This window comes from Apium graveolens, chromosome 3 (assembly GCF_009905375.1).
Source record: "Apium graveolens cultivar Ventura chromosome 3, ASM990537v1, whole genome shotgun sequence".
NCBI classification, from domain to species: Eukaryota; Viridiplantae; Streptophyta; class Magnoliopsida; order Apiales; family Apiaceae; genus Apium; species Apium graveolens.
Genome location: NC_133649.1, coordinates 155,927,044 through 155,999,132, shown reverse-complemented (window position 1 = coordinate 155,999,132; position 72,089 = coordinate 155,927,044). Strand labels below are relative to the sequence as shown.

The 72,089-nt window shown below is 35.6% G+C and overlaps 1 non-coding gene across 1 annotated transcript; it reads left to right on the top strand.

Annotated features, from left to right (window-relative positions):
• The first annotated feature begins 38,842 nt into the window (after positions 1–38,842).
• On the top strand, positions 38,843–38,949 carry LOC141716224 (small nucleolar RNA R71). Its single transcript, XR_012572941.1, has one exon. It is a non-coding gene; the product is annotated as a small nucleolar RNA R71 (small nucleolar RNA).
• The last annotated feature ends 33,140 nt before the right edge of the window (positions 38,950–72,089 follow it).

The window sequence follows — 72,089 nt, the reverse complement described above, 5'->3', positions numbered from 1 at the left end:
CTTGTATCTGGAAGCTCCATCTACTTCACATCTTTCTCAGCACACTCCACCAACAACTCCGTTTTTAGATGCTGATGACCATGCAAATGAATCTTCTATTGCTTCACATACAATCATTCTATCAAAAGATTCTGATACTAAAGATTCTGCAAGTTCTATTGAAGAAAATACTGGTGAAGCTGCTACAAATATAAATGCTGATGCAGCTGGTCCTTCTGGACATGCACCTCCATAAACAGTTGGTAAAGATGATTTGATTAAGAAGTTTGTGAGAAAGGATGCATCAGTTCCTTGGAGTGATACTAACAAAGGAAGAGAGTTGATCAAGGAGTGGAACAAAGTTGATTTTGTTCCTACTGCAGATGTTCTTGCTGAGCACCTGGCTAAAGCTGATGAGATGCTGATGAATGATGACTTCAAAGCACAGCTCAGAGTTACTGCATTGAGTACGAGGAACCTTCAAGGGCAACACTCAATAACTCAAGCCAAGGTGGACAAAGTTCAAGATACAGTGCCTAAGCAAACCATGAATGTCACATTGGACAAGAAAAAGTTTTTTAAGCCAGCCTTTGACTGTATTGAGTATATAGAAAAGACTCAAGAAAAGCAGCAAGCTCAACTATCTGATATTTTAAAGAATCAAGCTACTCAACAAAACCAACTCAATGAAATCCAAAACTTTGTGGAATTTCTTGTCTCCCTGCTTCTACCAGATGATGTCAAAAAGGGGAAAAAGTAATTAAGTCCAAATGCACAACTGATCAACCACTGAATGGTAAGGATGATGATAATGAAGACCATGGAAACTCTGAAAGGAGTAGAGGTCTAAGTCAAGGCAGGGGTTCTTTATCAAGGGAAGCCAGAACTATAAGTCAAAGAACAAGTTCTGATACTAAAAGGATAAGTTCTGATGAACAAACTCTGAAACTTGATGAAGAGATCTCTAAAAGGCTATTCCTAAAGGACAATCCAGGTATGGATATAGAAAGTCTGAAGGAAGAAGAGATTAGACTGAAAGCTGAAAATGACAAATCTAAGTTAAAGTCTAAAACTCAAGTCACAGCAAAGAAACCACCTAAGCCTAAGGGCATTGTGATCAAAGAGAGGAAAAATATTGAGTCATCTAAGGCCAAGTCCAAATCACAGGTGGAAGTTGATCCTAGATTCAAGGGTAAGGCAAAAGCTGATGAATCTGTAAAGATATATCTGCCAACCATGGATCTGGAAGTAAATGCTGATGAAGATACAAGTCTTATTTTGAAGGACAAAAGGAATATTCAAGCAACCTCTGACAGAGCTCAAGTTGTCTTGACATCAGAAGAAAAGGAAATCTCTGACATTGCTTATGTTAAACCTTCAACAGTTCTACTACCTGGGTTTACTAAAGCTCAACAATCTGCTCAACCTATGAAGACTTCAACAAATGTTTTTCAAGGTAGATTGATCTAAGGGAAGGAAGCTAGAGATAAAAAAGGACTGGGTAATGCTGATGAGAAAAGAATAAACAACTCTACCTCAGATCCTATATCTCTTACTGAACCAGGAGTAGGGACAACTCCAGAAAGACTAAATCAATTAGAGTCTGTACAGATGGTCTACAACTCCAAGCTGAAAGAAGACATAATGCTTTATTTAATGACAGATAGGAGAGTATTCCAGATAAGAAAGGATGCAATTCAGTTGAAGTATTATGAAGAACTGCAACATGTTTTATTTCTAATTCAAGTGAAGAACAGGTCAACGGATGGTGGTGTTGCCAGATACTTAATATCTGATATTCAGAGGCAGAAGAAACTTTACTCTGTAAAGTCTGACAGACCATACTATCCAAAGTACAGAGCTCACAATGGTGATTTAGTTGAGATGAAGCCCAATACCGCCAAGATCACTACTTTTCCGGGTATTAAGGGTGTTGAATTTAATCTGGAGTCTGACAAAGCTTATCTGATCAGACTGGATCAGGAAATAAGGGAAAAAAGATTAATGATCCCAGGGCTGCTATCTTTCAGACAGGAGAAGATCCAGTTGAACTTAAAGATGCTAAAAGGAGGATGATAAATGAACTTGAATATGCTGAGAGAACTCTTCTGAAGAACTATCTCAGAACAACTCCTGACATTCAAGAGATTGCACACTGAAGCCAGGTCGAGGACTACAACTGTTAAATTTTAAAGGATATATAGGCTAAAGCTGATATCAGACTTTAAGGATGGTAAAAGCTACAAGGACTGTGAGTTGTAGTTATCAAGTCAAATTCTCATATGCATTTGTACTTAATGTTTTTGACATCATCAAATATCTATTGAACTTGTATATTATGCTAATTTACAAGTTGGGGAAGATTGTTAGATATATTTGTGATGTCATGTCTAATAATAATTTGTGTTTAGTTTTCAGATCTTGACTAACAGGACAAATCAGGACTTAACTGGAAATCAGTACTTATACTGAAGTCAGAACTTAAGATATCAGAACTTAAATTATCAAAACTTAAGATATCAGAAGATATTCATCAGAAGATAATATCAGGACTTAAGAAGACTTTCAGATAAGGAAGGCGGCTGATTGAAGGGAAAGAAGATCAAGACTAAAACAAGAAGAGATATACATAGAGAAGAATTTTATGAAGAATAAAAGACTTTGAGGAAAAGATAACTGATTGATCTATTTTAGGATACAGAATTATATTCGATATCAATTAGAGATTATCTTGTAATTGTGTGGTATATAAACACAGCATAGGGTTTACACTAGTAGTGTTATCATTATCAAGAATATTATTCATTGTAACCCTAGCAGCTCTTAGTAATATTGTTCATCGCTGAGAGAGAACAGTTCTATTGCAATACTGTTTTATTAATAAGATTATTCTTTATTACATATTTGTGTTCTTAATTCGATTTGATTGTATTATACACTGTATTCAACCCCCCTTCTATAGTGTGTGTGTGACCTAACATAGACGATAGGATTTTAACGCGCAGTTCGTCGAGTAATTATCGTTTAGACGATTAAAATGTTATTTTCTAATTATAGATACGAGTCTTTCAAGACGATCAGGACCAGATGGAATGGATGAAGACTAGAGTTGAATAGTATAGAATATTGGGTTGCAGCACTACATGAGTAGCAGATCAGAGATTTAGCGAAGTAAAAGACGGTGATGTTTTGAGAAAGAATGTCAGAATAGATGTGTTTTTGCGAGTGTGACTAACTGTTAAAAACCCAAAGGCAAGTATCCCTATCATCACTTATTATTCAAGTGATATTTATTTTGAATCTTATCATGCAAGTATTGATTTCCCTATTTTCAGTTCAGAATAGATAAATGTTTTACATATCGCTGAATTAAATGTTTCCGTTTATGCAAGTACTTATCTGCTATTCTATGTTCAGAATAGTCAAGTATTTTACTTATCCAACTATCAGATTTATAAATGTTTTGGGTTTTGAAAAATATGACATTGTTTTGGGTTTTCTGCCCAAGTAAATGGGCTAATAAAATTTAAAAGGGTGTCGTGTATTATGACCCCTTTCAATAAAATGTTTTTAAGATTGGATGGTTGCGTAAGAGGCCGTGGCGGCGGTCCAGCGTGAGCTATGTGTTATACGGGATATAACACCTTGCTAGGCCGATATGTGCCTTGGATACCCCTTTGTTTAGTTGGATATGCTTCGGCATACCAGTGTTGCTCCGCGGCTGATCACCGGCAGCAACACACCGTCGTTCGAGGATTCCAATCTAAATTATTATATTGCTTTTGATAATCTTATAAGGAACGATTTATCAAGTGTTTTTGTTTTGAATAAAAGGTGAAATACAGTTTTGATTTAGTTTATGATTGATGTGGATATTTAGATTGTTGTTAAATATCAAAGGTGGTATTAGTATAGATGATTGATGTTGACTTCAGTATGGGATGTTGTGAGCATTAAAGTTCGTATTGATATCTAATTTGATATGACAATAAAATGAGTATTAATATCAAGAGTTCGGTTTTGAATAAAATTTATGATTCCATCCATAATCATTGTTTCATATTATTGTTGTTTACGATATTTCCGTAAATACTGTTTTGCGAGTTTTATTCTCATGAAGATTCAAAGTATTGCTGAAGCATTTCGCTCAAAAATATCAAAAGAATTTTTAATAAATTTAAGGAACCAATTCTAGGATTCCTTAACTAAAATTTTATGATTCAGCAATTATGATTTTAAAATATTCTGTGCTATTGCAAATGTCGATTTTATATCAAAAGTCCTTATATATGCTATAATGAACTTGCTGAGCATTTGTTTCACTCATACTTGCCTGTTTTCAAATTTAACCTCCAGTGAGGATTAGCTTGCGCTGTTTAGCTGCATACTTCAAGAAAGCAAAGAAGAAGCTTTTGGAAGATGGTTGGTCCAGGGTTTGCGGAACTAGAGTAAGTTCTATTATATAAAGTTGTGTTTATATATGTATTAGTTATGTATTAAATCGTTGGTCTAGTATACTTCTTTTCTTTTCGAAGTTATACTAGTGGGTTAAGTTGTGAGTTTGTAAAGTATTGAAAGGATTTTTAAAAGAAAGCGAAAAATCTATTTGTGGAATTTGGATATCTTGTTTCTAGAACAATAACCTTAAAAGAACTTGGATTAGTTTGGGGTCATAGATGCTAAATATCTTCCGCTGGCATTTATTTATGGATTAAACAGGTTATTTTGGATTGAGGTTTCATAGTGACGACCAAATCCTCTTACCCCGGATTTGGGGGCGTTACAGGTTGGTATCAGAGCTGAGGTTATAGTAAACTAGAAATGAGAGTGTGTAGGAGTGTGTATGGCTATGTGAGGACGCTTGAGCTCATATCGAGTTCCTGTTGGACTATAGGATAGCGCATTCGTTTGAGATGGTTGTGTTGAGCTGGACAAAATTTGTGGCAGCTGCAAACTTCTATTGCGGAATCGTTAGAGGATACTATAATTCGACAACGATGAAGATTATCGATATCCTTAGAACCTGAAGAAGTATCTAGAATCGGATGACAAGTCAATTGAAGAGTCCAAGTAGAAGATATGTATTGAGACCTTGGCAATACCTTCTCTTTCTATAACTTCTTTTGTCATCTCTAAAAAAGAGGTATCTGTTAGAGGATATATTCCCTGACACTCATTAATCATTTTATGCCAGAATCTTGTTTTCTGGCTTTCATTCTTCTCCAGAAATATCAGCTTTGAAATCTTTTCAATTTCACTCATTTGATTTTGAATTCTTTTGATATTTTTTATTCTGACTAAGATGAACAACCCTAACTATAGGGGACACAAGGTATACCTGTCTGTGTGATAGGAGTTGGATGCGACACCATCACTTGTGTGTGTTGTGACTACAAGAAGGTTAACAACCTTTAGTAGTGTCTTAATTTGGACATGCAATACCAAGTTCATTTGATCATATTGATCTCTCAGTTATTCTTTCATTTCAACAATACTCTCTCAAATTCAGATTTTGGTAACCGCAATCGTGGGACATCCGTTATGATATGAAATTCTTTTTTCTTTGAAATTCCATGATTTTATCATCTCAAATATTCGAAGGTATGCCAATCAAGTTGGGCTGAGTTATCTTTGTCAAGTCAAAGTAAGGCTATGTGATGGGATTACTAACAACAGCAGTGAATTGCAATGCGATTAGAATATTAGTGGTATACAACGAAGTCAGTCTGTTTCTTTATTTCTCTCTCTATTTAACTCTATCTCTCTCTCTTTCTTTTTCTTTATCTTTCTTTCTATTATTCTTTCTCGTATTCAGTAAAAGAACTTCTATTGAGGAATTGGTCAAAGAGTATGTGGATGGAACAATGGTGCAGAGTGGAGCTTCCGTGATAATTGTGTGGCATAAAGAATTTCATTGTTATTTGAAATTTTAAGAAAAGTTATGTATGCAAGATTGGGAAGTTGGTAACAAAACCCTTAGTGCTTTCTTCTGCTGATTCCGAGGACGGAAACCTTATAAGGGGGGTAGATTGTAATATCCCATATTTTCAGATATTATTATTATTATTTGGAATTATTTATGTGAATTTTAGTGAATTATCTCGTAATTGGAATTGATGTTTGGATGTTTATATGTGATATTATTAGAGTATTTTAATTTGTAATATGTCCAGAGTAAAGTATAGATAATTATTGTATTTTTCTGATAATTTTTGGGTTGTTATATGATTTTATAATGATTTATAAATTTAATAATTATTTTCTGAGTAATTATAAAACTGTTTTATAAAACTGGGATTCGTCCAACCTCAACCATTTATACGTTTTTACAACCCGAAACTCTTCGGAAAACTCCTTCCTAACCTAATTTGGATATTTCAGACATATTCCGTGTTTTAACTTTTTCAATCCGGGTTACGGTTTGACCCATACGCGTCCTGGCGTACAATTTTCGATACAATAATCATTTCGGTAGATCAATAAAACCCGTACTCTCGAGAGACGAGATATTTTTTTACATTATTTTCGTATAAAGTGTTTTATAAGAAGCCCAATTTTGATAATTATCCAAATCCGGTATTAAATTGTATCATTTTATAGTTATTTAGCGGCTAAGTAATCTATTTTCGGATCGTTTTACAGTTACTTAGCGACTAAGCAACTAATTTATCAATCCAATATGATCCAACGCGTACTAATATTGCATAAGCATAAATAGCTTTTTATTTATTAATAACTAGTATTAAAACAATCAGATTTCATTTTACTTTTCAGAAAAATCATAAAATCCTCTAATAATTGTTTTTCATGTTCTTGGGAATCAATCTGGAATTTGAAGATGATTCTGGTTTCAGATTTTGACGCTCAAGTAGCCGTTTTGAAGCCCTCAATCTCCTATTTCCTATTCTATCATCAAAATCATCAGAGGATTGGTAATTTGTAAAATCGATTTTTAAGGGTTTATATTCGAGAATTAGGGCCTTTTGATTGGGTGATTTTTGACTTGTTTTGATGCCATAAATATACTCCTTGACTCATTTGCAGTCGATTCATATGTTTATATGTTTGTTTTGTATTCGATTTTGTTAAACCCGAATTTGGGGGTTTGAACTCGAATTTTTAAGATAATTTTCTGACTTAATTGGATATATTTTGATGTTGTAGACTGTTGTGTTGAATTGTTAATGGAATAGGCTTTAAATTTGTGTATAAAGCATCGAGTTTGGTATAGGAATGAACGAAATCGAACTTGGCCGGAGTTCTTGTCTGAAGCTTGCCGGATAATTGTGTTTGACCGGATTTTTTTTATGTGAAATGGTGTTTGATTGTTGTGGTTATTAGTGTTATTGAGTTTCTGGATTGCAAAGGAGTTTGTAGGTGCAAAAACCGGGGTGAAACGGGTAGTTTATGGGATGAGAATGAACTTCGCCCGGAGTTTGAAGTCCGCCGGCCGGTTTCTTGGTTTTCCAGATTCCGGCGGCTGTTCTTCAATTTCCGGGGAAGCTCCACCCACAACCCCCGCCCTTCAATCCTGTTCTGTTCGACTGATTTTCCAGAAAAAAATTTATGTCTTTTCTTTTAAAAATTTAATTCAAAATTCATTCGATTTTTTTTCTTTTCTAAAAATTAATTCTTTTGATTTCAAAAATCATTTAAATATTATTTTATATTCTAAAAAATTTATTTACTTAATTGTTTTAAATTCCAAAAAGTATTTCTTTTATTATTTTTAAAAATCTATATTTGTTTTAATTATTTATAGTTTATTTTAATTAATTATTTATAGGTTTAATAAATTGGTTAATTCATTTAATCAATTAATTTTATTTATAAATAGTTAAATAAAACGTGAATTATTTATAATTAATTCAAATAATTCCTAAAAGTTGTTTTTAAGCTTTTAAAAAAATTATATTTTGGTATTTAAAAATCAACTAATATTATTATTAATTGATTTATTTTATTTATTTCTTATTTTATTCATAATAAATAAACTGTTCGTCCGTTTAATACGAAACGAACGCGTATAGACTCAGAAAAATATTCCGCTTTGATTAAAAATATTTTCGAGACCCAAATCCTTATGTTTCAAAAGGTCGCTTGTTTTACGAATCATTTTGAGTCGATTATTGATTGATAAATCATATTTTGACCCAATTTCAATTTTTAAACGTACCGAGTCAAATATTTTGACGAGACGAGTCCTTTGTGATATGAATTATGTGAGACGTGTTTATGTGCTATGTGAATTACGTGTGTATATGAGTCAGAATTCTTATGTTTGACTGTTATAATTATGTGTGGGCTATCGTATGGGTAGACGATAGGATTTTAACGCGCGGTTCGTCGAGTAATTATCGTTTAGACGATTAAAATGTTATTTTTTAATTATAGATACAAGTCTTTCAAGAAGATCAGGACCAGATGGAATGAATGAAGACTAGAGTTGAATAGCATGGAATATTGGGTTGCAGCACTGCATGAGCAGCAGATCAGAGATTTAGCGAAGTAAAAGATGGTGATATTTTGAGACAGAATGTCAGAATAGATGCGTTTTTGCGAGTGTGACTAACTGCTAAAAACCCAAAGGCAAGTATCCCTATCATCACTTATTGTTCAAGTGATATTTATTTTGAATCTTATCATGCAAGTATTGATTTCCCTATTTTCAGTTCAGAATAGATAAATGTTTTACATATCGCTGAATTAAATGTTTCCGTTTATGCAAGTACTTATCTGCTATTCTATGTTCAGAATAGTCAAGTATTTTACTTATCCAACTATCAGATTTATAAATGTTTTGGGTTTTGAAAAATATGACATTGTTTTGGGTTTTCTGCCCAAGTAAATGGGCTAATAAAATTTAAAAGGGTGTCGTGTATTATGACCCCTTTCAATAAAATGTTTTTAAGATTGGATGGTTGCGTAAGAGGCCGTGGCGGCGGTCCAGCGTGAGCTATGTGTTATACGGGATATAACACCTTGCTAGGCCGATATGTGCCTTGGATACCCCTTTGTTTAGTTGGATATGCTTCGGCATACCAGTGTTGCTCTGCGGCTGATCACCGGCAGCAACACACCGTCGTTCGAGGATTCCAATCTAAATTATTATATTGCTTTTGATAATCTTATAAGGAACGATTTATCAAGTGTTTTTGTTTTGAATAAAAGGTGAAATACAGTTTTGATTTAGTTTATGATTGATGTGGATATTTAGATTGTTGTTAAATATCAAAGGTGGTATTAGTATAGATGATTGATGTTGACTTCAGTATGGGATGTTGTGAGCATTAAAGTTCATATTGATATCTAATTTGATATGACAACAAAATGAGTATTAATATCAAGAGTTCGGTTTTGAATAAAATTTATGATTCCATCCATAATCATTGTTTCATATTATTGTTGTTTACGATATTTCCGTAAATACTGTTTTGCGAGTTTTATTCTCATGAAGATTCAAAGTATTGCTGAAGCATTTCGCTCAAAAATATCAAAAGAATTTTTAATAAATTTAAGGAACCAATTCTAGGATTCCTTAACTAAAATTTTATGATTCAGCAATTATGATTTTAAAATGTTCTGTACTATTGCAAATGTCAATTTTTATATCAAAAATCCTTATATATGCTATAATGAACTTGCTGAGCATTTGTTTCGCTCATACTTGCCTGTTTTCAAATTTAACCTCCAGTGAGGATTAGCTTGCGCTGTTTAGCTGCATACTTCAAGAAAGCAAAGAAGAAGCTTTTGGAAGATGGTTGGTCCAGGGTTTGCGGAACTAGAGTAAGTTCTATTATATAAAGTTGTGTTTATATATGTATTAGTTATGTATTAAATCGTTGGTCTAGTATACTTCTTTTCGAAGTTATACTAGTGGGTTAAGTTGTGAGTTTGTAAAGTATTGAAAGGATTTTTAAAAGAAAGCGAAAAATCTATTTGTGGAATTTGGATTTCTTGTTTCTAGAACTGTAACCTTAAAAGATCTTGGATTAGTTTGGGGTCATAGATGCTAAATATCTTTCGCTGGCATTTATATATTGATTAAACAGGTTATTTTGGATCGAGGTTTCTTAGTGACGACCAAATTCTCTGACCCCGGATTTGGGGGCGTTACAGGTTGGTATAAGAGCTGAGGTTATAGTAAACTAGAAACGAGACTGTGTAGGAGTGTGTATGTCTATGTGAGGATGCTTGAGCTCATATCGAGTTCCCGTTGGACTATTGGATATAGTACCAACGAGTAAGTAAAGATAGGCGCATTCGTTTGAGATGGTTGTGTTGAGCTGGACAAAATGTTAAGTCCTTGAATACTAATCGACAATAAAATGCTTCTAATCGACAATAAAATGCTTCTAATCGACAATAAAAATAAAAAATAAAAGAAGAAAATGCTACTAATCGACAGTTAAAAAAACTTGCCAATTTTCATAAATTCAAATCTCATTTTTCCTGCTAAGCAACAGTAATAAGAAAAAAACAGTTCTGCCAATCGATAGGAATAAATGAGCTTATATTTTCTACCAATCAATAACAGAAAATTAGGTTATTTTCTATTTGTCGATTTTAAGAAAATTGATGAAGTATATATCGATTTCCAGAATTTAAGGTTGTCGATTTTCATAAAATAAACTGTCGATTTTCAGAAACTGCTTCGTCGATTTTCATAAAAATTGAATTGTCAATTTCTAAAAATTAACTAGTTGATTTTTTACACACACACACATTTTAGTTCAAGTACATTATTTGAAATATGGAATAATTTAACAATTCACTGAATTAATTAACTCACAATTTTTATCAGAAAATTATAACAATTATCATTTAATTGATAATATCAAAAATTTTCTGTGATTTAAATTGTGCTTCTATTTTATTTACGCATGATTTAATTATTGACAACTAAATCAATTTCAATTAAATTGAGAATATTTGTGTGCTTAAATTTTATCAATTATATTAAAGCACACAAATGGTTGATATACGAGAATTGAATAATGGTAAATACATTCACAAGTCCTAATAATATTGACAATAATTAACAAGTGAATTTATTCGAAACAAGTTGCAGTTCTTGATTTCTAATTAGATGAATTAGAAAGATTTAACATCCCAAGTTCACTAACCAACTTAGAGAAAGTGGATTCATCAAGTGATTTTGTGAAGCTGTCTGCAATTTGATGCACTGTGGGTACAAAATGTAATTCCACATTTTGTAACATTCTCTCTGATAAAATGAAACCTGATATCAATGTGCTTGGATCTCGAGTGTTGAACCGGGTTGTTGAAGATTGCTATGCCACTAGTGTTATCGCAGAATATTGGAATTTTTGACATCAACAACCTATAATTCCGGAGTTGGTTCCTCATCCACAAGATTTGAGCACAACAGCTTCCAGCAGCTACGTATTCAGCTTCAGCAGTTGATGTGGATACCGAGTGCTGCTTCTTACTATGCCATAAAATCAATCTTCTTCCAGGAAACTAGCAGCTTCCCGAAGTACTTTTCCGATCAATCTTACAACCTGCAAAATTTGAATCTGTATAACCAACTAGGTTAAAATCTGTACCTTTAGCGTACCAACACCAAGATTTGGAGTTCCCTTAAGATACCTAAAATCCGTTTTACAGCTATAAGATGAGACTCTTTAGGGTTAGCTTTAAACCTATCACATAAGAATGTTACAAACATAATATATGTCTACTTGCAGTGAGATATAATAATGAGTTGATCATTCCTCTAGAGCTTGTGATGTCAACCTTTTAACCATTTTTGTCCTGATCAAGCTTAGTGGTTGTTGGAATTGGAGTCTTTTCCGGAGTTGATCTTCCAGATTATACTTCTTTAGAAGTTCTCTTATGTATTTGGATTGAAAAATGAATATACTGTAACACCCCCAAATCCGGGGTCAGGGATTCGGGTTGTCACGAGTTCCATTTCCCTTATCAATACTTAATCTTAACAGTCAACCAACTACTGAGTACTGTGACCCCACAATATACACACATACACCACAAGTTATAGTCTTAGAGATGAATACCAAAAATAACACAAGTCATTTTATTCCACAATTATAAGTCATTACACCTCAAAAGGGTTTCTGAATAAATTTACATATTCTTTGCCATTATTACAATTCATAATATACATAAGTCTGGTACATCAATAGTTGAAAACCTAGCCTATTGGTAGTTCCTACCTCAGCTACGGCGGCATCAACGCCTACAAGAAACTGCGGAACGTTTCCTACCCGCTCGCGAATTGGGAGCTTGATCCTGTTCATTTTGTCTATCTGTTGTTGTGTGATGAAAGAAGAAAGCAAGGGTGAGCAACAAGCCCACCGAAATAATATGCATAATAATTAACAATATATGAGCATTCTCATAGTACTCAAGAAAGTCTTGGTTAAGAAGAAATGAACCAAGTTGATATCTTAACGCGACCAAGTCGCAAAATATTCAGTATATATGTATATATATATACTTTTCAAAATCTTGGAAGTCCTCTTCCATGCATAATATACACAGAGTTCCAGTTTATAACTGTATAAAAATATCGTTGCAAGGTGATCTCATATATCTAACCATGTCTCAACATTTTTGTGAAAATCTTTGTCATGCATAAGATAATCATTAACCAGATATAAGTTGAAAAGATGAAGTTACAAGATACTCCAATATACTTATATATTTTCCGAATACTACTTGAACTACCACCGTTCAAGTTATAATTAGTTTCAAAAGTTCATCACACTGATGAGACTACAAGATAAGACTTGAATAGATTCAATCATTGAAATATCATTATAAATAATGAAGTTACGAGATACTTCATTAAGTCCTGATATATATATACACACCTATATATATACATTTTATACACTCCTTGAAAACCTCTGTTATGAAAATTATAAACAGAGTTGTAATATCCAATGAATTTGGAAAGGAGAAAACCTTGGCATAAACCTGATATCTTGCTGATCAGGCAAAGATACCAATAAGTAACCTTTTCTACTAGTAGATGGACGAATTCCCTACTGGTCATCACCCTGGCCGCAATAGGACCTTATGTTGGACTGCCACTCAGCCACTTACGCATTTGATGGACTCCCACTGAGCCACTTACACTTTCATGGACGCCCACTGAACCCATGTTGCTTATGCCGACTCAAATAGATGAACTTACTTCCCGAACGATGGGCAAGTAATCAAGATGTTTTTCAAAACAGCAACCTCGTTGCGAATGTAAAATACACCACTGAGCCAGATCCCTCAGGTTTTGAGCGAGTATTTAAATCCCCTTCGAAAGGAAGATCTTAAATATATAAATGAGTTTTGGGATCCGCTCTAACTTTTAAAAATCATTTTGAAGACTCGAAAACATTTTTAAGAATGTTTGGAGTAATGCTGATTTAATGAAATAAATCAGTCCCGATATATTAGAAAATATCTGAATATTATTATTTAAATAATATTCCCATAAGGATAATCTCTATATAAATAATTTGAAGTAGAAGTTTTACAACTCATACTTGAAATGAATATTAAATAACCAAAGATATACTTATACGAAAGTACTATCTTTATTTGAATAATCGAAAATAAGTTTGATTATCGAAACATTATTCTTTAATAAAATAAAGAATATTATTTAATAAATAAGTGGAGTCATAAGTCCTCAATGAATATTCAAAATAATATTCATTAAATAAAATAAACGGAGTCATAAGTCCTCGAATGAATATTCAACTAATATTCATTAAATAAAATAAACCACTAATATTCATTAAATAAAATAAACCGAGTCATAAGTCCTCGAATGAATATTCAAACTAATATTCATTAAATAAATAAGCGGAGTCATAAGTCCTCGAATGAATATTCAGAATAATATTCATTAAATAAAATAAAGCTATCGAATAAACCTTATTCGATTAATAGTTTTGAAACTATATCAATATATATATATATATATAATATACTCGGGAACATCGACTCCCGGTTTTAGAAAATGTTCACCTTTGGGTCCCCTATCCTAAGGGTATACACAACTACTGCTTATCTCTAGCATAAGTATTATGCAACTTATAAGCATTGAAATCAACAGATAGATAACCAGATTATGAAACAGACATGCATATATATACTATCTCAGCATGCTTCAATATATCGCAAAATTTGCTAATTAACCAACATGCATCTATCACAAGATAATGCATATACATATATACATCACCACAACAGTATAACGGATAGAAAACTTGCATGAGTGCTCCCGGATAGACTTAAGCTTAGAGTGGGTCCGATAACCTATGAACAACAACATAAGTTGGAATTAAATCCCGGTCGCTTAAGAAACTAGACTTTAACCAATTGAACCCTAACGTTCGCTTATGGTCACTCATAAGCTTAACGAATCACCTAAGTCGTTCGAGTACCCTCGGCTCCACCATTTTTAATAAATTAACCATTAAGAATTTTAAAGCGATTCTTTCGCGAGTACCTTACCAACTGCCTAATCCACTTAACATAATTGTTTCATACCCCAATTAGTCATTTAAAGTCCTTAACCAAGGTTTCAAAGTAAGGCCAGGGGTAATGGTTCGGTCGCGAAACGCCGTTACTTAAAACGGTCGTTTCTCCTAATCCATACATCGGATTCAAACGAACCACATATCAAAACGAAGCTCGTAACATGAACTATCTAATCATGGCAATGGTCAAAACCTAACAGTGAGTTCACGGGTCCTAATGTTAAGAACAAAAACAGTCTAGGGTAATCAGACATTACGACGGCTATGTTTACGCGATTACCAATTTCGTACAACTCCAATTCAATTCAGAAACAACCCACAATCATCACCATTCCACCATCATTCAACCACAATACAATATCATTCAACCATAACTCAATATCTCAACTTATTCATCTAAACCAAGTCAAAAATGTGGCCAAGAACTTTAAATCCAACAAGTATCACTCCTAACTCCAAAATCAACAATACCACTTACTAAACAAAGCTCTAAACATGATTACACACCCATTACACTAACCCATCATCTAAACATTAGGAAATCCAAACAACAAAACTTAAGACTAAGATCATGAAGAGTTATACCTTCCTTGAAGCTTTTAATCCATGAAAGATCCTTGGAATGCCCATGGAAGCCTTAATCTAACCTCCTACAAGCTTGATCTTTCAAAAAAATCATGAACACAAAAATTAATTTCAAGAAAGTACGATTCACCATCTTCTTGAATGATTTATAGGAAATGGTAGGAAAAGATTTTGAAGCTAAGATTCCTAGGAAGTATGTAACTTAACTAGGAGAAGCTAGGATAATTACCTTGTAAATTAGCAAGTGGAGGAGCTTGGACTTCCCTTTTTCTAAGTAAGGAGCCGAGAGCTTCATGAAGAAAAGAGAGGAAATGAATTTTTTTGCTTGCTTGGTGTATTTGTGTGGTGTTTTGTTAGCTTGGTTAGTTTAGAATTTACCATGGTAAATAATGCTTGGCTACAATTCAACCAACAAAACAATCTCACTTGTCATGCTTATGTCACCTTTCTTATATCATCCATTTGCCACATGTCTTTGTCTTGTGGTTTGATGATGTCACAATCCTTGGCTTCTTGTACAAGCTCGTCTCTTGGTCGCTTATTTGTTTTACGGTTCGCTTAACTTTCGTTCGCGTTTATCGTTCGAGGGATCATATCCGGGATCTTATTACTTGGGCTTCCCCTAAACCTTTCTCAATATTTTATATTCCATTTATGATCCTCTCTTAAAATCCTTGAATTTAAATCCTTTTTATCATGTTTCCTTATACTCAATTCTTTCTGTATCTGGTAGATTTCCGGGAAAAATCAAAGTGTTCGAATTTGGATTATGACGATCTTTACATACACTTATATATCATATAGAGTACTAATAAGATCTCAAAATAACAATAAAAGAACTCCTACATAGTGTGGTATGAAAAGTTTTCTTATTCAGCATAATCAGCAAAATCAGTATTTATAAGGGTTTCAAAAATTCCAAAAATTGGGGTTATTACAGTCTCCCCCCCCCCTTAAAAGGATTCCGTCCCGGAATCAGATAGAAAATGAATAGGGATACTTTCTTAGCATTGCACTTTCTAACTCTCAAGTAAATTTTCCCACATTGTGGTTCTTCCATCAAACTCTGAATAGTTTGATAACCCTTCTCCTAAGCACTTGTTCCTTTTTCAATCTATAATCCTTCCTGGTTGCTCCATATAGGTTACGTCTGGTTGCATGTCTATGCGCTCATATGCCCCTACTTATCTGGCATCTGAATTACACTTCCTTAACATTGATATGTGAAACACGTTATGACTTGCTACATGTTCGGGGGTAAGGCTAGCTCATATGATAACTTCCCAATACGTCTTAATATATCCAAGGGTCCAACAATTTATGGACTTAGCTTTCCTTTCTTTCCGAACCTCATCAATCCTTTCCAAAGGATACCTATAACATTACTAGGTCCCCTATTTCATACTCTTTGTCCTTTCGAGTCAAATCAGCATACCTCTTATGTCCATCTTGGGTTACTACCAGTCGTCCTCTGATTAGATCTATTATATCCTTGGTCCTTTGGACCACTGCTGGTCTAAGCATCTTGCGCTCTGCAACATCATCATATCATAAGGGAGATCGACATTGTCTTCCCTCAAGGATCTTATAAGGCGACATCTCGATAATGACATATGATCTATTGTCGTGAGAAAACTCAATCCGCGTTAAGTGATCATTCCAAATTCTTTCAAGTCTATTACACAGACTCTCATTATAGCTTTTAGCATTAGAGCTTTTGCTTCTCAATACCCATTCTTTTCCAGTTCGTAATCGCTACTACCTTCCGTTCCTAATATTATACTGGTTATACTTTTGCTCGTTAGCGTTGTATAACCTTTTAATAACCACGTCAACCTTAGTATCACGAATGTGTTTCCATTCCGAATACCACCATAACTTTACTACTCCTTTTTCTAGCTGCTTCTATCTTTGAAAGCTTGATCCATCATATAAAAGTAAAAGAATTTATTGAGAGATCACTATGATCATGAACACTTGTTATATCGCATAGTTAGTACAGAAGGTGGCCAGCCTTTAGTACTTGACAAGCAATTAAACAACATGTGGTATCCTACTAGGCTTCTATCACACAGATAGATAGTTATTCGGCAATACCTGCCCTTCTGGAAGGGTTGTTCTTCTCAGCTTACATGAAATAAAAAGAAGAGAAAAGAACGAACTGAAGAGAATTGTATATATGTAAAAAATATTGCCAAAAAATATCTGGCTTGGAATCTACCTCTGAACTATAGAGGTTTGTCAAAGGAGAACAAAACATATACGTATTTATATCCACATCAAGTATTATAGCATCGTATTTCACATGCCTAAATATTTTTGCCATTCCGTCCATCATTCTATGGACCCATGCTCTTCCTCGAGCTTATACACAATCACCTTTGAAACTCCCTCGACATCGAAAATCGAATCTGGGATCTCATTCTAGACATCATCGTTACTAGAATTCTATGCTTGCATCGCAACCTTCCTCGTATAGTAATACGACTCTCTATTCCTAAGAAGGAATAAATATTCAATAGGTAGATAATCGACTTAATTAGTCTATTCAATGATAACTTATACATCACCACGATCCGATTAGTGGTACTCAATCTCAACATTCATTACAATACAACTCTCACAGTTGTCATTGTCTCATTATTCATAGACTCATTGGAGCATTATTATGGTCCACCACTGACCTACTGTAGTCATTCTCTTTCCATGAAGTCTTAATAGCTAACCATACGGAGTCCATACATATCGTATCGAATTCTTCTAAGGAGGTAACATGATCACCGTTCATGATTCATGAAGAACACTCCTGATCCTGACGTACATTCATGACATGAAGCAGATAAAAATGCAGAAGAGTTTTGATGAAAGCAACGATAATAGGTTAATACCATTCTAAATCATATGTCTATATTAGGAGACATGAAGCTCAAAGGTTCGTCTAGTCCTTTTTGAAACATGGTCCTGGCTTATCTCAAGATAGTACCTTCTGAGATAGATAGCCCGTTCATGGCGATTACACGAGTTAAACCTTTACCAACCACTATTACGGTTGGGTATTGCACAGTCATCAGAAGGAATGTCAATCTTCCAAACCATAATACAACCTTCACAGCTTTAAACATCATCACTGTATTCCTTTGGCACAAGCGTCTATAATTATCCTCTTACCTTTAAGGTGTCGCCCACCTCTTTGGCCTTTCCTGATAGTAAAATTTCCTTACAGTCAATGTCATTTTAACCACCTCCAAATAAATTTTCTACCTCATTTCAATCACTGCTTATGTGAAGATGTTTTCCTTAAAATCTGATGAGTAAAAAAAAATATCACCATTTTTCCATAAGTTATTGCCTCAGTCTTTAGAGGTTAATCACTGTCACGACTGACTCTCAATCATACTTAGAACATCTTTTATCTTAGGTCCTAATTTCCCTGAACAATTTCGACCTTTACTGGTTCGATCCATACTTTCTTTTGGTTTAACACGTGCCCCACTTGGCATCATTATAATTACGTCATATTTCCTTTATCAACATTTCTATTCTTGAGAATTTTGAATATTACCTTTCTCCTTGTAAAACCTCTAAGGTTATCCTTGAATCGTTCCTCCTGTATTCCCTAGATACAGGGCATATCAAAATACCATTTATTAATACCTGAATCATTGTCTATATACTTCTGAAAAATTTCTCCACTGATTCTTAAAGGTTGTTATTACCTTAATCCTTTCCAATTCATACTTTCAAACTCATACTATCCCTATTAAGGGTGAAATGCCAACCTTTATGCATTCCCCTAGGATTCATTTTAAGTTACCGATGTTCTATCCTTAATTCCACCTTTAGAAAAAGTACATGCATCCTTCCATGGATAAATCAAGTCATATATCCCTGATGAGGGTGTCTTATTCAATCATTCCCACCTTGATAGTATATGCCTAATTTTACAATAACATCTGTATTCAAAATGAGGTCAATCAATATGGCCTCCAAAAGATAACAACGGTTATCCGCTTTTCTTTCCTAATTTGGTAATGACAACAGGGATGTCCTGGAAGATATTGGTCATGTTCAACGTGAACTTCTTCTTAATAATTCCTTATTTACTCTTGTTGTTTATCTCAACAGTCATCTCAATGTTGGGATATCTCTCATACCTGGCGTCTCCCTTTCTGGGTATCATGCCACCGGTTTTACACTTCACATTCTTGAAGGTCACTTCCTTCATCCAATTTTCCTAATTTCTTACTTCCTTGTCTCCTCAGTCTATCCGCGTCTCATTATTTATCCTTCGAACTATCTCAAGGTTTCCTCGAATCCTCCCAACTTACAGGGGATAAAATATATGTATCTCTTATTCCTTCAATCATCAACTTTAACTCATGGTGAATCACCCTCATCCTGACGATTACATACTTTTCTATTTCTATTGCTACGAGTCTTTAGGGTTTCCTCATACCCAACTCCCTTATCATTCCTCAAACTCTATTGCCTTTATATTCCTTTCCACTTCAGTTTCTTTTTATTTTCCTTTCTCTTATCATTATTTCATGAACCCACTAATCATTGACTTCAAACATCACATCGTTCTGGGATTCTTGTCATCAGAATGAATCTTGACAACTTTTACAACTTAGCTTCATATTTCATCATACTCGTCCGCCTTTGTTCTGGCTCTAAAGCTTTTACACTATCTCCATAACCTTGGGAATTACTTTCCCGAAAACAATTGACTAACTTTTAATCAGTTTATTCTAACCTCTGGCTCCGTGCCTTTCTTGGTCTTTCACCAGCGGGCGGCCTCTCTCTTAGGAGGGTAAGTGACAAAAACAGTCTTTTGTGATTCGTCCATCATTTAGAATCTCAAATGATTCCTATATTTTCTTTAGCCAGGCTCTCGCCTCTACTGGGTTCGCTTGTTCCTTGGAACTCTGAGAGCTTAGCGACTTAAAGGTCCTGAAAGAATTTCCCACCGCACTGTCTCCTCAGGGTGGTGGTTGGGGATAATAGTCTAAGTTCTTTTTAGACAGGTCCATGAATTGCCGTATAGGAGTACCGTCTTGGGTCTCCTTTCCTTACTCGACTTTCTGTTTCCTTAGTATGAAATGTTTCATCCTTCTCCCATACTTGGGGTTATCTTATACGTTAAAATCCTTGTTTTCCACTTCATTATGTTATGGGCTCCTTCTTTCTTAATGGCAACCTCCCTGACTATCACATTCGGGGTTTGCCCTAAATCTTATTCCTCGAGCTATGGATTTCATCTAAGATCCAGTCCTTAAGCTCTTAAACGTTTGGAACCCAAATTCTGTAAGAATACCTTGTTATTCCCTTATCATCTTTCTTGGTATTAATCTCTTCTCCAGTCATTGACTTTCTGCCTTCATTCATCACTTTTTATGGCACAATATGATCTATTTCGATAATTCGGGCTGTATTGCAATCTCAAACAGCAGTTTCGGTACCGGCTCCGGTTACCTTCACTTCTATTTCCGTTTTCTCAAAATCTCTTATCAACTCTCCCAAAGACATTTTCATCTTGAGTCTCTCCTTTATACTAAGGGCATTAGCCACCATTTTGGCTTTCGCTGGATGATAAAGAATCTCATAATCATAATCCTTGATTAGCTCTAACCACCTCCTCTGGCGCATGTTGAGCTCTTTCTGCGTGAAAATGCACTAGAGCACTTATGGCTTGTGTAAATCTCGCACTTCTCTCTATACAAGTAGTGCCTCCAATCTTTAGGGCAAAACTATTGCCACGAGCCCAAGCTCATGGGTGGGGATATCGAATTTTATATTCCCTTAATCGTCTTAATGCGTATGCGATTACCTTGTTGTGTTGTATAAGAAACACCCTAATTACTTATGCGAAGCGTCACTACAAATCACAAAATCTCCTTTTCCATCTTGCAACGCCAACATAGGGGCCGTCACCAACCTTTGCTTCAGTTCTTAAGAGATGTTCTCGCATTTCTCTATCCATTCGAACTTCTCAGTCTTACGAGTAAGCCGCGTTAAAGGGGCTACTATCCTTACAAACTTGAACGAACCTTCGGTAGTGACCGACCAATCCTACCTCTGGTAGTCGCCCTAACCATGGTCATCAATTCCTCAGTGGTCCTTTATTCATTCTTGTCAGGATCCTTCACGGCATCCTTCTCAGCAATAATCCCTTCTAGGACAACATCCTTAACCGCTACATCCTCAATATGAACATCATCCGGTCCCGTGTTAGGACGCTCTATCGGATCCACAATCTGATCTCCAATACCTAATAAAATATCATTGCGTTGTTGCTCCTCAACCTCAGGGTTCGGAGTCCCGCTACCATATACGATAACGAACTACGCCTCTATCACGATATTTATAAGGGTTCCCCTAAGGGTTTTAACTGTCAGTACTACGTTAGGTAGCCCGACTATGAACTTGGCAAGAGTTCTTATTATCTTAGTGAACTTATTATTTTAACGTCATATCATCTCTGAGGTTTATAACGCTTGGCTCTGATACCACTTCTGTAACACCCCCAAATCCGGGGTCGGGGATTCGGGTTGTCACGAGTTCCATTTCCCTTATCAATACTTAATCTTAACAGTCAACCAACTACTGAGTACTGTGACCCCACAATATACACACACACACACCACAAGTTATAGTCTCAGAGATGAATACCACAAGTCATTTTATTCCACAATTATAAGTCATTACACCTCAAAAGGGTTTCTGAATAAATTTACATATTCTTTTCCTTTATTACAATTCATAATATACATAAGTCTGGTACATCAATAGTTGAAAACCTAGCCTATTGATAGTTCCTACCTCAGCTACGGCGGCATCAACGCCTACAGGAAACTGCGGAACGTTTCCTATCCGCTCGCGAATTGGGAGCTTGATCCTGTTTATTTTGTCTATCTGTTGTTGTGTGATGAAAGAAGAAAGCAAGGGTGAGCAAGAAGCCCACCAATATAATATGCATAATAATTAACAATATATGAGCATTCTCATAGTACTCAAGAAAGTCTTGGTTAAGAAGAAATGAACCAAGTTGATATCTTAACGCGACCAAGTCGCAAAATATTCAGTATATATGTATATATATATATACTTTTCAAAATCTTGGAAGTCCTCTTCCATGCATAATATACACAGAGTTCCAGTTTATAACTGTATGAAAATATCGTTGTAAGGTGATCTCATATATCTAACCTTGTCTCAACGTTTTTGTGAAAATCTTTGTCATGCATAAGATAATCATTAACCAGAATATAAGTTGAAAAGATGAAGTTACAAGATACTCCAATATACTTATATCTTTTCCGAATACTACTTGAACTACCACCGTTCAAGTTATAATTAGTTTCAAAAGTTCATCACACTGATGAGACTACAAGATAAGACTTGAATAGATTCAATCTTTGAAATATCATTATAAATAATAAAGTTACGAGATACTTCATTAAGTCCTGATATATATACACACCTATATATATATACATTTCATACACTCCTTGAAAACCTCTGTTATGAAAATTATAAACAGAGTTGTAATATCCAATGAATTTGGAAAGGAGAAAACCTTAGCATAAACCTGATATCTTGTTGATCAGGCAAAGATACCAATAAGTAACCTTTTCTACTAGTAGATGGACAAATTCCCCACTAGTCATCACCCTGGCCGTAATAGGACCTTATGATGGACTGCCACTCAGCCACTTACGCATTTGATGGACTCCCACTGAGCCACTTACACTTTCATGGACGCCCACTGAGCCCATGTTGCATATGCCGACTCAAATAGATGAACTTACTTCCAGAACGATGGGCAAGTAATCAAGATGTTTCTCAAAACAGCAACCTCGTTACGAATGTAAAATACACCACTGAGCCGGATCCCTCAGGTTTTGAGCGAGTATTTAAATCCCCTTCGAAAGGAAGATCTTAAATATATAAATGAGTTTTGGGATCCGCTCTAACTTTTAAAAATCATTTTGAAGACTCGAAAATATTTTTAAGAATGTTTGGAGTAATGCTGATTTAATGAAATAAATCAGTCCCGATATATTAGAAAATATCTGAATATTATTATTTAAATAATATTCCATAAGGATAATCTCTATATAAATAATTTGAAGTAGAAGTTTTACAACTCATACTTGAAATGAATATTAAATAACCAAAGATATACTTATACGAAAGTACTATCTTTATTTGAATAATCGAAAATAAGTTTGATTATCGAAACATTATTCTTTAATAAAATAAAGAATATTATTTAATAAATAAGCGGAGTCATAAGTCCTCAATGAATATTCAAAATAATATTCATTAAATAAAATAAACGGAGTCATAAGTCCTCGAATGAATATTCAACTAATATTCATTAAATAAAATAAACTGAGTCATAAGTCCTCGAATGAATATTCAAACTAATATTCATTAAATAAAATAAACCGAGTCATAAGTCCTCGAATGAATATTCAAACTAATATTCATTAAATAAATAAGCGGAGTCATAAGTCCTCGAATGAATATTCAGAATAATATTCATTAAATAAATAAAGCTATCGAATAAACCTTATTCGATTAATAGTTTTGAAACTATATCAATATATATATATATAAATATATATATATATAATATACTCGGGAACATCGACTCCCGGTTTTAGAAAATGTTCACCTTTGGGTCCCCTATCCTAAGGGTATACGCAACTACTGCTTATCTCTAGCATAGGTATTATGCAACTTATAAGCATTGAAATCAACAGATAGATAACCAGATTATGAAACAGACATGCTTATATATACTATCTCAGCATGCTTCAATATATCGCAAAATTTGCTAATTAACAAACATGCATCTATTACAAGATAATGCATATACATATATACATCACCACAACAGTATAACGGGTAGAAAACTTGACTGAGTGCTACCGGATAGACTTAAGCTTAGAGTGGGTCCGATAACCTATGAATAATAACATAAGTTAGAATTAAACCCCGGTCGCTTAAGAAACTAGACTTTAACCAATTGAACCCTAACGTTCGCTTATGGTCACTCCTATGCTTAACGAATCACCTAAGTCGTTCGACTACCCTCGGCTCTACCATTTTTAATAAATTAACCATTAAGAATTTTAAAGCGATTCTTTCGCGAGTACCTTACCAACTGCCTAATCCACTTAACATAATTGTTTCATACCCCAATTAGTCATTTAAAGTCCTTAACCAAGGTTTTAAAGTAAGGAGAGGGGTAATGGTTCGGTCGCGAAACGCCGTTTACTTAAAACGGTCGTTTCTCCTAAACCATACATCGGATTCAAATGAACCACATATCAAAACGAAGCTCGTAACATGAACTATCTAATCATGGAAATGGTCAAAACCTAACAGTGAGTTCACGGGTCCTAATGTTAAGAACAAAAACAGTCTAGGGTAATCGGACATTACGACGGCTATGTTTACGCGATTACCAATTTCGTACAACTCCAATTCAATTCACAAACAACCCACAATCATCACCATTCCACCATCATTCAACCACAATACAATATCATTCAACCATAACTCAATATCTCAACTTATTCATCTAAACCAAGTCAAAAATGTGGCCAAGAACTTTAAATCCAACAAGTATCACTCCTAACTCCAAAATCAACAAAACCACTTACTAAACAAAGCTCTAAACATGATTACACACCCATTACACTAACCCATCATCTAAACATTAGGAAATCCAAACAACAAAACTTAAGACTAAGATCATGAAGAGTTATACCTTCCTTGAAGCTTTTAATCCATGAAAGATCCTTGGAATGCCCATGGAAGCCTTAATCTAACCTCCTACAAGCTTGATCTTTCAAAAAAATCATGAACACAAAAATTAATTTAAAGAAAGTACGATTCACCATCTTCTTGAATGATTTATAGGAAATGCTAGGAAAGGATTTTGAAGCTAAGATTCCTAGGAAGTATGTTACTTAACTAGGAGAAGCTAGGATAATTACCTTATAAATTAGCAAGTGGAGGAGCTTGGACTTCCCTTTTTCTAAGAAAGAAGCCGAGAGCTTCATGAAGAAAAGAGAGGAAATGAATTTTTTTTGCTTGCTTGGTGTATTTGTGTGGTGTTTTGTTAGCTTGGTTAGTTTAGAATTTACCATGGTAAATAATGCTTGGCTACAATTCAACCAACAAAACAATCTCACTTGTCATGCTTATGTCACCTTTCTTATGTCATCCATTTGCCACATGTCTTTGTCTTATGGTTTGATGATGTCACAATCCTTGGCTTCTTGTACAAGCTTGTCTCTTGGTCGCTTCACTTTCGTTCGCGTTTATCGTTCGAGGGATCATATCCGGGATCTTATTACTTGGGCTTCCCCTAAACCTTTCTCAATATTTTATATTCCATTTATGATCCTCTCTTAAAATCCTTGAATTTAAATCCTTTTTATCATGTTACCTTATACTCAATTCTTTCTCTATCTGGTAGATTTCTGGGAAAAATCAAAGTGTTCGAATTTGGATTCTGACGATCTTTACATACACTTATATATCATATAGAGTACTAATAAGATCTCAGAATAACAATAAAAGAACCCCTACATAGTGTGGTATGAAAAGTTTTCTTATTCAACATAATCAGCAAAATCACTATTCATAAGGGTTTCAAAAATTCCAAAAATTGGGGTTATTACATATACCATCTTTTCTTTAATTCACTTGTAATCCAAGAAAGTAATTCAACTCTCCCATCATGCTCATTTCATACTTACTATGCATTTAATTAAAAAATCTCTTGCAAAGATCATCATTAGTAGAATTAAATATAATGTCATCAACATATACTTACACTAATATCATATCAGTTTTGTGCATTTTATAAAACATAATTTTATCTATAACACCTATAGTAAAACCATTTTCAAGTAAGAATTATGAGAGAGTGTCATACCATATTCTTGGTGCTTGCCTGAGACCATAAAGAGATTTGAACAGAAAGTTTACAAAGTCCACCAAATTTGGACCTTCAAAACCTGGAGGTTGTTCCATATACACTTCTTCTTCAAGCTCCTTATTCAGAAATGCACTCTTCACATCCATCTGATAAACCCTGAAGTCTTAATGTGCAGTGAATGCTAGAATCATCCTGATTGCCTCAAGTCTATCTACTGAAGCATAGGTTTCATCATAATCTATTCCCTCTTCTTGAAAGTAACCTTTATCCATCACTATGGCCTTGTTTCTCGTTATAATTTCATTTTTATCCAATTTGTTTATGAATACCCACTTAGTGCAAATCACCATTTTACCTTTAGATCGGGGTACCAGCTTATAAACTTTCTGCCTCTCAAACTGATTAAACTCTTGTTGCATAGCAATAACCCAATCTGGATCGTCAAGTGCCTCATCAACTTTCTTAGGTTCCATTTCTAAAAGAAATCCTGAGAAGTGAAATTATTTTGTGTGGCACGTGTAGTTCTCACTCATGTGTCAGGATTACCAATGACCAATTCAAAAGGATGGTCTCTGTTCTATACCTTTTTTCTTGGAAGATAAGATCTTAATGTTTCCCCTTATTCATCAATATGTTGAGTGTAAAATGTAGATCATCTTCCTGCTCCCCCTGAGTTACTGCCATTATGGCTTAATGATTCTGATCTGTGTGGGGGTAGTTCTAGTTGGGCTTCAAGTCTGATCTGTATTACCACCACTTGATTCAGGATCATTATTTCCATTTATAGTAGGTATAATGCGAGCAACCTCATGTTCGTCTTCATATAAAGGATCATCTGAAAGATTCTCAAATTCCAGAGATTTAGAATCCTTATCTTTTTGCAGGCTTGCAAAATTTGTGTCGTCAAACGTTATATTAAAGCTTTTAATCACCTTCGGAACAGCAATCACATAAACCCCGTATGCTTTAGATTCTAGAGAGTAGCCGAGAAATATGCCTTATTCTGTTTTAGCATCAAACTTTCCCAGATGCTCATTCCTTCTTTAAGCACAAAGCGTTTAGCTCCAAACACTTAAAAGTATATTAGTGTTGGTCTTTTGTCAGTCATGATCTCATAAGGAGTCTTGTCATGATATTTTTTAATCAGGGTACGATTTTGAGTGTAACATGATGTGTTGGCTGCTTCAGCCCAGAAGTAGGTAGGAAGTCTTGATTCACTTAGCATAACCCTTGCAGCTTCAGCCAAAGTGCGATTCTTCCTTTCTACTACTCTATTTTGCTGTGGAAATCTTGGTGCTGAATAATGTCTCGAAATACATTTCTTTGTACATAATTCATTAATAAATCCATTCTTGAATTCTATTCCATTATCTGATCTGATCTTCCTGACAGGTAGTTTCGCTTCCATCTCAATCTTCCTTATGTGATCAATAATCATCTGTGGTGATTCATCCTTTGGCTGTAAGAACAACACCCATGAGTACTTTGAGTAGTCATCTACTATTAGTAAAGTATATTTCTTCCTTGACAGTGACAGTACATTTACTGGACCAAATAAATCTGTTGAGAGTTGGCTAAGTCAAGAATCAGGATCTGTCTAACAATCAGGATATGATCAACTATTGTGATATGATTATCCGTTAGAAGCTTCGTTATCATCCGTTGACAATCTTTAGTCATCCGTTGATATATACAAATGATTATCCAGTGAAGCTACAGCATAGATCTGTTGATCAGGTTATCCTTTGAGAATGACTTGGATGATAAGTCAGGACTGCGAGATAAATCAGAAGGTGTTGATTTATAGGATCGTAGTTGATTTAGATATGTATGGAAAGTTTTAGAATTATACAGAACATATCTTGTAATTGATAGAGCACTGATTGTAGCTGTGTAGTATATAAACAAAGAATAGGTTATCACAATGTGTGAAGAGCTATACTCGAGTATTCGCATAACCTAGAAACTCTTAAGAATATTGTTCTTGAGAGAGTTTTGTAACAGTTTATTAAAGATCAATATAAACTGTTATTTGATTTATCTGTTCTTATTTTACTTTCATAATACATCAATTTGTTTAGTAGTTGTATCTAACCCCCCTTATACAATTACTTTACTGGGAAACAAGTGGTATCAGAGCGGTCAAATTAACTATTAATTTGCAAAGGTCAAGATGTCTGGAAGTAAGTATGAAGGCTTGAAAATTCATATCCTGAAGAAAGCTGATTACTCTACATGGAGAGTAAAGATGTTGATGTTCCTTGAAGCTATTCATGATTCATATGTTGATATCATCAAAACAGGACCTCCATACCCTATGAAAACTGTAGCTCTTAATGTTGAGACTCATAAGGGAAAGGAAAAGATGAGCGAGAGGTCTAAGAGAAGGAACATTGTGGAAGAGTCAGATACTGATGATGTATCAGATCCTGACACAGATACTGACGAGGATTTCGAGATTGATCTGGATGATCCTCAAGTGGTTTAAATGGATGCAATACTTGTGAAAGGCTTCAGAAGGATGAGGTTTACAAAACCACATAGAAAAGGTTATTTCAGCAGAAGGTTCTTTGGTGATGGCAAAGGCAGGTTTAGAAAGAGTGATGGTCAGTACACCAAGGGAAGGAAGTTTGAAAAGACCAAGGTGACATGTTATAACTGTAATGAAAGGGGACATCTGGCTACTGAGTGCCCTAAAACAATTAGAAAGGCTTTGGTCACAACAAACTCCAACAGAGACTGGATGGATTCATCAGGAACTGACAACGATGATGAATGTTATGCACTAATGGCAACTCATGGAGAGGATGCCTCAGGAACTGATAAGGTACCTTCAGTTATATCCTGTTGATACTGATAATTTATCTGAACTGAAAACTTTCTTATACTCTTTACATGTTATTTTTAAAAGTAAGACTATTGAATGTGATAGTCTGATTGTTGATAATAAGAGGCTTAGAGAAAGAAATGATTTCTTAGAAGCTGAGTTAGTTTGCATGCATGAGAATGAAAAAGCATGTAAGAAGGCACAACGTAATGAAACTCAGATAAACAACAAGTATGCTAGACTAGAGAAAGTTCTAGAAAAAGAAAGAGATGTGTTTAAAACATGTATGACTTCAGGAAAGAAAGTTCATAATTTCATCAGTGATAAAAACTGGAAAGATGTCTAGGTTATAATAAATTTACTGATAGGAACATCAATAAATCCATCAATAACACTACTCCAGTTAAGTTTATTGGAACTGATGAAAGAGGAGTGGAGTATGTCTATGAATTTGGTTCTACTTCTAAGAATACTGCTGAAGAGAAAGCTGAACCTAGAGTCCCTGCTAAAAATAAAGAAGATCCTAAAATGCAAGAAAAGAATAGCAAAAATATAGGACTTCTCTCTAAGAGTCAGTTAAACAAGAAAATTTGTGAGGTAACTGCTAAGACTCCCAAACCTAGGTCTAATAGAGGTAGAAATGGATAACAAGGAATAAACAAGACAAACAACTATAAGCACATTCCTAATGCTCATAGGAAAGTTTGTTTTAATTGTGGTAATACTAATTATATTGCTATTGATTGCAGGAAGCCTAAAAAGAAAGTGTCTAAGATTCCTGAGTCTGATATTAGTGGTAGATCAGTATTATACAAACCACAAAATTCTTGTTCTCATTGTGGTAGTAGTTGGCATTCTATTTACACATGTAAAGATTATCATAGTTTTTATCACAACAATTATGATCCTTTACCAAAATTCACTAAAATTATTGTTTTAAATAGAACTGCTAAACTGAATGTGCATACATCTTATAAAGTCAAAAATGTCAAGATAAATCCTGATGGAGTAATTCTTGTTTGATCAAATCCTGACAAGAAGTATGCTAATATAAAATTACATAAGATGTCTAAAAGGACCCAACAAGTATGGGTTCTTAAAAATTCTGACTGATTTCCATATTTCTGATTACAGGGAAACAAGAAGAATGTGCTTGTCTTGGATAGTGGATGTTAAGCATATATGACTGGAACTAAATCCCTGTTGTCAGAATATGAGGAGAAGGCTGGACCAATGGTTTCCTATGGAGATGACAATGTAGGAAAAATACTGGGATATGGAAATATAATCATGGAAATGTCATCATCTCAAATGTAGCTCTGGTAGATGGACTGAAGCATAACTTGTTGAACATTAGTCAAATTACTGACAGATGTTTCTATGTCGTGTTCTATGATACACACCGTGAAGTAGTTCATAAGATCACAAAGAAAACTATTCTTAAAGCTTACAGACATTGAAACATTTACGAAGCCAAACTTTATGCAAATACTGATGGTCCTGAAACTTGTCTGGTACCCAAGGCATCATTAGATGAAAGTTGGAATTGGCACAAGAAGCTTTCTCATCTCAACTTCAAAAATCTCAATGAACTGGTGAAGAAAGATTTAGTAAGAGGACTACCTAACATGTACTACTCCCCTGATGGTTTGTGTGATGCATGTCAACAAGCCAAGCAAAGAAGAACCTCTTTCAAAAGTAAGTCAGAATCATCCATCAAAAGGCCATATCAAATGTTGCATTTGGATCTCTTTGTCCCTGTGAATGTCATGTCAATTAACAAGAAAAGGTATACTCTAGTTGTTTTTGATGAATATACTAGATTTACTTGGGTGTTTTTCTTGCACAATAAGGATGAAACAGCTGAAATTCTCTTGGATCATCTGAGACTGATTGAAAATAGCACAAAATACAAAGTACAAATTCGGAGGTGTGACAATGAGACTGAGTTCAAAAACAGCAAGATGGATGAGATATGCAGATACAAGGGAATCTCTCAACAATTCTCAGCACCTGGAACACCTCAATAAAATGGTGTTGTGAAAAGAAAAATAGGACGCTTATTAAAGCTAGTAGGACTATGTTAGTGGAAGCTAATCTACCAACATACTTTTGGGCTGAAGTTGTCAACACTGCCTGTTATATTCAAAATCTGACTCTGATCAACAGATATAGATTAACTCCGTATCAAATGATGAAGGAAAAGAAGCCAAGCTTAAAGCATCTACATATCTTTGGATGCAAGTGTTTTGTTCTAAGAACACATCATGAAATACTTGGAAAATTTGATAGAAAAGCTGATGAAGGCATTTTTGTTGGATATCCTTCATCAAAAGCCTACAAAGTTTTCAATATGAGAATGAGAACAATTGTTGAATCAATTCATGTTTCCTTTGATGACAAGAATATCACTGGAATTGAAGAAGAATCACATGAAGAACTTGTTTTTGCGAATAAAAGACACAAGTCAGGAGATAATTCAAATTCTAATGATGTGTCCAATTTCGTTGACAAGTCAAATCCTTACACTGAGTCCGATCCTGATGACGATTATGATCCTGATTTAGAGTTAGTTCATGAAGATCCACATATTGAGGAGGATCAACATCGACAGATAGAAAGTGATGACTCTAGTGATTCAAATTCTGATGAAGACGATAAACCATAAATTAAAGGATCCACAGGAAATTCTTCAAATATAACAGATGATAGCTCATCAGGAGGTAATCATTCAACCGAAAATCAAAATCAGTCTGGTGAAGAGTCTTCACCCAGAAGCTCTTCTCAATCAAGAACAGACATCACTGATACATGGGGAGCTTCACATGGAAATGATAGCACAAGTGTAGGGGAGCATCAGGAAATGAAACTGAACTACCAAAGGCTGCAAAATGGACAAAAGATCATACACCTGATCTTATCATTGGATATTCTAAGGCTAGAGTCCAAACCAGAAGTGCAACTAGACATGAATGTCTCTATCACAACTTTCTTTCTAAAGAGGAACAAAATAAAGTAGAAGACGCACTCAAGGATGCTGATTGGATTCAAGCAATGTAGGAAGAGTTGAATGAGTTTGAAAGGAATGAAGTTTAGAAACTTGTTCCAACGCCAAGAACAAATCAGTGGTTGGCAAAAAATGGTTTTTTAGGAACAAGATAGATTCAGATGGCACAATAATCAGGAACAAAGCTAGACTTGTTACAAAGGGCTATTCGCAGCAAGAAGGTATTGATTATGATGAGACATTTGCTCATGTGGCAAGACTGGAAGCTATTCGGATTTTCTTAGCATATGCTGCACACAAGAAATTCAAGGTTTTTCAGATGGATGTTGTTAGGTCGAAAATACGCGCTAAAATTCACGCAAGTATACGCGTTCACAAGTAGTATAAGATATAAATTCGATTCGTTCCCACAGAGACTGGTTTAGGTTAAGTTCAATTTATACACCTATGCAACAATGTATAGTTATCGCTCAATGCTAAGACAAATAACAATTTTGGGTTTTGATTAAACTAAGAGATTATACTAAATAGCATTAACTAAGAGAATTGAGGTTGAATTACTTATATGAGACAAACATGGGATTCTAATTTCATTAAATACTTCATTCAATAGCCTTTTTGTTCTTAACCTTAGCATGTAATGGTGATGACACTAATTAGATAACACAGAACTAGTAAACGCCAACTTTCGTTGTACGATTACCCTACTACCAAGCATCCACAAAAGAGAAAGAAGTTGAATAGACACCAATTATGCGTAGTCCTTATATGTCTATAAGAATTGAAAACATAACAGTTTAATGCGCAAGTTATCTATCGTGATTACATAGGGCAAGTAAGATGGTTAAAATTACCTACGAATCATGCATAACAATAACACATGGACCTATGATAGCATGGCAAGTTCTAAACCTCTATATTCACTGTCGCTTCAATAGCGATTAACACGCTATCTTATATGTTAGCTACGCACATAAGACAAATAAGCACAACCAACACTAGGATATCAATCAATCATCACACACCAAGATATTGAAACAAATTAACTATTGAAATATATACGTAAATCCGTTAGAACCCCATGATAATGATTAGTTCATAATCAAACTCATCATCATCATGGGTTCCAATGAAAGCATGATAATAAACAATATAAGAGTACTATGGTTCAAAGATAAATTTAAAACGAGCCTCCAAGTATCAACTATATTAAAGAAAATAAAAAGTCTTCTTCTCCGTAGCCTTCTCGTGCTCTCTAAGTCTTCTTATTGCTCTCCTCTTGCTCCTTGGTGTTAAAAACGTGATTTTATTGATATATATAGGCTTCTGGTCGTTCTGGGCTTCCAGACTCTCAAAATCAGACTGGAATCAGGATTCTGTGAAAACGAGTGTGCGGCCGTGCGTGGTTTCTGATATTCCAGCGCGGCCGCCCCGCTTCTCAACGCGGGCGCGTCGTGCTTCTATTTTTTTAGCGCGGCCGCCCCGCTTCCCAGCGCGGGCGCTGCCGTGCTTCTGTAGTTGGAATTCTGAATTTTCTTCTTTTTGCTGGAACTTTTGCTCCACTCGTCAGAATTTGATGAATAAGCAGTCCACGCGATGCTAACGAGATTCTCTACAACTTGAGAATGGCCTAGGATTCCAATTCTGATCTATTTTCGGCATATATTCAATAAAAGCTCCAATCTTCCTCCAACTAGTGCCTGAGATGTAAAAATACAAAAACACATCAAAATACCAATAACTTGAGTCCAAAATACCAATTTAAGCTTGTAATGAAATATTCCAAGTAGATACAAAATCCATTGATCAGATGTCAAGAGTGCCTTTTCTGAATGGAGAGTTAGAAGAAGAAGTATATGTTGAGCAACCACCTGGCTTTATTGATACAAAATTCTTGATCATGTGTACAGACTTGACAAAGCTTTACATGGACTCAAACAAGCATCAAGGGCCTGGTATGAAACACTTGCTAAATTTTTGATTGAAAGTGGTTTCAAAAGAGGTACTATTGACAAAACCTTGTTTTAAATAAATAAAGGTAGTGATCTGCTTTTGGTGCAAATTTATATTGATGATATTATTTTTGGGTCCATGTTAGGGCGAAAACACGCGCTAATATTCACTCAAGTATACGCGTTCACAAGTAGTATAAGATATAAATCAGATTCGTTCCCACAGACACTCGTTTAGGTTAAGTTCAATTTATGCACCTATATAACAATGTATGGTTATCGCTCAATGCTAAGACAAATAACAAATTGGGTTTTGATTAAACTAAGAGATTATACTAAATAATAATTAACTAAGAGAATTGAGGTTGAATTACTATATATGACAAACATGGGATTCTAACTTCATTACTACTTCATTCAATAGCCTTTTCATTCTTAATCTTAGCATGTGATGGTGATGACACTAATCAGATAACATGAAACTGATAAACGCTAACTTTCGTTACACGAGTACCATTCTACCAGACATCCACAAAAGAGATAGAAGCTGAATAGGCACCAATTATATTGAGACCCTATATGTCTATAGAATTTGACATAACGGTTTAAGCACAAGTTATCTATCTTGATTACATAGGACAAGTAAAACGGTTAGAGTTACCTACGAATCATGCATACAATACATGAACCTATGCTAGCATGGCAAGTTCTAAACCTCTATATTCAATGTCGCTTCAATAGAGATTAACACGCTATCTTATATGTTAGCTATGCACATAAAACGAATAAGCACAACCAATACCATGATATCAATCAATCACCACAGACCAAGATATCAAAACAAATTAATTATTGAAATCCATAAGTAAATCCGCTGGAACCCCATGATAACGATTAGCCCATAATTGAACTCATCGTCACCATGGGTTCCAATAAAAGAATGGTATAAAACAAGGTCTTAATAAACTGAATAATGATTAAAGTATGAATAAACGAGATCTAGGTTCAACAAAAATGAAAACGAGCATCCAAAGTTACAACTAATTCAAAGAATCACAAGTTAAAAACAAGATCTTCTTTTTCGGAGTTGTTCTGTGCTTCTAGGTCTTCTCCTTGGTATCCCAATCTTCCCGGATGATGAAAACCCTTTTTTTTAAGTATGTATGCGCCCCTAGTGGACCTGGACCCTTAAAATCGTCAAATTCCACTCAAAAAAATGCTTTTTCAGCGAAATCAGTGACCAGCCGCGCCCGCTAAGCTCCTGGGGGCCGCTCAGCAGAGTTGAGCGGGCGCTCAGCTACTGACTGAGAAAATTTCTGATGAATCTTGTTTTGGCCATAACTTGAGTTTTACTCGTCAGAATTAGGCGATTCAACTTCCCACGCGAAGCTAATGAGATTCTCTACAACTTGACAATGGCCTTGGCTTCCAATTCTGATCACTTTTCATAATATTTCCTTTAAAAGCTCTTTTCTTCATATAGCTGATACCTGAAATGCAATAACATAAAAACACATCAAAATACCAATAACTTGAGTCCAAAACACTAATTTAAGCTTGTAATAAAGCATTCCAAGTGGATATAAAATCCACTTATCACACCCCCAAATTTGAATCGATGCTTGTCCTCAAGCATAAACAGACTCAAAACTACAAAACAAACCTAATGCATGAATTTAACTACATGAATGCAACTAAAAGATAATGCAATTCGATCCCCTCAGAATAACCATAACCAAATGAATAAGCCAATGCCTCTAAGAATGCAATGACTTTAAACAGAGCTCGAATAAATCCCACAAACCAACTCACAAACCAGAAACGTGCGTGTGTGGATGCTTAACAGATATCTCTCGATACTAGATCAATAACCATAACTTATATATCATCGAAAACAATCAAAAGTTTATAAACAGAATAGACAATAAACGCATTATGACTCACAACACCTCCTTTCTACTAGAGTTATACAAGGATTCACACTATTATTGAACACATAGCAAAGATGCTTATTTGATCGTGCAATGAATGAGGTCCCAAAAGACTTATGCAATAATACCCATATAGCGAGCGTTAGGTTAGCGGATCCCAGACTATAAAAGCCTTAGGTCACTAGGCACAAAGTCCCCTATAACTTAATAACTCGAGTATTAAAGAGCTAACTCTTGATCAATTATGCATAAACACATACTTTTTTCTTTCTTTTTTTTCTCTTTTTTCTTTTTTTTTCTTTTTTTTCAACAATTTCTGAATGAGTGCATTTCGCTCCATCTCATTTAACCCTAGACTACTCATAAAAATATGAGCCGGCTACTAGCCATTTGACGCCTAGCCTTACAACAACTAGCAATGAAATCCAAGTTTTTCTCCAGATAAAAAAATCAGTATTTTTACGTCATTACGAGAATATCACAAATTCTAAATATAACCAAGTGATTAAATCTCAACAACAAACAAGTATGATCATGATCTAGATCAAAAGCAACCCTATAAGACTTTGTGAAAATATTTGTTTCTAGCATGATAATCAATTCATTAATACTTGAGCATCCCTCTATTCGTCATCACCACACTGAAATCAACATCAACTTATCAAATATCATAGTTCATCTTAAGGGATCACGCTAAATATGCATGCAAATGCAACTATATGAAATCACATATAAATAAACAAATATGTCCTAAATGAATAATCATACAAAAATATGAATGAACTACAACTAAACATGCAACATGAATCTATATAAATTTATATGGACACATACACACTACTAATCCTTACATTATCACCCCCAAACTTAAAATTTTCAATGTCTTCATTGAAGGTAATAATAAGGATTTCAGGCATACCTAATTAGCGGGAGAGTCACCCTCGTCGGGTGGAGGATCAGGTGGCCAATCAACCTCGCCACCAGTGTCTCGGACAACAGTACCCAAAGCCTGTGTCAAATCTGCAGTAAAATGACGGTGAATGTCATGCATGGCCTCCATACACCTAGTCAATCTTCTATACTGTGCATCCCCAACACCAGTCCTATCAACTTGTCTATGGCGCATGAGAAGAACCCTCTGTAGGCACTGGAAGATCCGTCCAGCCACTCTCTACATCATCAAAAATATATCCCAAGCCCTTATCATGTGGTGCACCTAAGAATGCATAACTCAAGTGATCGGGTAGTGGGTTGAGCTCAAGTGTGGGAGCATCTTCAATAGACGGCTCGAGACGCTCCTGAGAAATTTTCAGCTCTGCTAACCCAAGAGAATCGAATGGCATATCCAACTTCTTCTCCCACGGAGGTGCATTCAAAACCTGCAGTTGCTCTACTCTTCCTTTATCTTCGAAAACTGAGTCGATTCGCTCTATTTTAAAGCACTCTTCTTTTTCTGTGGGTAACTTTATTGCCTTGAACACATTAAAAGTGACCTTCTGATCATAAACCTTCATCGAAAGCTCTCCTTTTTGCACTATCGATCATAGTTCGGGCTGTAGCCAAGAATGGTCTTCCCAAGATGATGGGAATCTTCTTATCTTCCTCGAAATCAAGAATTACAAAGTCAGCAGGGAAAGAAGAGTTTATCCACCTTGACCAAGACATCCTTCACTATACCTCATGGATAAGCGATGGAACGATCAGCTAGTTGCAATGACATGTATGTTGGTTTTGGATCAGGCAGATCAAGCTTCTTGAAGATAGATAAGGGCATCAGATTGATGCTAGCTCCTAAATCACATAAACACTTGTCGAATGACAAGTTTCCGATGGTGCAAGGAATAGTGAAGCTTCCAGGATCTTTAAGCTTCGGAGGCAACTTCTGTTGCAGCACAGCACTACATTCCTCCGTTAGAGTAACGGTCTCTAAGTCATCAAGCTTCACTTTCCGAGAGAGAATACCTTTCATAAACCTCGCATAGCTAAACATATGTTCAAGAGCTTCAGCGAAAGGTATGTTGATATGAAGTTTCTCAAACTGCTTATCTAGCTTTTTCTTCTGTAACCTCTTAGGAAAAGGAGGTGGAGGATAGATCTGTCTATCCCCTGTATTACCCTCAGGAGGAGTGTGTTCTACAATAGTCTTCCTTCGTTCCACCTCTACTTCCTTCTGCACATCTTCTTCAGTCAAAACTTCAGATTCTGAAACTTGAGACTTTTCAGGCTCTTCGTCTTGCTGAATTTGGGGCTTGCAACCTTTCCAGACCTTAAGGTGATGGCGTTCACCTGGTCTTCAACTTCCGTCTTGCCTGGATTGGCTTATGTATCACTAGGAAGCATTCTTAGTGGTCGATTCAATAAGGCATTAGTAATTTTCCCTATTTGGTTCTCCAGAGTCTTGATAGAAATAGCATGGCTTTGGCATATAAGAGCCTGGTTTTTGCACATAAGCCGCAACTCCTCCAATTCATATTTTTCATTCGAAGATAGTCCTGCATCATGATTTTGTTGTTGAATTTGGAGTTGTTGTTTTGGTGCAATTTATTGCTGAAAACCAGGAGGGTTGAATAGCTTATTTCCAAACTGCTGGAACGGCTGTTGCATCGCATTCTGATTGTTACTCCAGCTGAAGTTAGGATGATTCCAGTTGTCAGGATAATAAGTGGCAGGAACTGGCTGGTGCGATCTCTGAAAGTTGCTCACAAACTGAGCTGAGTCACTAGATATAGCGCATTGCTCTGTCGCATGCGGACCTGCACTCAGCTCACAAACACTGTTTATCTGATTAACACCATAGTTAGCCAGAGAATCGATCTTCATAGACAACGCCTTTAGTTGAGCAGTGATAGCCGTAGGTGTATCCACTTCAAGAATTCCTGCTACTTTGCCCTGTGGACATCTCTGGGTTGGATACTGATATTCATTAGCAACCATCAGTTCAATTAGATCATAAGCTTCCTCATAGCTCTTTGCCCATAATGATCCACCTGCTGCTGCATCGAGCATTGGTCTCGACTGTGCTCCCAACCCATTATAAAAACAATTGATGATCATCCAATCAGGCATTCCATGATGAGGACACTTCCTAAGCATCTCCTTGTAGCACTCCCAAGCTTCATATAAAGATTCTCCTGATTGCTGCGCAAATTGAGTAAGAGCATTCCTGATTGCAGCTGTCTTCGCCATAGGGAAGAATTTAGTAAGAAACTTCTGAGCAAGATCTTCCCAAGTAGTAATTGAACCAGCTGGTAGAGAGTGTAACCAGCTCTTAGCCTTGCCCCTCAGAGAGAATGGGAATAGTCTCAGCTTCACAGCATCTTCAGAAACACCATTGAACCTGAAGGTGTCGCAGATCTCTATGAAATCCCTAATGTGTGTATTGGGATCTTCCGTTGGAGAACCCCCAAACTAGACTGAAGTCTGTACCCATTGAATTATGCCAGGCTTGATCTCAAAGGAATTAGCTGTGATAGCTGGCCTGACAATGCTAGACTGAATGTCATTGATCTTGGGTTGAGAAAAATCCATCAAGGCTTTCGTTCGTGTTGATGGATCTCCCATTGTAATGAGTACCTGAAACACAAACAAATAAACCGTGAAAGTAAAAGAATCCGAGTCAGTGAACTTTAACGACCACTGATGACAAGCACATAAACTAAAAATTAACACCGAGTCCCCGGCAGCGGCGCCAAAAACTTGTTAGGGCGAAAACACGCGTTAATATTCATGCAAGTATACGCGTTTGCAAGTAGTATAAGATATAAATCAGATTCGTTCTCACAGAGACTGGTTTAGGTTAAGTTCAATTTATGCACCTATGCAACAATGTATGGTTATCGCTCAATGCTAAGACAAATAACAAATTGGGTTTTGATTAAACTAAGAGATTATACTAAATAACATTAACTAAGAGAATTGAGGTTGAATTACTATATATGACAAACATGGGATTCTAACTTCATTACTACTTCATTCAATAGCCTTTTCGTTCTTAATCTTAGCATGTGATGGTGATGAAACTAATCAGATAACATGAAACTGATAAACGCTAACTTTCGTTGCACGAGTACCATTCTACCAGACATCCACAAAAGAGATAGAAGCTGAATAGGCACCAATTATATTGAGACACTATATGTCTATAGAATTTGACAACATGACGGTTTAAGCACAAGTTATCTATCTTGATTACATAGGCCAAGTAAAACGGTTAGAGTTACCTACGAATCATGCATACAATACATGAATCTATGCTAGCATGGCAAGTTCTAAACCTCAATAGAGATTAACACGCTATCTTATATGTTAGCTACGCACATAAAACGAATAAGCACAACCAATAGCAGGATATCAATCAATCACCACACACAAAGATATCAAAACAAATTAATTATTGAAATCCATAAGTAAATCCGCTAGAACCCCATGATACGATTAGCCCATAATTGAACTCATCGTCACCATGGGTTCCAATGAAAGCATGGTATAAAACAAGGTCTTAATAAACTGAATAATGATTAAAGTACGAATAAACGAGATATAGGTTCAACAAAAACGAAAACGAGCATCCAAAGTTACAACTAATTCAAAGAATCACAAGTTGAAAACAAGATCTTCTTTTTCGGAGTTATTCTATGCTTCTAGGTCTTCTCCTTGGTATCCCAATCTTCCTGGATTATGAAAACCCTTTTTTTAAGTATATATACGCCCCTAGTGGACCTGGACCCTTAAAATCGTCAAATTCCACTAAAAAAAGGCTTTTTCAGCGAAATCAGCGACCAGCCACGCCCTTAGCGGCCACTCAGCTCTCCTGAGCGGGCTCGGCTCCTGGGCGCCCGCTCAGCGGGCGCTCAGCTACTGACTGGGAAAATTTCTGATGAATCTTGTTTTGGCCATAACTTGAGTTCTACTCGTCAGAATTAGGCGATTCAACTGCCCACGCAAAGCTAACGAGATTCTCTACAACTTGACAATGGCATTGTCTTACAATTCTGATCACTTTTCATCATATTTTCTTTAAAAGCTCTTTTCTTCATATAACTGATACCTGAAATGCAATAACACAAAAACACATCAAAATACCAATAACTTGAGTCCAAAACACCAATTTAAGCTTGTAATAAAGCATTCCAAATGGATATAAAATCCACTTATCAGTCCACTACCAACAAGATGTGCATGAAATTTTTTGATCTTATGAAGTCAAGGTATCAAATGAGTATGATGGAAGAGTTGAGTTACTTTCTTGGACTACAAGTTATACAAACTGATGAGGGAATTTTCATTGATCAGTCTAAGTATACAAAGAATCTATTGACTAGATTCAATATGCAAGAAAGTTCAACTGTTTCAACCCCTATGGCCACTGCTATAAAGTTAGATCCAGACCAAGGTAAAGAAATTGATGTTGTTGTCTACCGAGGTATGATTGGTTCATTGCTTTATCTAACTGCTAGTAGACTAGATATTATGTATACAACATGCTTGTGTGCAAGATTTCAGGCCAAGCCCGGAGAATCTCATTTGATTGATGTAAAGAGAATTTTGAGACACTTAAAGGGGACTCCATCTCTTGGTCCATGGTATACAAAAGAATCAGATTTTAGTCTGGGGCTATTCTGATACAGACTTTGTTGGATGCAAAATTGACAGGAAGAGTACATCATGTGGCTGTCAGTATTTGGGTGGTAGATTGGTTTCTTGACATAGCAAGAAATAGAAATCAATATTTACATCTACAGCTGAAGCTGAATACATTGTTGCTGGTAGTTGTTGTGCTCAGATTTTTTGGATGAAAAATCAGCTAATGGACTATGGATTGTCTTATACAAAGATTCTTATCTTATGTGACAATCAAAGCGCTATTGTAATGATAGGTAATCCAGTACAACACTCACTCACAAAACATATCAGTATTAGATATCATTTTATCATGGAGCATGTCAACGAAGGAACAAATCAAGCTCACAGGTGTACTGACAGGATTCAGATGTTATTTCACAGTATTTCCTGAGGACAACAAAATGGTGATGATTACACTAGGTTTTTTTTACAACTGATTTTTACTTATCTTTTACCTTATGAAAGTTTTGAAAACGATGAACTTCTGATGATTTTTCAAATCAATGACTAATTTAGCAAAAAAAGAAAAGATACTTTCAGGAGAGGAACAATTTTACCACGAGAATTGTGGGTGTTTTTGTCTAACAAAATGCCTAACAAATATAATTTTCCAAATCCTGATACTGTGGAACATGGCACATCCAACCTTATTCCTAATCAAAGTGTCTATTTTTCTTCCCTTAAATCAAAACACTTTATCACCTCTGGCTCTTCTCAAAAGGAATCAGTTGCAAAATCAAAGACAATAGCTAAGACGTATGTGTCTAAGAGACAATCAGGTCTAAAGATGTTTCACATTCACCTAAATCTTTGGAGCAAAAAGATAGAGCAAGGAAGAAAAGTGTTTCATCAGTAACAAAAATCAAGGTGAATGTATGTAGGAAGAAAAGGAAAATTAGAGCTGGTATTAAACTGGTTGATGACTCATCAAACACTGAGAGTGATAGTGATGATCCAATTGTATTCAAGAAGCCTGCTAGACCAGTGGAGGTTACTGGTGTTAATGCAGAAGAAGACCAAATTTATTTGCAGTTGCTAAGCCTAAGAAAAGAAGACTGATGAAAGTAGCATAAAAGATTCAAAAGAAATCAGATGGTCTTACAGTGTTGGTTGATATTTCTCTGGATCAGGAATCTACGAATCCTAACTAAATCATTGTCAAATCCTGACAGGTCTCAAGCAATTCCTGACAAAATAGTGACAATTCCTGATTAGACAGTTACTAAATCTCACACAGCCAAGATAGTTGAAATTACTAAGGAAGTTGGTCTGCAGAAGTCTATCAAGAGAAAATCACAGACATCAACAGTTTCTCAAAGCAAGAAGATCCAACTTCCATCACCACAGAAGGGGTACAGTACACAAGAACCATCTTCTCAAAGTGAAGATGCACCTGTTAATGCCCTAGCTACACAAGAACCACCTGCTCAAAGTATAGGTGCAAGCATAACATCACATCTGACTATTCCTGACATTGCTCAAGGAAGTCATATTTCTGTGGCTGATGACATTCTGATAATAATACAAGACTAGGGAAGCTCATTAAAAGCACATTGTTGGATTGGATGTTGTTATCAATGATCCTATCTTTGAAGAAAGCACACAAGAACCTTCAGTTCAAAGGATTGAAGAATCTTCTACACCTCAAGTCACACAAGAACCAACAATTAAAAGTACCGTTGCAGACTTAGTATCAAACCCTAATATGGGGTCAATTCCTGACAAGCAGCACTATTCTTGATAAAAGGACAATTCCTGATAAAGTTGATCTTGCTTCTACATATCCAGATGTACTGATCACTTCTCAAGATAAGATTGAAGCAATCTTGGTGCAACCACTCAAGGTTATACCCATGGTTGATACTACTCAAGGTACAAATCCTTTATACTTTATTTTTTCTAATGACATGACTATGATTAGGCCTTTACAAAGGAATATCTCTAGTCATATGATCACAAACAACTCATCTCATCCACCTCTTATTTATGTAGGATAAACTTATCTGAGCATTTCATGTGAGAATGAGAGAAAAGATTTAGTGAAAAACAGAATTACAAAGAGGCAGAATCCTTACCTGGAAAAAGGAGAGGTAGATGAGAGTCAGGATTTAGTTAATCCTTGTGAGGAAGCTCTTACTATTAAAAGTACATGAGATGAGTGGTGTGAGAAGTGATGAGATCACGTTAAAAGAATATAGAGATTTAGGTACTCATGTTCTTTTCTTACACGATCTACACAGGTAACTAAGCTTTCTACGTCAAATCTTGATTTAAAGCTCAAAGGCATAGTTCATGATTCTGATGTTGATTATGATATTCCTGAGAAATCTTCTGGTGATCAAGATGATTTTGATGACTCTGATGATGATAATCCTGATGATGTTGTTCTGAAAGCTAGTATTAAAGTATCTAAATTGTCTACTTTCGGTTCATCATCTGGTCATGCTGCTATTATATATCCTCATAGGGCTTATGAATGGAATCATTCTAGGAGATTACCCAGTGAGAAGATATCTATGGAATCTGCTCAGACTTTAGTTGATCATGCTGTTCAATTGGTTTCAAATTCTGATATGAGAGCATCTATTAAATTCACTATAGTTTTAGTCAAAGGACTGCATTCTTCTGTCTCTGCTCTCAAGCAAGATAATGTTACTCTCAAAGAAGAGATTGCTGATCTTTCTGTGACTATTAAAGGTACAAACAAACACAATGGTTTGATAAAGAGAATGTTTATCTTGGAAGCAAAACAAGATCACATGTCTGAGAAGCTGACAGCTTTGGAAGCTGGACAGAATGCTACAAATTCCACGTTGGATGTTATTTTCTCTCTTCTACAAAGTATAGATTCCAAAAAGAGGGAGATAGTACCCAAGACAAAATGTCAACCTGAATCAGTTTTGAGGAGAAATACCAATTTTGATGATGATGGTGATAAACAAGAGAAGGAGACCTCTGATGCTGTGAAAGTTTAAACTGGAACTGGAATTCAAAGTCAAAAGACACGGTCAACTCAAGTCTCTAAGGATAGATCACATGGATCTAACATGGAAGCTGCTCTTTTTACTCCTAGTTCAATTCCTGATGACACAATTACAAGTTCTGATTCTTTTCCTGACACTGAAAGATTGATAGTGATTCCTAATTCTTTTGAAAACTGAAGAAGAAGAATTTATATTTCAGATGGATTTACAGATTCTCTCTGCTTATGTTGAAGTTGTTAATACTGAAAATTTAAAGGAAGAAGAAATGGTTTTTGACAGAGAAGAAAGGGCACAAGAAGGAAAAATCAGATTCGTTGTTGACAAAGCAGATCAAGTATACAAGAATATGCTTAAAAGATTCGAGAACAATAGATGGAGGAGTACAGATATGAAGATGTTGCAGAAAAGAGCAAAAAGGAGAGCTCAAGTATTTCCAAAGATTAAGAACAAATACAAATGGAAAAAAATTGATGATCTCATTTGTAATGATAAATTGAGCTTTACTCCTGGAGGAATAAGGATGGATGGTTTACTTGGTTCTAATACCATGGGAGATAAGAAGTCTTGGTTAGTAAAAGCCAAGAATCTCAAGTTGATTGAACCATTCACAAGAACTGCAATAGGACATCATGAAGCTAAACTTGTCAACTTAAAGCTATCATTGAAAATGTTCTTACTCGGAGGAATATAATCATGAATCCTGATGGAAGAAAAACTTGCTATGTGTCACTGGAAGACATGATGACAGAAAGAGCTCAAATCAGAAATCTGAGAGCTGTTATCTATCAATTATCTGATAAAACAGAGTATGAAAAGAATTTGAAGATCAAGTTAGAAGATATTCTGTTGAAAAAGATTGATGACAGAGTTAAAGCTTTTGTTCAGAAATACTGCAGAATTTATCAAGATATATGAAGATCAAAGTCTGAAACAAAGTAAGCTTTACACTACTTATTTTGTCTATCTGGTTTTTGGAACTAGACAATTCTATTAGAATTTATGCTTATTCTACAAAGCATTAATTGGGGGAGATTGTTGAGAATTAGCTAAGTCAAGAATCAGGATCTGTCTAACAATCAGGATATGACTAACTGTTGTGATATGATTATCTGTTGGAAGCTTCGTTATCATCCATTGACTAATCTTTAGTCATCCGTTAATATATACAAATGATTATCCATTGAATCTATAGCATATATCCGTTGATCAGGTTATTTGTTGAGAATGACTTGGATGAAAAGTCAGGACTGCGAGATAAATCAAAAGGTGCTGATTTATAGGATCGTAGTTGATTTAGATCTGTATAAAAAGTGTTAGAATTATACTGTAACATATCTTGTAATTGATAGAGGAATGATTGTAGCTTTGTAGTATATAAACATATAATAGGTTATCACAATGTGTGAAGAGCTGTACTCGAGTATTCGCATAACCTAGAAGCTCTTAAGAATATTGTTATTGAGAGAGTTTTGTAACAATTTATTAAAGATCAAGATAAACTTTTATTTGATTCATTTGTTCTTACTTTACTTTCATAATACATCGATTTGTTTAGTAATTGTATCCAACCCCCCTTAAACGATTACTTTACTGGGCAACAAAATCCATATGGATTATTTGAAGAGGTTCAGTTATGCTTGTCATGTTTTTTGCTTCTGTATGATGATTTCTTTGACTTCCTTTTTTCACATGCTTCACAGAGTTCTTCTTGACAGAATTCCATCTGTGGTAGACCTCTCACCAACTCCCTCTTTACCGGTGAGTTTATTGTCTTGAAATTCAAGTGTGAGAACTTCTTTTTCCATAACCAACTTTGTCCTGATAAAGCTTTGCTATAGAAACACCTCATCACCCTATCACAAGTAGAACTTATGTCATCTACAACATATTACCTTTTTTACTCCCTGTAAAGAAAGCTTATCATCTTTCCTGTTTGAGATCAAACACCTTTCTTTTCTGAAGTCAACATTGTATCAATTGTCACAAAATTTACTGATGCTCAATAGATTATGATTTAATCCTTCCACAAGAGATATGTTTTCAATGATGACATTCCCAATTTCCAAATTTCCATATTCTGTAGTAAATCCTTTGTTGTCATCCCCAAAGGTAACTATAGGGCCAGCTTTCTCAACCACACATGTGAGCAAGGACTTTTCTCCGGTCATGTGTCCAGAACACCCGTTGTCCAGAATCCACGAGATCTTCTCCTTCCTTACCTTAACCTGCAAATATAAATTGATTAAGAAGACTGTTGGTACCTAAATTTGTCTGGGTACTGGAGGTTTAGGGGTAGAAACATGATCAACATCTGATGTAACCTCAACAAGGCTTAACTTTAACTTTGACCGATTCCTTCTCAGTGCTAGTCTTGACATATATATTGTCAGACTTAGAGACACATGTAACCTTCCCAGCCTTAGGAGGTACTACAGTCTTTGCCTATATGTGCTCATTATTCATGCTTGTCTTAGTATCAGTGCAAGTGCTGATAGTTGCAGGAAAATCTTTAAAATACTCAAACATGGTAATAAATGTACATGGCATACAACCAGCTATGCCACAGGACTCATAAAAACTAGGCATGTTAGGCATCACAGGCATACGAGAAGATACAACAAATTCTACTTTAACCTTAGTGCATGCATGTGTAATGTGTGCAGCAGCGTTACAATTATTACACAGTTTTCTAGATGTAGATGAGGAAGATGCAAAATTAGACTTCTTATCCCTACCTACCTTGACATTCATGTTCTTCTTAGACTTAACCTTAATACTCTCATCAGCCTTAGAGTGATCTATGGTCTCTAATTTCTTATGTGTGTCCGGTCCTTATTTATCCACCTTGTTACCTTGTTCAGTTTTGGGTTTCTCCTTTCTAACTGAAACCTTAGGGGTTTTAGAGGATTCCTCCACCTTCTTCTTCTCCTTTTCCTCAGCAATCAGTTCCTCATTGTTTGACAAACACACTTCATCCAAAGGTTCTGAAACATGCTCACTGAACAGCGGAGATATATCATCCCTAATAACATATGGTACCTTTTCAGGGACAAAGTCATTTCTCTGATGCACCAACATGTTTCTTACCTACTAACTTAGAATAGTCGAGTCATATTGTTGTCTTAGACTTAAACCTTTGACTATCTATAATCTCCTTCTGAGTCAGAGCTGTATTCTTAAAGGCCTGTAACTTCTTTTCTAGTCATCAATTTGGGTTCTAAGAATGGCCTATATGTCTGTGTTGCAGATAACCTTATTCTCTAGGTACTCATTTTATGCTTAAGGTCATATAAGGCAACTAAAAAGCAATTCTAGTTCTTCATTCCTTAAGGTCAGATTCTCAACTTTAAGAACTAGCTTATCATTTTCAAGTTTATATGCAAGCATGCTTGTATGAACATTATATAATTTTAAAGTAAGTGAATGCATAGTAGATTTGCATTCAGATTCAGACATATCAATAATGGTAAGTTCAGGAAGCTGCGATGATTGAGGTGATACCTCTGCAAAGTCTGCCATAAGAGCTAGATTTACATACTCTTACTTTTCATCCAAACCAGTATCATCCCAGCTTTTCCCTTCTGCAATGTATGCTCTTCCTTTCTCCTTAACCACATATGCATTCAGCTTCTGTTTCAGCTTCTCATTATGTTTCTTCAAATCTTCGTAAGTTTCTTTCCTTTTATAGGAATCTTTTCATTTTGTTGCCTTGGGCTTCTGCATTTAGATGCGAAGTGCCCCAATTCATTGCAGTTGTATCATCTTGTTTTACTTTTGTTCACTCAACTTGACTTGTACCCTCCTCTAGAGCTTGACCGTGATGAGTAGTTTTCTTTCTGAAATGCCAGATGAACCCTTGACTTGTAGTTGGGCTTTCTTCTAAAGCTAACATGACTGAATTTTGAAGTCCATGTAAGCCATTGATTTATCTTCCAATTCTTCAAGTTCCTCCTGAGTGTAAAACTCACTTTCATCTTCCGACTCATCTTGAGCAATTTCAGCTAACATAATTTCCTTGATTGTTGAGGAGGGTGCAACCTTAACTTCTGAAGTTTCAGGTTCACGAGCAATAAATGCAGTAGTTTTTGCAAGTGTCGTATTCTTACTGTCAACAGAATCAGGGCTATAGATTATAGCTCTCTATTCTTGTTCCAATTCACGGGTTCTCAATTTTCCATAATCACGTCCAGGGGCATAGTGAAAAAGTCAACCCTCACGTGTTCTTTTTTTCCAAGTGAAAAGGTTGAGTCAGCATGAACTTCCTATTAGACTCACGCATCGGATAAATTTTGCCATGCGATTCAATTCGTTTAGCAGTCTTGCATATCTTTCAAAGAGATAAGACAATATTTCTCCGGAATGTAATTTAAATGATTCATATTGAGTCATCAAGATATCCATTATGTTTTCTTTGACTTCAGCAGTACCTTCCATTAACAGCTCATGGTTTCCCACATTTCCTTTGCACTATTAACTCCTAAGAGTTGATGACTCATATCGTTGTCAGTCGATTCCACTATTATGAGTTGAAGGCTTGTGTCCAGATTTATCAGCTCCTTATCAGTATCCGCATATTTGGACGAATCCCTGGGAGTAGATGTAGAAGGAATTCTCTCACCGGTAGCGGTAGTTGATTCAGCAACCACTTCCATCGGAACATAAAGACCATTTAGTAATATCCCAACATATAATGGATTCGAAGCTTTCATGAACAACGTCATCTTTTTATTCCATAGGTTGTAATTTTGTCGATCAAATGGAGGAACCTTAATACTTCCAATTCTTTGGTTGTTCATCATCTTGGCGGAATAAAATTATTTAAGATTCAAAAATTTCAAGATTGATTAATTTTAAAAATTAAAATTTTTCAAAAGTTTTTTAAGAACTTGTTTGATTTTGTTTCTTTCTTCGGATCTTGATTTGTATGTCAATCAACAAGCTCTAATACCAATTGTTAGTCTCAAAATATGGTAAAGGGGGGGGTTGAATACGATACCTACAATTCTTTCTAATTTGTTTAAATTTCTTTGTTAAAATTATGGAATCATAAATAGGCACAAAACAATTCGAGCAATATACTTTTTTACTAATATAACACTCTAATCAATAATGATTAGCTACAATAAATTCAGCAGCATAACAGTATGTTTACAAGCTTAATAAATATGGCCTTCAATGGAGCTTCGTAAAACTACAGTTGGTTGTTGAGAAGATGATTAGTGAAGTGAATGCAATTTACTCATTAAGTGTAGACTGTAAACTTCTTTGGACACGTGGCAAGTTTTGAGCCAAGTATTTTAAGTCACATCTCCTACAAATCGATAGTACTTTTATTTTTCTCTGAAAATCGACAGTATAAAACTTACAAATCGACAATACAATAGCTTCTTTAATCTACTAATCGGCATGTCCTTTTTATGAAAATCAACATGCTCTTTTTCTAGAAATTGACCATGTGTTGTCGATTAGTAAATTTACTTCTTTTTATTATTTTTGTCGATTTGTAGCTTTTAGGCTTTTAATGTTTATGACTTGGACTTGATTTGACTTGTGTTGAGATGTCTTTGGGTCTTATAAATTACTATTAATAAAAAATTTCTTTAGAATAATTTCAACCCTTATGTATTTGTTTTGATCTTCAGTCTCTTCAAATAAGTTCATGTGTCTGAATTCTCCTGATTTAAACTGAAAGAACCATTTCTTGTTTTGCTGATGTTTAGTGCATTGGTCTGGTTCGCAAACGACTAGCATTAAGCTGATCTTTTTTATTTCTTGGTTGATACACAGTTGATGTCTGTCTTCTTGTAACTTCTTGAGATTTGTCCACTCGAATCCTAAGATCCTTAATACTATGAATTAGTGCATTTCCTTTTCACTCAATCCTTTGATCTTTTATTCTTTACGGAGGTTTGAACATATTAATTAACTTTTTCCATGACCTGGTTACGTACTTAGTGCATTAATTCCATATTTTGATTCTTTGCATTTATCCAATCTTCGTCTTCTGGATTCCTGTGCTTCATATTTAATATTATTTACCTGTTTATTTTTCATATTAAGTTATATTTCCTCGATTACATATTACGTTATATTATGTTTTATAAAATCTTAGAAAAAAAGGAAAATTTGGGAGTAAAGTAAGAGATTTATCTCTTGGCATTGACCAAGTAAGTTGCACTATTTGTACTTATGTATTTGTATAGTTAGAAAATAAAGTATATAAATAATTGAATTAGAAGATTGAGGATATGCATGGAATTTGGATAGCTATTGAACGTGTCTTCGAAATAATTAGTGGCAAGAAGTGTCACGCAGCAGGAGTACGGGATGAGAGTTTGATGACTCTTGCAGGGTACATGTAACTTGTACAATTTAAACAATTTAGATAAAATAGAATATTAATAAAAATAGTACACCATAGGAAAGAAAAGAAAGCAAGAGGTCAATTTATATAGCATAAAGGTTAAAGTGCCATTCAAAAAAGTTATACTATTTTCTTTTTCCCCTACTGGTTGGCTAAATAATCATGGTAGTCAAGGTTGTTGTCAAGGTTTGCATACCATTAACGAGTTTAAATTAATATAAAATAAGCATATTTTATTAATTAAATGATTCTTACGTATAATTTCTTGAATATATGTACATTTATATTTTTACATATATATTATTACGGGGACTTATTTGTTAGTGCCATTCATTTTTATATGATTTTTGATTATGTGTTATATTATTTGTTTTAATATCATTATTATTGGTGTGTTTTTGGGTTATTGATAACATCAGGTTACTTGAATGTTATTGAATTTTTTATCGAATCATATTAATTTATTGATTATTTATGAGAGTTAATTCAATTCGTTAACCTAAGTTTGAGTTATTTTCTTGAAATGTTTAACTAGTTTGACTTGTTAGTCATGATTGGTCGATCAGTAACTGAGTTGGTTAACTTGTAGTTCGATGAACTATGAGGTATCATGGACTTCAGGATACGAAGGTTTTCAGACGCCAGCTGGAAAGGGGATCCCAAAATGGAAGGTGTCGTAAAGATTGCTAGATTGCTCATTGGTTTAAGTTGGTCCATAAAGTCAGTTTGACGTTTGTTATTTTATTCTTGAAATTTTTCATTGTTCTCGATTATTTGCGTGTTATGAATATTGAAGTGTCGTCATATAATATATCATGGATTGCAGGTCACACACTTGTTAAATATACTTGTTGGGCCATTCTTTGACTCATTATTTCTTGTGTTTATTTTTATTCCAGATCATGATATAAATAAAAAGAGAAAGGGTACAATGGATTAGAGAATATGTAAAGAAAGGAAGGTCGTTATGAGAAGTTTTTGTAATGATTGTGTACTGTTAGTCTCTAACAATGCAATAAGAATTACAGAAGGGGGGTTGAATGGAATTCTTGAAACTTTTTCTGAATTGTAAAATGTTCTAACTTAAAATATATATGTCAGTGTTTTGATTTGCAAAGTGTGGAATGACAAGTTAAAAATGAATTAAAACACAAAGTAATAAAAACACAAGTCTTTAAAACTTTCTGGTGGATTTGAATGTATCCACCATATATATATATATATATATATATATATATATATATATATATATATCAAGAGAACTCTGTGAAGTTTGAATAGCTCACAGCTCCTTATAAATAAGAACAACTAAACTTACAGAGAAATGCTAAAGGATTCAGCTTACAATTTTTTCTCTGAGAAATACTTGCTTAGTCTTGTTGTTGTTCTACTTGCTACTCTTGGTTTATATATCACCAAGATTACACAGTAATAAGACAAGATAATAAAACAAAACCTATCAAGTCTAATACTATGTTGCTTCATTACTCTATTCCAGTTCCAGCATCTTTGAATATCTTTATAATAGCATGGAAATGGAAATGCTTCTTTGTTCTCAAAAACCCAGTTGAGTAGGCTGCCACATTCCTTTTGCAAACACTCGACGCATGTGGCTGTGTTGTCACTGTCAACAGATATTTGAATTGATCATTCGTCGGGTACATGCTTGTTATCCGTCGGGTAGCCTTGTTGATCATCCGTCCGGTAGATTTGTTAATCATCCGTCGGGTAGCCATTTTGACACTTGACTCTATTTCATTTGTGCAGAATTACAAGACATCATCTATTTACATTTAATCAACCTATTCTGCACATCTACTAGCAGTCTACATGATTCATAAGCTACTACAGAATCTATACAAAGGTGTTTGCAGAAATGTGCTACATGACTTATTGTTACATAAGCTACTCACTCGATGGATGTCAAATCATCATCCGTCGGGACTATATTGAGTCATCCGTCGGGACTATATTTGATCATCCGTCGAGTGCTAAATTTTTCACTAAGTTAAATCTACTAAGGTATTTTGTTAATGAAATCATCAAGTTCACAACATATTCCCAACAATCTTCCCCAATTTATGTCTACTAGAATTGTATCCATAAATTAAGAGAAACTTGATGATAACAAAACACTCTAAGAATACAAATTTAAATGAAAGTAGATAAAATTGTAAAGTGCTGCAAATAACAAAATGTACAAAGATTTGCTCACAGTCATTTTCAAGGTGCTCATCTGGCCTGAGCATAATGATCTATTTCCTTGATGATCTGGATCTCCTTCCAAGCTTTATGTTATTTTCTTCTATCTGATTTTGAAGCTGTCTGTGGAATTCCAGTTCATCAGATTCTGAGAGATTTAGCATTCCTTGCATTTCCAAAAGAGTCTCATTGCTAAAGATGCTCAACTGGTCTTCTAACCTGAAGAATCTTCTAACTCCCTTATCATCCATGAATTCCATCAGCCACTAGGGCCTTAGATGCACTATACTTCCAGTGTAAGGAATAGTTAGAGTCTTTGGGAGTGCATCTTTGGCTCTAATACTCCTCAGTTCTTCAATCTTCTTTAGAACCAGTCTTCTAGCTGTCATATTGAATCCAAAGTTCTTCTTAAATGATGAATAAACCTTTATCAGCACAGATTGGCTTTATTGAAGGATCCTGTGAAGTGGCCATTGTATCTCTTTTCCTCCCTTGTACTTGAATACTAACCTTTCAGGTAGATTCCTGTAAGCATCAATCCCTCTAACTTCTTCCAGTTCATCTAGATAGAGGTTTAAATCTAAGAATTCCTTGATGTCACAGATGTACATAATGTCTCCCTTGTTGACTTTGGTTTGAGCTTTGGTTAGGGACTTGGATCTGAGAGTTGAGGGCTTCACTTTCTTGACTGCTCTGGTCTTTGTCTTCTTTGGCTTCATGAAGTGAGGTAGATTGAGTTCAAGTATTGGTAGACTATCCCAGTCTATTGGCTCATCCTTTGGAATGATAGGTTCACCATGAAAATTCGTGGATGGATTTATTTTCAATTCTCCATGTGCCACAGAGGGCATGGATGTTTGAGTTATTGCAGATGTAGACCTTTTGGGAAACTGATCTTCCAATTCCTTTTTATCAAAGTCCACTTTTCTCTTTGCATGAAGTTTATATCTAAAACTTTTTCTCTGCTGTGATTCTTCTTGCATTTTCAGTTCCTTAGATTCAATGGTTTCAGATGATTGTTCAGGAATTTGTTGTGTAGGTTTTACAGCTTACAGCTTGGCCAAGATAGCAGCTTGCTCCTTCTTTTGTTTAACATTTTTAGTATCTAGAGCAGCTTGCTTCTTTTCTTGCTTCAATCTTGCCTTTTTTTTTCTTTTTGCTTCAGCAAATTGAGGGTGTCCAGCCACCACACAAATTTCCTTACCATTCCTGAAAACCTTGGCAATTCTTCTTTTCAATGCTGAATCAGCTGGATCCTTGTAGAACGCAAAAGATCTTGACAGCAGTTTCTTTTCATCAGGCTTTGGTGTCTCATACACTGTATCCAAAGGGTTCTTTAGAGAAGGTTTAGGATAGTTCACCTTTGGCTTCAAAATTAGCTCAGCCTTTGGAGATTTGATGCAGGATGGTTGTCCTCTTTCCAGATTATTCATGCTCATATCATTCACAGAGATTTGCCTGACTTGAGAGTGATGAATGGCTGATTCTTCTGGCTTCTTTGTTAGAGCAAACCTCTTTTGTATATCCTCATCAATCTTCTCCCAGTTGATTGGACTCAACTGCTTCTTTTCAGTTGTTCTCAATGTGGCTGCTGCTTCAGTAATCAGATCAATGTTGTCTTTAGTTGGTGGATTGGTGAAAGCAATTGTAGGCACAATTACTTTGCTAACTTGAATATTAAGTTGTTTCTCCCCCTCACTTGAGTCTTTCTCCCCCTTTTTGTTATCATCAAGTTGTGTGGGAGGGAGTTGAGCAGCCACCAACTGTTGGAGTAGTGCAGTCTGAGTTTCTTGATTGTTAAGTATCTTGGCCATTGACTTCTTTACAGCAGATATTCTTGAGTCCATGGCCTCAACTTTCCTATTGATATCAGCCTCCTTTCTTAACTTTTGAACAATTTCAGTCATGGTGGTTGCAGGAAGTCTAGCATCCAACCTTTCTATGACATCCTGCTTTACTTCAGAAATTTCTTTCTTGATTGTATCCACACTCTGACTGTGTTGGAGGGCTTGAATTTTATGCAGCTGGAGTGCTTCAAGATGTGTTGTGAGTAGCTTCTTTGTACTTGCATTTAAAGATGCCTGAATGGCAGCTTGGGTGTCATGAATTAGCTTGAATAGTATTGATTGGAGATGTGAATAGGAGCATTCTTTTATTAGCATCCAGGAAGGATCAGCTGCATCTCCCCCTATGCTCATGCTATCTTCCTTATCATCCCCACCAGCATCCCCAGTTTTCATCCAGTTCGAAATCACTACCAATGTTGGAAGGCATAGCAGTAATTGCATCCTTTGCTCTCTGTAAAGATTGTGTAGTATGCACCAAGTTCAGCAATCTTTCAGCCTCCTCATTGCCCTGTACATCTAGAGTTTGGTAAGCTGTTACAGGGTGAGTAAATGTCTCAGCATCCAGGGAAATAGAATCTATAACATCTTGATATTCTTGATGAAATAGTCTTTCCCTTTCTGTATCATTGACATTCATTGACTCACTTGCAATGGTTTCCATCCTTATCACTCATGTACCTGCATTTCTCTCATGATCTCTCTTTTGTTGTATCAAGGTCTCACCTTGGCTCCCCACCCTCACACCCTCACCTTCACCATTTAAGGTGGGACTCCTCACACTCACTTCTGTCAATCCTGAAGAAATGGACTGCATTGGTTCACTCTTTTCCTCTCCTTTTTCCTGGGAGCAACCCAGACTCTCACTCATTTCACTCCCTTCCCTCAGTCCTAGGAGTGATTGCACTACTACTAAGTCTTATGCACTTGTAATAATTGATGAAATTTGAAGTTGTGCAGAGACACTCGACGGATAACGAATATCCATCGGGGTAGTAATTTTGCTAACCGACGGATGACTGTTGTTAGGCACATCCGTCAGGATACAATCACTACTCGACAGATGAACAATATCCATCGAGAGAGTAGAAATAAATGAGTTTGGAGTGGAGACTATTGTGGACTCTGTGCAGATTGATGAAAATTTTGGCACAGATGTCTCAACAGTCTCAGAAAGAAATAGCAAGTGAGCCAACAAATCATCTAGAAGATGATGCTTACTTGCTTGGATTTTTGGCTTCTCCAAGAGAGTTAAAGATGGAGAATTTGGAAGTGATGTGTTTATCATGTCAATATCCAAAGAGTGTGTGGGAGAATTTGGTGTTTTAGGTGCTTCAATTGTTAGAGATTTTGGTTGTGACTCCACATTTATTGGAGACACATCAACCTGACTTTGAGAAGGTGCGGTGACTGTGTCTTTAGCACCAGTTTGCACAGTGTGTGAACCCTGTGCATCCCCAAGTGTCTTTGATTTCTTCTTTCTAGTGTAAGTTTGGGGTGAGCTTGTGTCCCTTACCCTTTTAGCCTGTGCTCCTGGCTGAGAGCTTGTTTTAATGGTAACATCATTTTGGGAGGATGAAACCAGTAATGAGCTTATATCCTTATTAAGCACTGCAGTTTGTTGGAAAACTGCAGTGTGGCTAGGCTGGGAAACACTCACCTCTCCAACCTTATCCTTAGGGTTTCTTTGATGTTCACCATGTCCCTCACCTTTCTCACCCACCTTCACACTCCCCTCTTTTGGTTTGGTGGATATTACAACTGGCATCTTTTGAGAGACACCAGAGGGGGCTTTCTTTGTCTTTGTTTTTGAAATTTTGGATTTGGTAGCTTGGGTAGGCAACTGTTGGGTCAATGATACAGTTGCCATAGCTACACTAGAATGCAAAGAAGTTTGTGATGTTGGAAGAGTAGAGACAGTTGTAATTACCTCAATTACCTGAGGTGCATCCATAACTGGAAAATATAAGAGTGGCACCTCTTTGTGATGGTTTGCCCTGTTCAAATCTGCAATGATTCTCCTTTCTTGAACCCAACAATCTAATTTGTTGGTTGGGTTCTCAAGCACAATATCCTCAGAGAGGTGGTTAGCAAGCATCATTAAAAATCTAGCATAGTAAACATTTTTACCCCTCTTATTTAGCTCCCATAATTTAAACCCCAACTCAAATATGACAAGATCGCTAAAGTTGAAAAATTTATCAGTTACTAGCATGTAAAGCATGTTGAGCATAGAGATATTAACTGAATTAAAATTGTTAATTTTACCAGAAAATACCTTAGTAACTACATCACACAGATAACTACATTCCTTCCTAAGACCCAACCTCCTAATTTCACTTAAGTTAGAAGTAGAGAGTGCATAACCCATGGAATTAAGCATATTAACAATATCAGTATCTGTGTGTGGAGTAGTGACAGTATTATCAAGAAACGTGAAGCATGCTTGAATAATATCACTATTAACACAGAATTCCTTACCTTTAATAGTGAAAATGATAGTATTATCAGTTGAGTTGTATGTTGCAGTCGTCCATATTCAACAACCTCACAGTAAATGGTGGGTGATTCCAGCATGGCATAGTTGAGTTGGCAATTCTTCACAAAATCCATCATTTTGTGGTAGTCGCCAGACTGCTGAATCCCCTTGTTCACTAGAGCCGTGAAGTTGTTCTTCTCATTAGATGAATCCAGTTTGAGACATGATCTTGGCGACTTGTGCCATTGTTAGAGAGTAAAAATTGCAGAGAGAGAGATGATAATTGATTTTGAGAAAGAGAGAAGTTAGAGCAGATGATTTGAGAATGATAAAAGAAAAGCAATGAAAATGAATTATGCTTTTATACTATCTCAAAAATAACTGTCAAAAATAATAAAGTAAAATAAAGTAACCAATAAGAATTGCCCAAAATAGCCATTTAAAAATAAACTGTAAAAATTCCATCAATTATCCGTCGTGTTATGCTTACAAACTATAAGTATACTCGATGGATAATGTTCAGAGAATCAACGGCTAAGAATAAGACAATTCGACGTATGAGGATAAATCAGTTATCCGTCGAGACATAAAATATTCCAGAAAAATAATTGATTTTATTAACAAATTGTATACCGACGGATGATCAAACTCGATGGATAATGATCATCCGTCGAGATGTAAATTTTGACTTAGCCAAAATTCCATCCAAGACTGAAAATCAATTAAGTTTATGGTTGCATTACAACTTGCAAATTATCTGTAAAGATTCAAGAGTAATTAAGCATACCTAACTCACTTACCAACCTCGAAAAGGTGGATTCATCCAGTGGCTTGGTAAATATATCTGCAAGCTGTTTTTTACTTGGAACAAAATGTAGTTTCATAGTACCATTCATTACATGTTCCCTTATGAAGTGGTACTTGATGTCTATGTGCTTTGTTCTTGAGTGTTGTACTGGATTTTCAGTGATGGCAATTGCACTTGTGTTATCACAGAAAATAGGAATCCTTTCCACTTACAGACCATAGTCTAGCAATTGGTTTATCATCCATAAAATCTGTGCACAGCAACTGCCAGCAGCAATATATTCAACTTCAGCTGTAGAAGTAGAAACTGAATTTTGCTTTTTAATGAACCAGGACACAAGCTTGTTTCCTAGAAATTGACAGGTTCATGTTGTACTTTTTCTATCAATTCTGCAACCTGCATAATCTGCATCTGAATAACCAGTTGGAACAAAACCAGAATCTCTAGGGTACCAAATGCCAAGTTTTGGTGTTCCCTTGAGATATCTGAAAATTCTCTTAATAGCTACTAAGTGAGATTCTCTAGGATCAGCCTGAAATCTAGCACAAAGACATGTAGCAAATATTATATCTGGCCTACTAGCTGTTAAGTACAGAAGTGAGCCAACCATGCCCCTATAACTTGAAATATCCACAGACATTTCAGTAGTGTTTAATTCAAGCTTAGTTGCAGTGGCCATGGGAGTTTTTTCAGATGTGCAATCCATTAGATCAAACTTTTTTAAAAGATCATAGATATATTTAGTTTGACTAATGAATATTCCATCACTAACTTGCAAACCAAGAAAGTAAGTTAGTTCTCCCATCATGCTCATTTCATACTTACTTTGCATCAATTTGGCAAACCTTTTTCAAAGTTTCTCATCTGTAGAGCCAAAAATAATGTCATCTACAAAAATTTGAACAAGTATGCTAGAGCCATTAACATTTCTAAAGAATAAAGTTTTGTCTACAGTACCTCGAGTGAAGTGATTCTCCAAAAGAAACTTTGACAAAGTGTCATACCAGGCTCTAGGTGCTTGTTTCAGTCCATAAAGTGCTTTCAAAAGATAGTAGACAAATTATGGAAAATTTGGATCTTCAAAACCAGGAGGCTGACTGACATAGACTTCCTCCTCCAAATATCCATTCAGAAAGGAACTTTTGACATCCATTTAATAAACCTTGAAATTGGCATGGGCTACATAGGCTAAGAAGATTCTGATGGCTTCAAGTCTTGCAATAGGAGCAAATGTTTCATCAAAATCTATTCCTTCTTGTTGATAATAGCCCTTAGCAACCAATCTAGCTTTGTTCCTGACTACTATGCCATTTTCATCCATCTTGTTTCTGAATACCCATTTGGTGTCTATTGGATTCTTTCCTTTGGGCTTGGGTACCAGCTTTCATACCTTATTCCTTTCAAATTGGTTTAGATCCTCCTGCATAGCTAAAATCCAATCAGGATCCAACAAAGCTTCTTCTACCTTCTTTGGTTCTTCCTTAGATAGGAAACTGCTATATAGACATTCTTCTTGAGTTGCTCTCCTTGTTTGAACTCTATTAGATACATCACCAATGATGAGCTCAAAGGGGTGATCCTTTGTCCATTTCCTTTGTTGAGGTAGATTAGCTCTAGATGAAGAGGCCTCATGGTTGTCTTGATGTGTGGTTGAGTTTTGATTATTAGAAACTGTAATAACCCCAATTTTTGGAAAATTTTTGAAACCCTTATGAATAGTGTTTTTGCTGAATGAGAAAACTTTTCATGCCACACTATGTAGGGGTTCTGATATGGATATTCTGAGATTTTATTAGTACTTTATATGGGATATAAGTGTATGTAAAGATCGTCAGAATCCAAATCCGAACACTTTGGTTTTTCCCGGAAATCCACAAGATACGGAGAGAATTGAGTATAAGGTAACAGGATAAAAAGGATTTAAATTAAAGGATTATAATAGAGGATCATAAAAAGGAATATAATGTATTGAGAAAGGTTAAGGGAACCTAAGTAATAAGATCCCGGGTATGATCCTTCAAACGATAAACGAGAACGAAAGTTAAGCGAACCGTATAACAGATCAGCGGTCATTAGGCAAACGATTAGGAAGTTAATCAAAGGGATTAGTGGGAATGATGTCATCCAACCAATAGAAAGAGGACAAGGAAGGGAGGATGACATCATGAGGATGACATAAGCATGACATGGGAAGGAAGGAGGTGTGGTGGCTTTGTAACCACACAAATTCAAGGGCAAGAAGGTAATTGACTAAAGTAAGCACAAAAACCAAGCAACCAAGCCAAGCAAAAATCATTTTCATCAAAAATCAAAAAGCAACCAAGGCTTTGTTCTTGAAGCTCTCGGCTTTTTACTATTCATTAGGCAAGAATTTTCAAAAATTCAAGATCCAAGCTTCCTAAATTGGTGAGTAAATTCCCTAATCATCTTCATGCTTAGTTAGGGCTATACCATGAGTTTAAGCCATCAATTCCTTCTCAATCTTCTTCATTTAATCAAAGAAGAAGACTATGAATAGTGTTTTCAAGTTTTTTAACTTGAAGTTTTATTGTTTTTCTTGAAGATCCAAGCTTTCCTAAGACTTCTCAAAGCTTCTTAAGGCTTCCTAGCTCATCCCACCACTTCAAGGAAGGTATACCCTCTCCAAACCCTAGATTCCTATATATTATAAGATGATTTTTATTAGTAGGATGATATTATAGCTTGTTGTTGTGATTTAGAGTTTGGGATTTGGAATGGTAGTGAAATGGAATGGTAAATGTTGTGGTTTTGATTAAAAGAACTTAAGTATGATTAAAGTTAAGTTTAGGCATAAGTATGATGATTAAATTGAATTGGTTGGGGTTGTTATGATGTGATGAGGATGGATGTTGGTTGTATGTTGGATTTGAGGTTGGTTTATGGTTGGTTTTGAATGGTTAAAAATTGGGAAATCGCGTAAACATAGCCGTCGTAACGTCCGATTTTCTTTGGACTGTTTTTGTGCATAGCATTAGGACCCGAGAACCCCCTGCTAGATTATTACCACTGCCATGTTTAGATAGCACATGTTACGAGCTTCGTTTTGATATGTAGTTCGTTCGATTCCGATGCACGGTTTAGGAGAAACGACCGTTTCAAGTAACGGCGTTTCGCGAACGAAACTTTTTCCCTCGCCTTACTTTGAAACATAGGTTAAAGACCAAAAAGGGTTAATTAATGTATGAAACATTTATGGTAAGTGTATTAGGCAGTTGGTAAGACACTCGCGAAGGAATCGCTTTAAAACTCGTAAAGGTTAAATTATTAAAAATGGTGGAGCCGCGGGTACCCGAGTGACTTAAGCAAATCAGTGAGCGCAAAACAAGCGTTAGAGTCTAAGTTAGTTAAAGTATAGATTTACAAGTAATTTTGGTTTAATTCCAACTTACTTGTTGTTTATAGGTTACCAGACTCGTCCCGAGCCTTTTATCACCCCAAGTCTCTCAGGCAAGTTTTCTACCTGATATACTGTTGTTGTGATGTAAATATATGTATATGCATTATCTTGTGATATTGCATGATTGTTATTAGCAAATTTTGCGATATATTGGAGCATGCTGATATGGTATATATGCATGTCTGTTTCGTAATCTGGTTATCTATCTGTTGATTTCAATGCTTATAGTTGCATAATACATATGCTAGAAATAAGCAAGTAGTTGCGTATACCCTTAGTATAGGGGATAAAAGGTGAACATATTTCTAAAACCGGGAGTCGAGGATCCCGAGTAGATTTTGTATATATGGATATGGATATATATATATATATATATATATATTTATATATATATATATATGGTTATAGTTTTCCAAACTATTAATCGAATAAGGTTTATTCGATAACTTTAACTTTATTTTATTATTGAATATTATTCTGAATATTCATTCGAGGGCTTATGACTCTTTTATATTATTATTGGATATTACTTGGATATTCATTTGAGGATGTATGACTCCTTTATTTTATGAATATTATTTATAATATTCATTCGAGGTATTATGACTCTGCTTATTACTGCAATATATTCTTTATTGTATTAAAGAATAAGGTGTCGATAATCAAACTTATTTTTGATTATTCAAATAAAGATATTACTTTCGTATAAGTATATCTTTGATTATTTGCTATTCATTTCAAGTATGAGTTTTAATACTTCTACTTTAATTATTTTATAAAGATTATTCTTTATGGGAATATTATTTAAATAATAATATTCAGGCATTTTCTAAATATTCTGGGGACTGATTTACTTCATTAAATCAGTTTTACTCCAAACACTCTTTAAAGTGTTTTCGAGTCTTCAAAATGATTTTTAAAAGTTAGAGCGGATCCCAAAACTCATTTTTATATTTAAGATCTTCCTTTTTAAGGGGATTTAAATACTCGCTCAAAACCTGGGGAATCCGGCTCTGTGGTGTATTTTATATTCGCAACAAGGTTGCTGTCTTGGTAAAAGAGTTTTTGATTACTTACCCAATATTTGGGAAGTAAAATTCTTGGAACAAGTTAATCCATTAACAGGCATCGCCTGGGAAATATCGGTGAGTTCTCCCTTCCAAATAGATACGACTTCTTGGTGGAGCCGTATCAACAAGTTTCTACTTGGGGAAAGTGGGGACGAGCTTTATGTTTCAGAGTCATGGATTTCATCTGAACTAGGAGTGGCGTAAGTGGCCGAGTAGCGCCGGCCCAGCCTTATTATATTGGCCCAAATGGCCTGGAAGTTCCGCTAAGGCGGTCCATTCCTTAGGAGTTCAGTGTTCGGTAGACAAGTAAATCCGACAGGTTCTCCTCTATATGTAGAAAATGGTGGGGTTGTACTACTACGACTGATCATCGTAAGTGGTCTTCCTGGCGCGGCAAACTCCCGTAATGAGTTCATCATCCAATTGGATAATTTCTGCAACACTACCCAGAGCACTTCGATAGAAAGGCTACGGTTGGGCGATTGTTGAGTGTTGGCAGGGTCAAGTTTTCAAAATGATGTTTACATCAAATGAAGTATCTCATAACTTCATTTTATTTTGATGATATTTTAAAAGATTTAATCTATTCAAATCTGGTCTTGTAGTCTCATCTATGTGATGAACTTTTGAACTAATTATAACTTGAACGGTGGTAGTTCAAGTAGTATTGGGAAAGATATAAGTATATTGGGGTATTTGGTAACCTCATCTTTTAAACTTATATCTAGTTAATAATTGTCTTATGAATGACAAAGATTTTCAGAAAAACGTTGAGATAAGGTTAGATGTATGAGATCACCTTGCAACGATATTTTTTTTATATATACAGTTATACACTGGGATTTTGTGTATATTATGCATGGAAGAGGACTTCCAATATTTTGAAAAGTATATATGTATATATACTGAATATTTTGCGACTTCATCGCATTAAGATATCAAACTTGGTTCATTTCTTTTGACCAAGACTTTCATGAGTATTATGAGTAGGCTCATATATTGTAAATCATTATACATATTATTTTGGTGGGCTTGCTGCTCACCCTTGCTTTATTTCTTCATCACACAACAACAGTTAGGAAAGATGGCCAGACTCCAGCAGACCCAGCGCAAGCGCGTGGGAAGCGTCCCGCGTCTTCCCGTTGATGTTGTAGCTGCTATAGCTGCAGAGGTAGATCTATTGTAGATCAGACCATCTACTTTTGAGAATCAATTATGTATAATTATAACTTGTGGCAGATAATGGCAATTAACTGTAAATTTATCAAGTAATCATTTTGGGTTGTAATAACTTTTAAATTGTGGATTCAAAGACTTGTACTTATTTAAATTTCATCTCTGAGACTATAACGGGTTGTGGTGTGTGTTAGTGTGGGGTCACAGCATAAGGTTATTATTATTAATTAAGTGAAGTGATATTGTGGAAAGAAAGACCGTGACGACCCGGATCCCCGACCCCGGATCTGGGGGTGTTACAGAAATGGTATCAGAGCTAAGCGTTATAAACCTCAGAGATGATGGGACGTTAAGATAATAAGTTCACTAAGATAATAAGAACTCTTGCCAAGTTCATAGTCGGGCTACCTAACGTAGTACTGACAGTTAAAACCCTTATGGGAACCCTTATAAATATCGTGATAGGAGCGTAGTTCGTTATCGTATATAGTAGCGGGACTCCGAACCCTGAGGTTGAGGAGCAACAGCGCGATGATGTTTATTACTAATTGGAGATCGGATTGTGGATCCGATAGAGTGTCCTAATGCAGGACCGGATGATGTTGATATTGAGAATGTAGCGGTTGAGGATGTTGTCCTAGAAGGGATAGTTGCTGAGAAGGATTCCATGGAGGATCCTGACAAGAATGAATAAAGGACCACTGATGAATTGATGACCATGGTTAGGTCGACTACCAGAGGTAGGATTGGTTGATCACTACCGGAGGTTCGTTCAAGTTTGTAAAGATAGTAGCCCCCTTTAACGTGGCTTACTCGTAAGACTGAGAAGTTCGAATGGACAGAGAAATGCGAGAACAGCTTTCAAAAAAAAAACTGAAGCAGAGGTTGGTGATGGCCCCTATGCTGGCGTTGCCGGATGGAAAAGGAGATTTTGTGAAGTGTAGTGATGCTTCACACAAGGGCTTAGGGTGCGTGCTTATGCAGCACGGTAAGGTAATCGCGTACATGTCAAGACAATTAAGGTAGTATGAAATTCGATATCCCCGCTCATGAGCTTAGGCTCGTGGCAATAGTTTACCCTAAAGATTGGAGGCACTACTCGTATGGAGAGAAGTGCGAGAATTACCTAAGCCATAAGTGCTCTAGTACATTTTCGCGTAGAAAGAGCTCAACATATGCCAGAGGAGGCAGTTAGAGCTAATCAAGAATAATGATTGGGAGATTCTTTATCATTCGGGGAAAGCCAATATGGTGGCTGATGCCCTTAGTAAAAAGGAGAGACTCAAGATGATAATGTCTTTGGGAGAGTTGATAAGAGATTTTGAGAAAATGGAAATAGTAGTGAAGGTAACCGGAGCCGGTACCGAAAAGCTGTTTGAGATTGCATTAGAGACCGAATTATTGGAAAAGAGCATATTGTGCCAGAAAAAGGTGATGAATGAAGGCAGAGAGCCAGCAAATAAATATGAGATTAATACTGAGAAAGATGATAAGGGAATAATGAGGTATTCCTACAGAAATTGGGTTCCAAAAGTTCAAGAGCTTAAGGATGAGAACTTAGATGAGAGCCATAGTTTGAGGAATAAGATTTAGGGCAAACCCTGAATGTGATAGTCAGGGAGGTTGCCATCAAGAAAGAAAGAACCCATAACATAATAGAGTGGAAAACAAGGTTTTTAATGTATAAGATAACCCCGATTATGGGAGAAGGTTGAAACATTTCATACCAAGGAAACAGAAAGTCGAGTAAGGAAAGGAGACCCGAGACGGTACTCCTATACGGCAATTCATGGACCTGTCTAAAAAGAACTTAGACTATTATCCCCAACCACCACCCTGAGGAGACAGTGCGATGGGAAATTCTTTCATGACCTTTAAGTCGCTAAGCTCTCAGAGTTCCAAGGAACAAGCTGACCCAGTCGAGGCAAGAGCCTGGCTAAAGGAAATAGATGAATCATTTGAGACTCTAAATGATTGACGAACCACAAAAGACTGTTTTGTCACTTACCCTCCTAAGAGAGAGACCACCCGTTGGTGAAAGACCAAGAAAGGCACGGAGCCAGAGGTTAGAATAAACTGATTTAAGTTCAGCCAATTGTTTTCGGGAAAGTAATTCCCAAGGTTATGGAATAGTGTAAAAGCTTTAGAGCCAGAACAAAGGCAGACGAGTATGATGAATTATGAATCTAAGTTGTAAAAGTTAGCAAGATTCGTTCTGAAGACACGAATCCAGAATGACGGGATGTTTGAAATCAATGCTTATGCTGTGTTGGTTCATGAAATAATGATAAGAGAAGGAAAAAAAAAAGAAGAAATTGAAGTGGAAAGGAATATAACGGCAATAGAGTTTGAGGTATGATAAGGGAGTTGGGTACGAGGAAACCCTAACGACTCGTAGCAATAGAAATAGAAAAGTATGCATTCGTCAGGATGAGGGTGATTCACCATAAGTTAAAATTGATGGTTGAGGGCATAAGAGATACATATAGTTTATCCCCTGTAAGTTGGGAGGATTCGAGGAAACCTTGAGATAATTCGAAGGATAAATAATGAGACGCGGATAGACTAAGGGGATAAGAAAGTAAGAAATTAAGAAAATTGGATGAAGGAAGTGACCTTCAAGAAGGTGAAGTGTAAGACCGGTGGCATGATACCCAGAAAGGGAGACGCCAGATATGAAAGATATCCCAACATTGAGGTGACTGTTGAGATAAACAACAAAAGTAAATAAGGAATTATTAAGAAGAAGTTCACGTTGAACATGACCAATATCTTCCAGAACATCCATGTTATCATTACCAAATCAGAAAAGAAAAGCGGATGACCATTGTTATCTTTTGGAGGCCATATGGATTGACCTCAATTTGAATAAGGATGCTATTATGAAGTTAGGTATAGACTATCGAGGTGGGAATGATGAATATGATAATCTATCAAGGATATATGACTTGATTTATCCATGGAAGGACGCAGGTACCTTTTAAAGGTGGAATTAAGGATAGAACATTGGTAACTTAAAATGAATCCTAGGGGACTGCATAAAGGTTGGCATGTCACCCTTAATAGGGACAGTATGAGTTTTGACAGTATGATTGGAAAGGGTTAAGGTAGTAACAACCTTTAAGGATCAGTGGAGAAATTTTTCAGAAGTAAATAGACAATGGTTCTAGTATTAGTAAATGGTATTTTGATATGCCCTGTATCTAGGGAATACAGGAGGAACGATTGAAGGATAACCTTAGAGGTTTTACAAGGAGAAAGGTAATATTCAAAATTCTCAAGAATAAAAATATTGATAAAAGAAAAATGACGTAATTATAATGATGCCAAGTGGGGCACGTGTTAAACCACGAGAAAATATGGATCGAACCAGTAAAGGTCGAAATTATTCAGGGCAATTAAGACTTAAGATAAAAGATGTTCTAAGTATGATTGAGAGTCAGTCGTGACAGTGATTAACCTCTAAAGACTGAGGCAATAACTTATGGAAAAATGGTGATATTTTTTTTTTACTCATCAGATTTTAAGGGATACATCTTCACAAAAGCAGTGATTGAAATAAGGTAGAAAATTTATTTGGAGGTGGTTAAAATGACATTGACTATAAGGAAATTTTAATATCAGGAAAGGCCAAAGAGGTGGCCGACACTTTAAAGGTAAGTGGATAATTATAGGCGCGTGTGCCAAAAGAATACAGTGATGATGGTTAAAAATGTGAAGGTTGAATTATGGTTTGGAAGATTGACATTCCTTCTGATGACTGTGCAATACCCAACCGTAATAGTAGTTGGTAAAGGTTTACTTCGTGTAATCGCCATGAACGGGCTATCTATCTTAGAAGGTCCTATCTTGAGATAAGCCAGGACCATATTTCAAAAAGGACTAGACGAACCTTTGAGTTAAGTCTTCTATTGAAGGCATATGATTAAGAATGGTATTAACCTGCTATCGTTGCTTTGATTGAAACTCTTCTGCAATTTTATCTGCTTCATGTCATGAAGGTACGTCAGAGTTTGGAGTGTTCTTCATGAATTGTGATTGGTGGTTATGTTAACTCCTTAGGAGAATTAGATACGAGATGTATGGACTCCGTATGGTTAGTTATTAAGATTTCATGGAAAGTGAATGACGACAGTAGGTCAGTGGTGGACCATAGTAAGGCAGCAATGATTCTGCGAGTATTAAGCTGATTACAACCGTGAGAGTTGTATTGGAATGGATGTTGAGGTTGAGTACCACTAATCGGGTCGTGGTAGCGTATAAGTTATCATTGATAGACTAATTAAGTAGAGTATCTACCTAGTGAATTATTATTCTTTCTTATCAATAGAGAGTCGTATTATTATACGAGGAAGGTTGCGGTGCAAGCATAGAATTCTAGTAACGATGATGTATAGAATGAGATCCCAGATTCGATTTTCGATGTCGAGGGAGTTTCAAAGGTGATTATGTATATGCTCAAGGAAGAGTGTGGGTCCATAGAATGATGGACGGGATAGCGAAAATATTTAGGCATGGGAAATACGATGCTATAACACTTGATGTTGATATAAATACATATATGTTTTGTTCTTTTATGACAAACCTCTATAGTTCAGAGGTAGATTCCAAGCCAAATATTTTATGGCAATAAATTTTTTTATGAATATACAATTCTCTTCAATTCGTTCTTTTCTCTTCTTTTCATTTCATGTAAGCTGAGGAGAACAACCCTTCCAGAAGGGGAGGTATTGCCGAATGACTATCTATCTGTGTGATAGAAGCCGAGTAGGATACCAGCTATTGTTTAATTGCTTGTCAAGTGCTAAAGGCTGGCCACCTTCTGTACTAACTATGCGATATAACAAGTGTTCATGATCATAGTGATCTCTCAACAAATTCCTTTAGTTCTATTTGATTGATCAAATTTTGGAAAATAGAAACAACTGAAAAAGGAGTAATAAAGTGGTGGTAGTATGCGGAATGGAAACACATTCGTGATACTAAGGTTGACGTGGTTATTAAAAGGTTATAGAACGCTAACGAGCAAAAGTATAACCAGTATAATATTAGGAACGGGAGGTAGTAGCGATTACGAACTGGAAAAGAATGGGTATTGAGAAGCAAAAGTTCTAATGATAAAAGCTATAATGAGAGTCTGTGCAATAGACTTGAAAGAATTTGGAATGATCACTTAATTCGGATTGAGTTATCTTACGACAATAGATCATATGTCATTATCGAGATGTCGCCTTATGAGATTCTTGAGGGAAGATAATGTCGATCTCCCTTATGTTAGGATGAAGTTGTAGAGCGTAAGATGCTCGGACCCGCAGTAGTCCAAAGGACCAAGGATATGATAGATCTAATCAGAGGACGGCTGGTAGTAGCCCAAGATGGACATGATAAGTATGTTGATTTGACACGAAAGGATAAAGAGTATGAAATAGGGGACCTAGTAATGTTATAGGTATCCCTTGGAAAGGATTGATGAGGTTCGGAAAGAAAGGAAAGCTAAGTCTACAATTTGTTGGACCCTTGGATATATTAAGACGTTTGGGAAGTTAGCATATGAGCTAGCCCTAACCCCGAACATGTAGCAGGTCGTAACGTGTTTCATGTATCAATGTTAAGGAAGTGTAATTCAGATGCCAGATAAATAGAGGCATATGAGCGCATAGATATGCAACCCGACGTAACCTATATGGAGCAACCAGAAAGGGTTATAGATCGAAAAGGGACAAGTGCTTAGGAGAAGGGTTATCAAACTAGTCAGAGTTTGATGGTAGAACCACAATGTGGGAAAATTGACTTGAGAGTTAGAAAGTGCAATACTAAGAAAGTATCCCTATTCATTTCTATCTGATTCCGGGACGGAATCCTTTTAAGGATGGAAGACTGTAATAACCCCAATTTTTGGAAAATTTTTGAAACCCTTATGAATAGTGTTTTTGCTGAATGAGAAAACTTTTCATGCCACACTATGTAGGGGTTCTGATATGGATATTCTGAGATTTTATTAGTACTTTATATGGGATATAAGTGTATGTAAAGATCGTCAGAATCCAAATCCGAACACTTTGGTTTTTCCCGGAAATCCACAAGATACGGAGAGAATTGAGTATAAGGTAACAGGATAAAAAGGATTTAAATTAAAGGATTATAATAGAGGATCATAAAAAGGAATATAATGTATTGAGAAAGGTTAAGGGAACCTAAGTAATAAGATCCCGGGTATGATCCTTCAAACGATAAACGAGAACGAAAGTTAAGCGAACCGTATAACAGATCAGCGGTCATTAGGCAAACGATTAGGAAGTTAATCAAAGGGATTAGTGGGAATGATGTCATCCAACCAATAGAAAGAGGACAAGGAAGGGAGGATGACATCATGAGGATGACATAAGCATGACATGGGAAGGAAGGAGGTGTGGTGGCTTTGTAACCACACAAATTCAAGGGCAAGAAGGTAATTGACTAAAGTAAGCACAAAAACCAAGCAACCAAGCCAAGCAAAAATCATTTTCATCAAAAATCAAAAAGCAACCAAGGCTTTGTTCTTGAAGCTCTCGGCTTTTTACTATTCATTAGGCAAGAATTTTCAAAAATTCAAGATCCAAGCTTCCTAAATTGGTGAGTAAATTCCCTAATCATCTTCATGCTTAGTTAGGGCTATACCATGAGTTTAAGCCATCAATTCCTTCTCAATCTTCTTCATTTAATCAAAGAAGAAGACTATGAATAGTGTTTTCAAGTTTTTTAACTTGAAGTTTTATTGTTTTTCTTGAAGATCCAAGCTTTCCTAAGACTTCTCAAAGCTTCTTAAGGCTTCCTAGCTCATCCCACCACTTCAAGGAAGGTATACCCTCTCCAAACCCTAGATTCCTATATATTATAAGATGATTTTTATTAGTAGGATGATATTATAGCTTGTTGTTGTGATTTAGAGTTTGGGATTTGGAATGGTAGTGAAATGGAATGGTAAATGTTGTGGTTTTGATTAAAAGAACTTAAGTATGATTAAAGTTAAGTTTAGGCATAAGTATGATGATTAAATTGAATTGGTTGGGGTTGTTATGATGTGATGAGGATGGATGTTGGTTGTATGTTGGATTTGAGGTTGGTTTATGGTTGGTTTTGAATGATTAAAAATTGGGAAATCGCGTAAACATAGCCGTCGTAACGTCCGATTTTCTTTGGACTGTTTTTGTGCATAGCATTAGGACCCGAGAACCCCCTGCTAGATTATGACCACTGCCATGTTTAGATAGCACATGTTACGAGCTTCGTTTTGATATGTAGTTCGTTCGATTCCGATGCACGGTTTAGGAGAAACGACCGTTTCAAGTAACGGCGTTTCGCGAACGAAACTTTTTCCCTCGCCTTACTTTGAAACATAGGTTAAAGACCAAAAAGGGTTAATTAATGTATGAAACATTTATGGTAAGTGTATTAGGCAGTTGGTAAGACACTCGCGAAGGAATCGCTTTAAAACTCGTAAAGGTTAAATTATTAAAAATGGTGGAGCCGCGGGTACCCGAGTGACTTAAGCAAATCAGTGAGCGCAAAACAAGCGTTAGAGTCTAAGTTAGTTAAAGTATAGATTTACAAGTAATTTTGGTTTAATTCCAACTTACTTGTTGTTTATAGGTTACCAGACTCGTCCCGAGCCTTTTATCACCCCAAGTCTCTCAGGCAAGTTTTCTACCTGATATACTGTTGTTGTGATGTAAATATATGTATATGCATTATCTTGTGATATTGCATGATTGTTATTAGCAAATTTTGCGATATATTGGAGCATGCTGATATGGTATATATGCATGTCTGTTTCGTAATCTGGTTATCTATCTGTTGATTTCAATGCTTATAGTTGCATAATACATATGCTAGAAATAAGCAAGTAGTTGCGTATACCCTTAGTATAGGGGATAAAAGGTGAACATATTTCTAAAACCGGGAGTCGAGGATCCCGAGTAGATTTTGTATATATGGATATGGATATATATATATATATATATATATATTTATATATATATATATATATATATGGTTATAGTTTTCCAAACTATTAATCGAATAAGGTTTATTCGATAACTTTAACTTTATTTTATTATTGAATATTATTCTGAATATTCATTCGAGGGCTTATGACTCTTTTATATTATTATTGGATATTACTTGGATATTCATTTGAGGATGTATGACTCCTTTATTTTATGAATATTATTTATAATATTCATTCGAGGTATTATGACTCTGCTTATTACTGCAATATATTCTTTATTGTATTAAAGAATAAGGTGTCGATAATCAAACTTATTTTTGATTATTCAAATAAAGATATTACTTTCGTATAAGTATA